The following is a 69,659-nucleotide window of genomic DNA, read 5'->3' on the forward strand; positions in this document are numbered from 1 at the left end:
GGAAGAAAGGAAGGAAGGAAGAAAGAAAGAAAGAAAGAAAGAAAGAAAGAAAGAAAGAAAGAAAGAAAGAGAGAAGTCACCTCATTAACTATTTAACATTAAGAAGTTACTATTGGGATGTGAGGGGGGGTGGGTCTGGCTGCTACATCTGTCACCCCATTGATCGCCAGGGTTGATTCAGCTGATCTGGTTGGCTACAGCGGTGTCCCCTTCCTCCCTCACTGCTCCATGTGGGTCCCTCCCAATGCTGCGGGCTTGGTTGAAGAGGACGGCCTTCCTGGAACAGAGAAGAACCGGTCTTTGGTCGAGGGTATACGAGTAGTTGCGTTCCCCTGCTAGAACCTCCAAACAAGCTCTCAAGAAGTTACTGTTGCAGGGCCGGGTGGTGGGTACCTGATTGAGTGTACATGTTACAATGAACAAAAACTCAGGTTTGAGCCTCCAGTCCCCACTTGCAGGAAGAAAGCATTGTGGGTGGTGAAGCAGTGTGGTGTCATTTTGCGGGCTGCGGAGAAGAGAGAGAGGAGGTCCGGAGCGAAGAGGGAACACAAATCTTTATTTGCGCTGGCACCTCAGAGTTGGGTGCTAGAGAAGCAGGTTGGGCCACGTGGAGGTAGCGAAAATGGCCGCCTCACGCAGGAACCTTTCCTGCGTCTGAACACCGGAGTGAAGCGCCGTCAAGAGAATGAGGTGCGGAAGAAGAAGGGCTTTTATAGGAGCGGCTTTTATAGGAGCAGCTTTCACAAGAATGGGAAGGGGGAGGAGTAACCAAAGCACTCCAAATATCGCGGGGAAATAGACAACGCCCTGAGGGCACAACATGGCGGAACAGGCACTAGCAGTAGCCTGAGGGGACAACATGGCAGATGTGGCTGCATATGCACAATTTCCCAACAGTGTGGCAGGTCTCTCCTCTCCTCTCCCTCCCCCCCCTCTCTTTCTCTCTCCTCTATCAACCCCTTTCCTCACAATTTCTGGTTGTCTCTATCCAATAAATAAAGATAATTTTAAAAGAATTTTTAAAAAGAAGTTACTATTATGCAGCTATCAAGAACAATGAACCCACCTCCTCTGACCCATCTTGGACAGAGCTAGAAGGAATTATATTAAGTGAATTAAGTCAGAAAGATAAAGATGAGTATGGGACGATCCCACTCATCAACAGAAGTTGAGGAAGAAGATCTGAAAGGGAAACTAAAAGCAGGACCTGATCAAATTGTAAGTAGGGCACCAAAGTAAAAACCCTGTGGTGAGGGGTAGACATGCAGCTTCCTGGGTCAGTGGGGGGTGGGAGTGGGTGGGAGGGATGGGTCACAGTCTTTTGGTGGTGGGAATGGTGTTTATGTACACTCCTAGTAAAATGTAGTCACATAAATCACTAGTTAATTAATATGAGAGGGGGAAAATCAGTTGTATCAAAGTTTCTTAAAACACAAACTGAATCTTTTTAATATATAGGCTGTGTATTTGATATGCAGACTCTCTCAAAAGCTTAGACCAAGTAGATTAGAAGCATCCAACAGCACAGCTATATACAAGATACTGGATACTGTACAGCAAACCCTAACAAAAGGACTTTTCAAAGTTAACCCAATTACCAAATAATGTGATGATAACATTAACTATCAATTGTCTTTTTGAACCCTAAGACAGCAGGAACCTCACATCTCCACTATAGAGCCCCTACTTCCCCCAGTCCTGGAACCCTTGGATAGGGCCCACTTTCCCGTATGCCTCTCCCAATCCATACCAAATAATATTGCATCTGCCGATCACAACCTAACCAATGCAACGATTGCCACCTCAACATGCTTCACCTCAGACTGTGTCCAGAGACTTCACGTGTGGAATGACAACCCTTCAGCTTCATTACTCAGGTGAGACCTTTCCTTTTATAGTACACTCTAATTTCATCTCAGGTGATTCACTTTCTAACAAAGTCCCATAACCTAGATATACACCAGTTTCTGTGAGAGAGCTTATGTTCACACGTATCCATAAACTACTGCAAAATATATACCTGAAAGCAGAAGTACACTAGAGTTTGCAGTGAGTACCTCCCTAACACTTCCTCTCCACTATTCCAAGCTTGGGATCCATGATTGCTCAACAAATTGTTTGGCTTCGTATGTTAACTCTCTTTTCAATCACCAGGTTCCAGATGCCACCAGGATGCTGGCCAGGCTTCCCTGGATTGAAGACCCCACCAATGTGTCCTGGAGCTCAGCTTCCCCAGAGACACACCTTACTAGGGAAAGAGAGAGGCAGACTGGGAGTATGGACCGACCAGTCAACGCCCATGTTCAGCGGGGAAGCAATTACAGAAGCCAGACCTTCTACCTTCTGCAACCCTCAACGACCCTGGGTCCATGCTCCCAGAGGGCTAGAGAATGGGAAAGCTATCATGGGAGGGGGTGGGTTATGGAGATTGGGTGGTGGGTATTGTGTGGAGTTGTACCCCTCCTACCTTATGGTTTTGTTCATTAATCCTTTCTTAAATAAAAAATTTTAAAAAAAGAAGTTACTATTGCAAAAGGGTTTGGAAACCACTTAAGATGTACAATGGTTATGCCAAAAATAGCTCTTAGCGTGAATAAATATATACACTATATAAAAATCAGATACCTGTGACTTGCTTCAAGATAGTAATGGGGGTTAAAATTTGAGGGTTGGGAGGCAGTGAATTAGCTCACTTAAATTGTGCACTTCTTTTTGTCATGTACGTGACCTAGGTTCAAGCCTGTAATCCACCACAGTGAAAAAGGCTTCAGTGCTACGGTCTCTCTGTGTGTGCGTCTATGTCTCTAAGTGAAAAGAAAAAAAAAAAAAACCAAAAATTGATGGCTGGGTAGAGTGGAGAGAGACGTTTATATGCTTCCTGTTTTAGTGAGCTCTGAATCTGAAACAGTAAGCATGGAAACTGGCAGTAGGTGGCCAGGTACCCTGAGAGGTGACTCACATACCCCCATGACACGGATGGGTGGCTTCCTGCCCTCATGTCTCTAGGCAGTGGTAAGGGCTCTGGAGGTAGGTCCCAGGGTGACTCAATCCAGCAACAGATGGTGACCAAGTGCAGTGGCTATTGATTCTGCCTGAGATCAACCACACCTCAGTGACAGGGGATCACCATTGTGAGGCCATCAGATGATGATCATAACAAAGTCACCAGAGGATCTGGACTCTCAAACCCAGCATGTATCCCTCAGTTTTGTGACAATATTCACTGCTGACCCCTCTCTGTTATGCGACATACTTTTTTCTCTCTCTCTCTAGTGTCTGTCTTCCTAACTTGCTAGCCCTTCTCTCTCAGTTTAATTTATAGGCTATAGCTTTTCCATCTTGGGGTCCAGACAGTGGCCCCACGTTGGGCGCCAGATGTTGTTGCGGCGGTCTGGTGTCGGGCTGCACCACGGAGAAGAGAGCGGACGTCCAGAGCAAAGGGGTACACAAATCTTTATTATAGGATGGGGGGGAGGTTTGGTTCAGACCACGTGGAGCCAGCCAGCAATGGCTGACCACGGGGGGAGAGCAGGGAGCAAGACCTCAGAGAGGGAGAGCCGAGAGCCCAGAGAGAGAGAGGAGAGGGGTGAGGGGGCTTTTTATTGGGTGACAACCAGGGGTGCCGTGTAGGGCCAGGATTGGTTGAAAGGGGGCACTCTAGGATTTAGCGGGGCATAGAAAAACCTGGGGGCGGAGACTGCATCAGAATAACTCCTCTGCAACAGCACTCAGTTAAGCACACCTGGTATGTGCTAGGACCTGGGTTTGAGCCCCTGCTCCCCACATGCAGGAGGGACGCTTTACAAGCAGTGAAGCAGGCCTGCAGGTGTCTGTCTTTTCCCCTCTCTTCCCTTCCCCTTTCAATTTCTCTGTCCTATCCAATAGAATAGAAAGAAAAAATGGACACTGAAAGCAGTGGATTCATAGTTCAGGGCCAACAATAACCCTGGAAGCAATACAATAAAGTAAAATAAAAACTTCTCTACCTCATCTTTTACTAACTGGGGCAGGATGGAAATAGGGCTTTTCTGAGCACTCTTCCTGGGAGGAGAAAATGACAGTAGCATTAGGTAAAAACAGATCTCAGGCTTAGTGGGACCAAACTCCAAAGTATCTATTCCCCCCAACCACCCTCCCAGAACAATTATGTAAGTTGACTGCAGAAGTCAACTCTCATCAGTTTACAAGAAATAATTCCTGAGGGGATGACCTGACTTGACATGATTTTATTTATCATAGAATATCACCGTGACAAGCTGTGCACAACAGGTGAGTCTAGAGGTGGTGACATTAATGGTGATGGACTCGGTTGAAGGTCTCCAAGACTGACTCCAACAACTTTTTGGGAGAACTCCATATGTTGCAAGTCCTTGAAATATTTACCACCACGGGAACTCGAAAGTTTCTCTTCCTTAGAGTTTTGGGCGGAATAACCCAGCGAATGGTTTTGGGTATGATCTCGAGGGTATCTGCTGGCACGCAGGCATAAAAAAATGGCTGGTTGAGCTTCCCTTCATAAAATAAGCTGATATCCTCTTGGTTGGATTTTGATGTGGAATTGCAATTGCTCGGGGAATTATCTGACTTTTCAGACTCGTGACCATGGACTACCTGGATTCTTGTGTGTTTCTCCTTACTTGATAGATAGCTGCGGTCATAACCCGAGTGGCTGTTGTTCTTTCTAGATAATTCCAATCTGGTTCTCCACCTTGCTTTGCTTTCCACATGCTTATGGGGCCTGCCTTGGCTTTTGGCAAGGTGCAGTTTAATATTTGACTCGGTTAAGGGCACTACGTTTCCACTCTTTGTAGTCCAGGAGAGGTTCTCGTGAGAAGATGGCCCTGATGGAACTAGGACAGTTTGAAATGAACTGTGACACCCGCTGTCAGGAGACCATCTCATGGAGGGCGACTTATATTTTCTGCTTTTTCGGGGCTCAGAGGAAGGTTGCTTCCCCAGTAAGGCATGCTTTCGGCAGATTCTACTAGGATGGGAGCCTGAAATGTCACTTCGAACTGGCTGTGAGTCAATTTTGATTTCTGTCAACTTGTGGAGATTTTCCAAAGGGATGCCTGTCTGTAACTCATATAAGATCTTTTCTGACTCCCTACCTAGATAAGGCTTGAGTTCCAGAAACACACATTCCTCACTGTCCTGCACCCCAAGAGACAAGAATTCCTCCTGGGCAGCTGCAGTCTCCAGATCTGTCTGATTCTCCACACTATCTTCAGGAAGCAGAGTTGACTGGGATTCCTCGACATTCCCAGCATCTTTCTGGGCTGGGGTTGATGAATCACAAAACTGACATAAATCGGCTTCTTGAAACCATACATGACATTGCCTTTCTTTTTCTGGAGTCCCAGGAAGTTTTCCCTCTGAATGAACAGCTGTGCCTTTCTGCCTTGTGTCCACTTGTCCAAGGTCTGGAACACACATGGGGCTCGGCTCCAAGACACTTGTGATTAATGACAAACTGTCGTGAGGACTTTGCTTTTTGAAAGAAATGTGCTTTTCCAACTGTGCTGTCTGGACAGAAAGATCCCCGCTCTCTGCCCTGTTGTCGACTTTTTGACAAAGTGCAGCTGTGTTTAATTTAAGAATATGTCTAGGGAGTAGATTTGGCTTTTGGAACATCCTTTTACTAGGAAACGCTGGGTGGAAACAAAAGTATTTGTACTGTAAATCCAGATCGACTTGATTAAGAGACTCTTCATCACACAATAACACAAGTCTGTTTTTCTGTTTTGAAACTTCCGCAGCAGGATACCTGCACTTAGATAATGGTTCCTTTCCATCCTGGACTGTGGCCATTGCATAAGATTCTCTTACATTTCTGGGAAAGGATTCCATTTGGATCTCCATGGCTTTCATAGAAAAGTGTATGAGAAGTTTGTCCTTATCTTTTATTGAGTACTTTTGGAGGACCTGAGGCAAGAACACCTCAGATGTCTCACTTTCTAGCTTACCGGTACCCTTTACCTTTGTGATTATCTCTTCTCTGTCACTCGAGACGTTAATAGTCACATTTTTCATGACGGGAGAGGAGTCTCTTTGGCATTTGTGTTGTAAGTTCAGCTCTATAGTCTCTGCACCTTCTATGGTCACAAGACACATGTTTTTTTGTTTTGGATGGCACCTCCCGTTGTCATGTTCTGCAACAGCTTCATGTCTTGCGTGAAGGTTGAATTTTGGGGAGGACCGTTTCACCATCTCAGGTAACAAATTCAGTTTTATTTCAACCGCTTTAGACTCTAAGTGATTTCTGAGCCTCATTTTCTCTTGGAAAGTCATATGTTCCGACATGGGTGCTGTCTGCAGTTGGGAACGCAGTGATGCCGTTGTAGCGGGAGCCCCTACAAAAGCTGGCGGTTTCCACTCAATTTTATGGGCTCTTATTGCTTCCAATAAATCGTTATAAACTTTGCCCTGGATCAAGTGTTTTATCTGGGACTCAAAGATACTTTGAATTGCTTCAAAAAGAGGTTGGAGACTTTCTTCTGCACTTGTAGTGCCTGCCACCACTTTTATCTCACTGCTTTGAATCAGAGGTGCTGTAAGCACAGGCTCTGGAGATATTTTCTGTGGGAGGACATTCTGAGCGTTCGAGTCCTGCCTAAGTTCACTCTGGTCCCCGTGCTCAGATATCGAGACACTGTCCACCGTATCCCAGAGCTGTGTCTCATGGTGAGCTTCTTTGACTTGTAAAGAGGAAATGGTTCTCTTTACGGCACTTTCCCTGGTGTTTTCCACATATTCCTTTGGTTCTCCAGACACAGATGTGGGTGTCAGAATAGGTGTGGGTGCTTTCTTTTCTCCTTCTTCTCCTTCTCCTTCTCCTTCTCCTTCTCCTTCTCCTTCTCCTTCACCCATCATAAATAAGTCAGGCCCTTTTGTGATGCTTGCAACATCAGGAGAAGGGAAAGCCTTTTCTTCTGTTTGTGGATTTGCAGTTCTATCTCTTTCACCACTGAGGTTTGCTTCTGATGGGACACGAGGTGACGCTGAAACTTGTTTATATGCCCCGAGGTGTTGGGAATCTGGTGAAACTGTGTCTGTCGCATTCCAGTTCCTGTCTTTCAGAGGACTGGAACTCCTCTCAACAATTATATTTATCTTTGATGATTTCTTCTGGAATTCAGAAAGACAGATGTTCTTTTTGCTTCCTCGATGTTCCTCAGGTTTGACTATCTCATCAGTTTGAGGTGGACTCATCACGGAAATAGAAAGACTTCTGATAGAGATTTGTGGGATATCTTTACTCCACACACTGCTACATTCCAATTTCTTTCTATTGCTTGGAGTGCTGTTAAGAATCTGTTTAACTGGGTGATTGGGGATTTTCAAAGTTAAGTCATAGGGGCTCACTTCTCTTCTCAAATCTGCTATTGCTAATCTGTTTTTTTGGCCTTCAAACTTGAGAGGTAAAGGAATATAGGCATAAAAAGAACCCATATCATCTTTTTGAAACAACTCTTGTGCCCACATATTTTGTTTTGCACCGGGTGATTCTCGTCTCTTCTTATGTTTTCCCTTGACTGAGTAGCGCTTTGCTTTACAGGAGATTATGTGACTCAGAGCTCGCGATTTCTCTACCTTATAAGATGGAGCATTCTGGTTTGCAGTATTTTTTCGGTCTGTTTTTACTTTCTCCTCTATGTTGACCATGGTGTGCTTGTACAGTTCTATTTTGTTCTCTTCCAGATGAACTATATTTGGGCCTCTTTTTAACTTCCTTTTTTCCATTTCTAGTTTCCTGTGCTCCATCCCGATGGTAGCATGTGTGTTCCTTTCATTCCCGCCCTGCAAATCTGTAGTTTGAAGTGGCCCAGGCCAGCAGGAAGGAAGAGGTTCCTGAAGCGATTCTAGAATGTATTTCTCTTGACCCGGCACAAGCGTCTGCTGCTCCTTTCTCCTTTGAACACCGCCAAATTCCATGCGCACTCCTGGTAGTATTTGTACGCCGGGGAATACTATAGTTTGTCTGTATGCACCAATTTCTAAGAGCATCTTCTGTTTTCTGCTTTGAAGCGGAAACTGAAAAGAAGAAACATTTGAGTTCAGCGCAGTCCTGGGCTCATGTCCAGACTGCAGCACCATTTGCTTTTTCGTCAGAACTTCTTGCTCTTTCGTATTTTGGGGGGCACTGGTATGTGTGGTCATTCTCTTTCTGAGTGATCCTCGTCTCTGCGAAGTAAATGTTTGAGGAGAAAACAGTTTTCTCATTTTCTCATTACCTTGGAAACCTTTATCTGGGTGATCAAATTTACATAGACCCCCTTCATATCCTGGAGGTGATTTTGATAGCGTTTCTTGTTGGGTATCTGACTCTGAAACCAGAAGCCCTTTTGAGCTCGCAGGGGTGGCAGCTATGACACACCCACCCTTAGATATTTTCTGTGGCTGTGAAACTAAAACCGTAGGATTTCGTTTATTACCTAAGTTGCTCATTGTTTTCCTTTCTTTCTTTGGATCTTCAAGTTCTGTCAGCTGCATCCTGGGGTTGGGAAAACACACAGGAAAAGTTTCCATTTTGTATTTTCCTGACCTAGCTGTTTGCTCTATAAAAAGACACCCTAGTCTTTTCTCACTTGTGATGGTGCCAAATCCTGTGAAACACATATTTTCACGCTGGGAGTTTAAAACCAGTTGTTTCAAACCGCCTTCAGCTGTGACCTGGGAAGGCTTCTTCGTCAGCTGCGTAGTGAGGGTGAAGCTTGAGGCCCATGGTTGTGTGGCCTCTTTTGTTACCAAGCGCTCTGCCTTTTTAACAATGAGCTCACAACCACCAGGGAGAGTCTCTGCAATCACTCTTTTTCCTGTAACCAATGATTTCTGTGGATTTTTCTGGGGATTTAAGGGTCCTCCGATTCCTCCTTTGTCTGTTTCACTCCCTAAATCCAGATATAGGGGAAGTTCTTCTGGGATGGAAAGAAATGTCCTTGTCAGAGCCATACATGGTTCAACCTTCCCTATGTGCCTGCTTTCCTTTGGCTCTCTGATGTTCAACACCAATCCCTTTGTCTGAAGGAAACGTGAAATGGGTGAGACCCTTGCTTCTCTGTGCTGCACTTTGATCCTCAGATCCACGATTTTTACCTCACACGTTTTTTCTTTCTGTGATACCTGCTGGCTGCTTCTACTTTCATCATCACCAACTGTAATTGTCTCTCCAGCTCTTATCTTCGCATCTGACGATGCTGAAAGCATTGGAAGTAGAAGTGAAAAGGGTCTTGGAATTCCAAGTGTTTCCTCATCTACTTGAGTGCCTTTATCCAAACCAAGGTGAGTTGGAGGCTTGCAAACACAAGTTTTTCTTAATACTCTATCAGGAGGCTTACCTTGGCCTCCAGACCTCCTCTGTACTTGCCCTCCAATATGCAGATGCAATTCTGACCTGTAGAGCACATGTGACGAAGATGAGTTCTTCGACTTCAAGGCTACAGTGGTGAGATGCACCCAACCTCTCCTAGCCACCGTTTCTTTCTGAAACGTACATTTCTCATTTTGAATATTTTGCATGCTGTCCCTCCAGCTTGACTCTGGAGTTACGACTTCTTCAGGGGAAACAGAATATTTAAGGTCTTGTATTTCATCATTTACTTGTCTCTCTTGATGTAATTTGAGGGGTGGGGGGGAGGAGAAGGAAATAGGTTTGGTCAGAGCCACACCTGGTCCAGCTGGACTTTCTTGCATCTTCTTTTCTTGATGGCTAGAGAACACGAGGTTCAATCTTTTTACTTCATTTTCTTCCTTTGCCTGTGGCGTCATAGATGCTTCTGCAGTTGGTGAGGTGATTAAAACAGCCTCCGTCACTGACCCTACATGTGCCACTTCTTCCGAATCTGATGATGCCTGGAAGTGGACTTGGGACAAAGAGATTCCTGACGATGTCTGTCTGCTCTCTTCGTTTCTTGTGTTCACATTAAGGGAAAGTGGAGGAGATGTAGAACTACAAGTGTTAGCCGACAGTACACCATCTGGCTCATAGGTAGCCCCCTGAATCTCTCCCTCTTGCTCTCCAGTTTTCCAGCAAAGATCCTTCTGACTGCTTCTAAGTAAACCAGCAGACTCCTTAGCCTTCAAATCCACAACACTGGGACTCACTGCATTATCCACACCAAGACTTTTCTCTGGATCTTTCTCTTCTTTCTGTTGCATCCATTCTTTCAATTCTTTTGCGTAATTTGACACTTCTGAACCGACTGCTTCTTGATGTGCTAGTTTGGCTGCATCAGGTGGCTCCTGGGATTGTGGTTGAGAGAGAGGCAATTGTGTTATTCTTTCTACCTGTCCCCCCTCTTCTGTTGTATCAAATTTAAAATACGGCAGGGTAAACACAGAACTGTAGATACTTCTCAGACTTATTGCTAGATCGCTTTTATCTGCCTGCACCTCTCTCTCTTGCTCTTTAATTTTCCTCTTCAGTGCTTCCCTATTAAGCATGTGTAGGACTAGTAATTTCTTTGCCTTCAGAGTTATATATTTGTGTAGCATTTTATCTTCTGTATTTATTTTCTTTCTACCAGTCCCTTTTAGCATATAGTCATCAAATGACTTAGTACATGATTCTTCATCTGGATCCCATGGACTCTGAATCTCTGATGGTACAAAATAAGGTTTTGGTATTCTTAGTGTGTCTTTCTTTTCTTTCACCCTTACATCCCACTTATGGTGAAGAAGAGGAGGCATGGATGCAAAACTGTTTCTACGAACCATCTCTGGCTGGATTTTGCCTTCCCCCACATTTCCCATTTGCTCTACAATATTCAAAGGTAGTTTCTTTCTACCAAGTGGGGATGTCTCTGCTCGGGCAGTCATTACTTGGGAGGATGCTCTACCTTTCTTGTCTAGTTTTACTTCATGTGCCTTTTCATGTGATGTACATTGAGCAGCCTTTATGTTTGCATCACACGAGTCATTGTCCCCATGAGTATCTACCTTTCTGGAGTTCCCTGCCTGAAGTGGCTTGGGAAGCTTGAGTTGTGAAGGGAATCCTGCCTTTGCAAGTGTGTCTTGGTCTACTTCAGGCCTTGTTTCCGGTCTAGGGCAAGGGGTATGAAGCATAGGAGGAAGAGATTTCATCAGAGCCATGGTGGGGCCAGCTCTTCCCTGGTGTTGCTTTGCGTCCTCCTCAGTGTTCCCCATCAGCACCTTTCTCTTGTTCATAGCGTTGTGCTCAGTGACACTGAACACAAGTGGAGGTGATGTTGCCTTTGTCTTCAAATCTCCCCTATGAGGGTGTAGGAAGCCATTTGCCACCATTATCTGCTCTCTGGCCTTTTCTTTCTCTGGTAGATCCTCTTCCCCGCCCTTTACATGGCATTTTGTTGACTCTGTAGGTGTTATCTTCCCTGCAGGCAATGCTTCCTGGAGTTCATGATGTGGCTTGGCGCTTCCAAATCTTTGACCTTCTTCTTCTTTTTCTGTGTCCAACTTAGGACAAGTTGATGAAGTGAGCATGGGACCTGGCTCACTGACCATCACAGAACACAGGATCACAAACCCCTCCTTGTTAGCTTCCGTTTCCCCTTCTGTGCTCTCTTTGATGTTCACCTGCACTGTCTTTGTTTGGAGTAGATGGAGCAGTTGTGACTTCTTAGACTTCAAGGTTGTGTGCTTGAAATTCATTCTGTCCTTTTTTTCTTTAACCTTTTTCTTCTTCGTGTTTTCTGTTCTTGCATTGTTTGAGGTTTCCTTCAAAGGTGACTCTATAAACTTGAAATGCTCTAAACATGGTGACTGCCTATACCATGAGGGTAGAAGGAAGGACTTACTGCCTTCTCCTATTTGGTTATTTTTAATGTGAGGTAGAAAAGGCTTCGGTAAAACTTCATCTAGATCACTTTGCTTTTCCTGTACAGCCTCCCACCTGTCTCTTGTGTCTTTTGTCTGTGTTTCTTTAATTTGGGGGCCACAACCCTTAGATGTACTGAGCACCTTGGGAAGTGGTAAAGTATTTGCTTTCGGAGTCATGCTCTTGGGACACAGTATAGATGTCCTATCTCCAAATTCTCCCTCAGCCCCACGCGGTGACGTGTACTCTTGTGCTATCTTTCCATCAATGGGGTTCTCACCTTCAATCGACTTTGTATGTTTCACTTTCTCGTCATCAAAAGATTTCTGCAGCTGTGGTTGTGAACTAGCAGAGCTCATTATTCCGGGTATGTTTTCTTTTCCTTCTATTCTTACATCCGACTCATGATGAGTTAGAGAATACACAGAAGCCCAGTTGGTGGGCAGAACTACTTCTTGTTTACCTTCATGCTCTCCATCCATCCTCTCTTCCTTTCCCCCACCTGAGTCCTTGCTCCCCTGCTCTTTAAGATTCAGTAGGGTGTGCTGTGAGAATGTGTGCTTGCCTTTCAGTTCTTTATTTGTTAGATGCACTGTGTAATCCTTGACTGCTATCTTTACACTCTCCTCATTTTGGGGTAGCACGCGTGCATCAACTACACTGGACACTTCACAAGCCTTTTGTACTGCATCTACTGAAGACTTACGTGCTAATTTTGGAAGAAGGAATGTTGTGATGTCAAAGTCTGTCTTCTTAATTCTTGTCCCCAGTTTTACAGGAGGAGCAGGTATGGAAGTGCTGGTGCTGGTCAGAACTGCACTTGGTTCACCTTTGGTCTCTTGTATCTTTTTCTCTTGTCCCTTGACAGACAAATGGATTTTATGTGAACTTGATGATTTCATCTCACTCAAAGGCATGGCTTTTGCCATTTTAACTTCCTCCTCTTCTTGCATTCGACATTCCTTGACTTTCTTCAAACTCTTTGTGATAGCTCCACTAGTAGATTTTTCAATTGGCTCCTGGCGTTTGGGCGACATAAAAGATGGGGCTGGTTTTATTAGCCTGGTTTTATTTTTTCCTCCTTCTATTCGTCTATCTATGTCAGAGTGAGGTGGGAGACAGACGGAAACACAAGACTTGCCCTGACTCTCAACAGTTTTCTTTTTACTTTCTAATGCCCTTTGGTCTTCGATGTTCAGCCGTAGTCCTTGTGCAACAGATTTTCTCACATTTGAAGCAACTGTTTTGGGATGCTTTGTTTCTTTCAGTGTCATTTCCGCTCTATTTCCATTTTCCCATGACATATTTCTTGCTCTCCTAATACTACTTAATCTGCCGTCAATTGGCTCTTTGCCTATCCCCGCTGCAGCTGGACACGAAACACTCATACGTTTTACAGATTCAGTGCAGGATTCTAAAGGTGGCGTTGTATTTTGTGTTATCACTTGCCTTGGAGGAATGGGAGGCACAGCCCATTTGGATCCATATTCACCTAGACTATTGGACTGGTCTGTAGAAAATGAGTCTAATCTTTTTATCCTCCTTGACACATTACTTACTTCTGATAATGTGTCCTTTGATTGAAGCATCAAGTGTTGCGGGATCTGGGGATCATCTGGAGGGTCAGATATATGCTCCAGACAATGCCCAGAGGGAATTAACAAGTGCTTCTGGCATTGCTCTATCTTCAGTAAGGTTTTCCTCTTACTGCTTCCTTGAGGATATCCAACTATGATATCCATTCCCTTTAAGGCTTCTTTAGCTTGTGGAGTTGAGTGTTCAAACTGCATCATATTTGTGCCCTCTGATTTTATTTGTTGCTCTGAGGGGTTAACTTGATGTGGACCTACTTTGTGGGAAGATGCAGGTTTTTGGAGAAGCTCATATGTGTATCTTTCTTGCTGGTCTCCCTTTCTTGGAATGAGTAAGTCAACTCCTTCTGCCCATGGAGGCTGGACCACAGGAGTATCTCTTCTATTTGATTCCTTGTCTGTTAGTAGACTCCAAACTTCTGGACTCATGCCTTGCTTTTCTGGCTCCTTCCCTCCTCTCGGCTGCTGTGAGTCACCGCCCTGTCTTGTGGTACTAAGATGCACTTCCATTCGTGGTTTTTCTGCCTTTGACATCAGAATCGTGGGATTCGCTATTGTTTCCAGGTTTGCATCTTTAAATTCTTTCTTCTGCTTTGCAACTTGCAGCAGAGGTGTCTTAGAGAAAGGAAAATCCTCTAGTCTGAAGCCTTCCACAGAGTGTGTCTTTGCTTCTTGTGCTGGTGAATCAACTTCTGTCTTCTGAGAGCTGCATACAGGGAGCACCATGTTGACTAAAGGTGCTTCTGATGTGAAAAGACCTGACCCTCTCCTCTGGTCTGCCCCAGATGCCAGTGGCTGGGTTGTGTGTGGAGTTGTCTTAAACAACTTCCTAACCTTTGCTTTGCGTGGGGCATTTCTCTTTATAGAAGATTCCTCATAGATATGCCAAGAACTAGGAGCTTGCTCCATTTTTATGTTCAGTAGAGTAGGTATGGAAACATGTGTGAACTTTGAGGCTGCATCTGAAACTGTCCTAGAGCTCTTCATGTCTGCCTCCTGTCCCTGTTCTTTATTCAAACATAAAGCAGCAGGATCTGTGACATTAAGTGGCTGTGCAATCACTAGCTCTTCTGCTGGTAAGTCCATTTGTGCTGACTGTACACAACTTAACCTTGGGGGTCTCTCTCTCTGTGTTTGGGATCTGCTTTGCCTTGTCGCTTCAGAGGTATCTGACATGAAACAAATGGTATCAGAAATTCTCTCCGACAGATCATGGCACTGACGTGTCTCTTTTATTTTGATTTTTAAATTGGGTCCATGCATTTTCTTACTTTTGGTAAGTGGCCGATCAATTTTAAGAATCTGTGAAACCACTGGCTCCCTTCTTTTCCTAATTAAATATCTAGAACTCAATCTGATATTCTTGTCTGACAAACTGACTGTTTTTATCTGGCTTTCAGAGTCAGGTACAATGGGCACAAAGAAATCCCATGGCTCTGAGAAAGATGTAGCTAAATTCTCCCCCAACTCAGCCGTTTCTTCTGGAATATGACCATCCCGATTTTTGTGAAGTATTCTGTCATCCTGGGTGTCTCTGACTGTTGTATGCAGTAAGAGTTCATCAACTACTAGTCCAGGTGTTGGGATTTTAGCTGCCTCAAAGGCACAGAAAAATGCCTCTCTCACACTCTCATTCCATGGCCACCCTTTCGTCTTATACTTCAACTTAGACTGTTCTTTCTTTCTGTGCCTCCTTCTGAGACACCTTGTGATATGAAGCAACTGGGAAACTGGCAGCTTCTCTGCCTTTAAAGTTGTATGCTTGGAACTCGTTGTGCTTCTCTGGCTTACAGACTTGAACGTGTTGCCCTGGTTTTGGCATTCAGATAAATCAAGGTTGGGTAGATCTAAAGTTTGTAAAATTGTGTTACCTTGGGTATTTTGATTTCTTGACTTTTCATCAAAAATATGGTTGTCCCATCTCCTCCTAACGTTTCCTTCCTGGGGAGATTCATGTTGTCTTGAACCAGACTCTGATCTGTCAACATTCATGGGCTTTTTCTTTTCTTGAATACGAGAACTTGTTTTTACTGCTTCAGCCTGAAGAAAACTCATCACCTGTCTAGCAGCAGACTTCAAAATCATTTTATGAATGTGGTTTCCTTGCATCATGCAAGGTGAATTCCAAGTCTGTCTTCCTTCTGAAATATTTGGTTTAGGTTCTGACTTGCTGGCCCCGAGGTCTTTATTAGGACGGGCGCCAAAAGTGAACTGGTGATGATAAAGTGAGGCTGAGTCTAACAACTCGTGGATCGTGTTCTTCTCCTTCTCATGCTGGACATTCATTTTCCTTGCATTGCTCCATCTGTTTTGCATGTTAGTGAGACTGGCTTCCCAGGCTTCTCTGTCACACGGTGACTTCTCTAGTTTTGTATGGTCTGTTTTCGTTCTTGCTTTATCCATCTCTATTTTGGGTATGCAATGCATTTCACGGCCTGTTTTCTTGCAAGTTGCTACAAGTATGGGAAATGAAAATGCATTAGCTATACTTTTGTTTTGTTTCATGTGTTTTATCACAGACTTAAGATTGCAATCCTCTTTGTTTCTATAAGATAAGTCTCCAGGCTCAGGAATATTAGGCTTCTGTGAATAAAGAGACTTCTTTGTCCTTCTGGCTTTATGTCTGGAGCTCTTCAGGGCTCTCCTTTCTGGAAATGTTAATGCCCTTTTCTGCCTTCTAGATGCTGATAAAACAGACATTCTGAACATCATTAAGTCTCTTTGCCATTCTTTGTGCTTCTTGGCAACATGATTACTCTCTTTCTTACTAGGGCTTTCTTCGCATGGATCTGCAAATACTGAACTCTTAGGCATAGTAGATATAATATTGTGGTTATTGAGGCTTTTTAATATTTTCTGAGAGTTTATGTCTTCATCAACTTCAAACTGTTGGGAAAGTACACTAGAAACACCCAACTTCCTTTTAGGGTTCCTATCACATGTAGGACCACTGTACTGCATGTCATCAATGAGAAGATCATCCAACACTGTGTTCACTAATTCTGGACATGGGATCTTTCCACCTGTTCTCTGTAGCGTGTCTTTTTGTGGTGCGTGAAACACTGGTTCTTCATTCTGAAATGGAATCATCAGAGGAGAATACACAGAATCAACTGCCTCTTCTGAAACCACTGTGTGTCCCTGTACTTTTTGCTCTACAGCGGACCTATTTTGATCTTTCCTGCTTCCTGTTTTTCTCAGGAACTGTAGATCTACTCTACAGGAAAGTCCATTGCCTTCTCTTTCAGTCTGTGATACTGATTCTGATGTGTTGTCTGAAGTGCTATGTCTAGCAGAGGAATAGTTATACGGGCTTTTATTTTCATACTGTAGCTGTGTCACGTTGCTTCTTTTCTTTAACGGGCCTCTCTTTGCTTTGACTTTGATACGTGTTTGGCTGGCAAATGAAACAGGCGTAAGTGAAAGACCATCATCTACATATTTGTCTGATAAACCTTGAGCTATTTCTCTGGCTATGTATTCCAAGACGTAGTCCTGCTCCTTTCTACGGCTAAGGATTCCAGGCCTAGTTAAACGGATTGTCTTTAAGACTGAAATCTGTGTTTTCCCAATTCTAGAGTGAGAGATTTGGGTTACCTTTCTCTGCCCTTTACATTTAGATGATTCTGGCTTCCAGAAACCTAAAGACTTCAGGGTTCTCATGTGTGGCTTTTTCTGCACCCATATCTTTCCCCGTGGCAGAGGACAGGCAAGTTCCCTTCTCAGGTCTCTTTCAGGTGAGCAGTCACTCTGTGTTGTAATGATCAGAGAGGCACTCACCGATTTCCGTGGCACCAAAGGGAAAATACTGGATGTTCCTGTGCCTTTTAAGCCTTTTAGTGTTTTAGTTCTTTTTTGCTGATTCTCCAGTGTGAGTGAATTCAAAATGGAGCAAGACACAGAATGGACTAGCCTTTGTGTCAACAGCGTGTGCTGCAGTTGCTCCCAGGGTGTGGCAAGTGGGTGCGGGCTTTTTTTCCTTGCTGTGTTCAGGGACTCTAGATCTGATTTCACCAAGTGAGGCGTCTTCACTTTCTGAGCCTTGGAATCAACACTGACTTTCTCTCTATCTGGCTTCTCTCTTTCATGACTCAAATCTCTTTCCCACCTCATGTCTGTTTCTACTTTTACGTGACTGTGCATTTTAATATCAGGTGAGACAGGCACAGAAGAGGAAATCACATTCAGGATTATATCGGCCACGGTTTGACCTTGTCTCACCATAGTTTTGAAGTTGCGTTCGAATTGCCTTCTAGAGCTTGACAGACTGTGCTTGATGGTATTAAACGTCTGGGAAACTGCTGTTTTCTTCTCCTGCGTAGTTATGTGCAAGGGACTCCTTTTAGCTCTCTTCGTAAACTTTAAAAGGTATTTCTTTCTTTCTGATACAGGTAAAGGGAATAGAGATGAGTCCAAAGACTCTAGAACGGCTGCTGGTAATTCCTGTGCCAAGTCTCTCTTTACCTGTGTGGTAAGGTCATCCAGGAACTCAAAGTATTTAATCTGAACTAAAAAGTCAAAAATCTGTAATTTCATGGCCTTTGGAGGTAGATATTTTGAACAACCATTCCCTAAGATATTAAATACCTGTGAAATGGGTGTCTTTCTTGCCTTCGTTTTCATATCTTTGTGAAGCATTGTAGTTTTGAAGGCCCTGTGTGTAACTGTCTTTCTCCGCCTTTGAGATTCAGCTAGGTCAGGCTTGGAGATAGCAGGAGACTCCAGATCAGTTGCTGGAAGATATTCTGTAAGCTCAGTCTTTTCCTCCTTATCACAGCTGTTCTGTTTCCTTGTAAGAATCCCATCACAGAGGGGGCTAGATTTCTTTCTGTCAGTTAAAATGAGACCCATTAGCGATTCCTCTGACCTCAGAAGAGAAATCTGTGAACTCAGTGAACATATCTTGTCATTTTGTAACTGGTGGTTTGTCTTTAGTTCCTGCGCATGCATGAGACCTTTGGGTTGCATTTGACGTGGGTGGCCTTGCTCCATTACAGACAGAATTATCCCTCTCCCTTGGTTTTCCGATTTTTGAAGGTCACATTCCTTCCTCCGGCCTGAGCAGAATATGAAATGTTGACTGTGCTGTAGAATGCCTTCTAACGCCATCGCCTGTTCACTCACTCCTTCATCCTGAGAACCGGTTTCTCTGGAGTTGTCTGAAATAATACTCCCTTCATGTGGTGATGTCATTTCCTTTACATGTGTAGAACTCAGTCTTTCCTCTCCTGATTTGTCTTTCTCTCTTCCTACCCTCCTATAAACATAAGTGCAGTCAGATGCAGAAGTCATGAAGAAGTGAATTTGATCTGACACATGTTTACCCAGGTCCACTGTTTTGCTTTTTGTTGCAAAGCTAGATCTCAGTCCCATTCTATGTTTTCTTCTAGATTTATCCCTCATATTGAGTCCATCCATATGCTTCTGTGATGAAGATAACAGGCGTCTCTTCCTTTCATACTTAGAAATGAAGTGCTCAGTAAAATCAGAAGACTGCAGGAAGGACACTTGCAAATCTTTTGACAGCACTGAATCATTTCCCATAACATAAGGATCTCTCTCCCTTTCATGTTCTCCAACTGATGGTAAGCCGTGATCTGTGGGGGAGCTCAAAAGTTTATCCATCAATGCAGTCTCTGGTTTGAAAGGTGGCATCTTTGGCTCCACGGGGCCTACCAGCTGCTTCTCCGTTTCATTGGCCTTCTGGGTTGTTGCCTCAACTTCTCTGGGGCTTACCTGGAAATCAGTCTGCAAAGCAGCTTGTGCAAAGCACGTTTGATACCGCACATCCTGCCTCTTCACAGGCAGCTCCTGAGTTAAACAGGCCAGAGCAGGGTCAGGCTCAATAAAATGGGGCTCCATCCTTTGAGACCCATCAAGATGGAGGCAATGGGCTTGCTCTGGAGCAGTGTGGAGCTGAGTACTTTGTTCCTCTTCCTCTCCATATTGTACCTTCTCTTCTCTGCAGTAGAATGCACTGCCTTTAGTAATAAAATCCATATACTGTGGCCTCCTTCCATCTCCTAGTTCTCCTTGCCTCAGCTGAGCATGAGAAGAGCTGTCTGTGTCTCCCTGGACTCGGATAGACCTGGGACAGAAGAGGGTGTTCAGAAATTCATAGGCCAGCCTATCTATTTGGTTGGTATTTAAGCTGGATTCCCCTTGCTTCCCATGACCTGTGGGACTAGACGTCTGTGAGTCTGACGATGTTTTACTCACATGAACAGACTGCACTGCACAGTCAGTGAGTGAGAACCGTACTCTGTTTTTCTTCATTTTAGGACTAGCTAAAACAGACATGTAGCTATGGAGGGTTTCTGGCATAGTGTCTGGTATATGTTCTGAAAATTCTCCCTTGGTCTCTGCAAAACAGTAAGCTATTTCCCTTACATCCCTCACACAGTCTGGAGCATCATTTTCTCCTGCCTGGCTTAACCTGTCTTCAGTCAGTGACATTTCTGTTGTTGGAGAAGCCCTCTGAGGACCTGGAGTGTGTTTTGAGTCTACTTGTGTGGTTAGGCTTGTCCTCATTTGTTCATCCTGGGATGAACTCATTCGAGGGAAGTAAGTAGACTCCACAGTCATTTGTGTAGGTAGAGTGAGTTGATATATCTCTTTCTCAGTCTTCCATGCCTTCTTTGAATATGTATCTGCTCCGTGGTCCCAGCTGCCCTGAAAGACCATTCTGACTGGAGTTTCCTTGTGCTGTCTCAATTCACCTTGCAATCTGGTTTCCAGTGTGCTTCCAGAGTCACTGCCTTTCTGCATGACATCTGAACACCTTTCTGCCTTTTCAGCTTGTGGTCTCTCTTGCATTAGCTTGGTGTAACTGTGGTTCCCTGCATGGTAACCGCTGCATGTTCTAGTGCTTGGCAAACTAGATGAGTGAGGGTCGGTGACATTCAGAAGCACATCTGTCATGGTTTTATCTTCTAGTATCTGCTTAACGATGACTTTTGAATTGCCTATCAGTCTATTTCCATGCCTCCCAATGGCGTGTCTATTGTTAGAACGAATTGTTGAAGTCACTGGTTGTTTTATTTTCCTAGTTGTACTGGGTACACTTTTTGTTCCTGGTAAGTCTCTTCTGTTTCTTTTCCTCTCCAAATCTGATGAAGGAAGCATACTGATCACGGAAGACTCCAGAGAAACTGCAGGTCCAACTCCTTTTACGATGTTCTTTTCTTCTGCAATACTATCCCCTGGGATAGTTCCCAGGTCACCACCCAATGAGATCTTACAGTCTGCTGTTTCAATGGAAACGCCGCCGCCGATGGGTAACTTCTCCCGCACTTTGAGAGGATTTTCTGGATCTGCAGTTTCTCCGCCCATCAGTCTGTCTGTATTTTGCTTTGCTTCCCCGCCTTGAAATGGAACCGCTGTGGGGCAGAGAACCGTTCCCTCAGTGGTTTGTGGAGAAAGAGTTTGTGATTGGACCTCTTGTTCTTCGTCTTGAGTTTTCTCCTTTCCTGAGATATTCTGTTCTATTTCCAACTTGACATATGTGCTTTTCTGTTTTAGTTCCAGACTGTACCTGAACTTCTGTGTCAACTGGGGCACAGCTTCAGGTGAAGCTCTTTCCTCTTCCTCTCTGCCATGTTCTTGTGGTTTGTCAAATAGCCGTCTCTTCTCAGTGCAATCTGTAACCCCAGTTTTCTTTCCCTCTGGTAATTCCTCTTGCTTTGCTGCTGAAGGGCTGTGCCCGACTTTCCTTGATGTGTCTGTCTGGGTCTTTAATCTGTTGTGCATCGCCATGTCACATGGTTCAGAAGCAGTAGGGTCAGTGGCACTGGGAGAAATACCAGGTATTCTTTCACCTTGTAGAATTTGTAGGTTGCTTTTAGTATCACGTTCCAGCTCACCATTCTCCCTTTGTCTACCACATTCTGTAATATTAATTACGAGTGGGTCCTCTCCCTTCAGAATTATATCTTCTGTGCTCTTTTGAGCTTGTACATCTCCTGATTGTTCATGGCCTTCCTGCTTTGTGTTTCCTAGTGAAATGAGTAAATTGACATCTGACGATTCCAGAACGATTTTCAGAAAATCTTCTTGGCTTTGTGCATTTCCCTGTGGTGAGCTCTTCTGCATTTCTGGTGGGCTGGCTGGTAACTTCTTTCCATTTGAAAGTGTAAGATGGAAATTATGCACACTTGGTATATCCATTCTCCTGTTTGACTTCGGTTCGGAAGAGAAAATAAATTGCTGCCTAGATTCCGCTATAACTTCTCCAGAAGGTATGCTATGCGCTGGGGTAGGCAGCTCAGACATTTCCTTTCTAGATGGGGCACAAACTCCTGCAGCACCGATTCCCTTTGCTTGAATAACGGGGCTCTTAAAAGATTCTTGATTTCTCCAGTTTCTTTCTATTGGTGAAGAACAAGGTGCTTGATGAATATTGACCATGAAAGATTGTTCTAGTTGAGGTGAAGATCTTGGTGAAATGCATTTTAGTTCTTTATTTTCTCTGTTATGCTTAGAAACATGGATACAATTCAGAACTTTAAGTGAAATACATTCTCTTTGATGTGAGTCTTCCTTTTTCTCACTGTTACATCTGTATCCTAAACTGCTGTGTCTAGATGTCTGACCTACCGGGGTGGTTTGGAATACTTGTGAAGGTGGTGTTTTCTCTGATTTTCGAGATGGAACTCTGGGATTCAATTTATTTTTACTGTATAGTGTTTCTCTCCTGTTTTCCTGCCTTTTCATGGCAGTCAAGAGAGGCACTGAATCACATGCAGAACACTGGCTTGATTCTGATGAAATGTTTTCTTGTTGGCCATCTCTCTTCATATTCTTTAATTGTGGAACGCCTTTGGCACCTGAATCTGGACTCAAAGATCTGGCATTCTTAGAAGTAGTATTTTGACCCTGGATTACATATTCAATCTCTTCTGGAACTTCAATCCAGACAGAACATGGATGCTCATCTAGGCATTCTCTATCAGCCTGGAGGTCTTCAGCTGAATCTTGAGTGTCAACAGAACACGGGATTTTGACCAAATGAGGGCTCCTGCTCAGATTTTGGGCCCGGAAGGACTCTTGCATGCTCCTGGAAAATGGCTTCATCACATCATGAGGCCTGCTGGTCTTGGTATCAGCATGGTTACTTACTGATTCTTGGTTGTGAAGACATTGTGGAGCTTGACTCGTTGACTTGGCTTCACAAAAACCTTGAAAAGAACCTTGTTTGGGGTTCATCGAAGGCTGATTCTGAATCAACACTTCTTGGTATATTGAGTTCATATAGGGAGTTTCACCCTCTCCTCTACCTTTGGACTTTAAAGGAATCTGATTCCTCAAATTTTCTTCCAGAAGTCTAATTTGCTCTCTGGAGAGAAATAAGTGGGCAGGCGGGCATGGTGCCACATCTAGATATTCATTTTCTACAGTAATTTGGGATTTTTTTGAAAAGTTAAAATCAGAAGAAAATGTTAACATTTTATTTTTGTTGGTTTTCATTATAGAAAACAATTTCTTTGATGAAAAGTGTATTGTTTCTTGTTCACTTTCTGGACACCCACTGCTATGGCTTAGAAAAACTTCCTTTACATCTTCATGAAACAATGACAAAGATGAGCTTGTCCCACTTGAAGATGACATGTGGTTCTTGCTAAGGTGACGGACTTTGTATTTGCTTTTACTGGTACTAGTCCAAGTTACTTCCTCTGATGAAACTCTGCTTTCAAAGCTACCTTCATTTTCTTCAGATGTAAATGATGAAGTAATTGTTCTTTCTGAAAAGTTGCCATTTCTGTAGTAGAAGGAAGAGTATTAGTGAATTGTCATATAGGGTAGCCTTTAGAATTTAGAACTTGTGTAGGAAACCCAATGCCATAGATGAAAAAAAAAAGTCTCAGATCATAGATGATTAAAAAGTGATTGCCACATTATAAACTAACTCAGCATCTAGCTATGTTTACTTAATACATAAAGCCACCAGCAAAGTGGAGTAGACTATTTTCAATGTCAGGGAATAATGGTCCTCCCCCCCAAAAAAAAAATCTATCCAAAAGTCCAGTTTTGACAGCAATGACTTAAAGTTCCAAGGTAAGAATCTAGGGGCTGGCAGTAAAGTGCATATGTTACAGTGCACAGGGGCCTAGGTTGAAGCTCTTGGTCCTCATCTGTGGGGAGAAAGCTTCATAAGGTGAAATAGTGCTTCAGCTTCCTCTTTATCTCCTCTTTTCTCTATCCAAAATAAATAATTTTTTTAAAAAAGAAAGGATTCTATCTCTTTGACAAGGAATAGCAGTTTGCTTCTCTTCTCTTTATGAGAAGGTTTTACAAGGGGGCAGGAGAGCTATCCCACCATTAGGGCACATGCCTTGTCATACATGTGACCCACATGTATGACATGCACCAGCAAGACATGGGTACTTCATAGTGTGCTGTGCTCTCTCTGCGTGTTTGTCTCTTTCTGAATGAAATGTGCAAGATCTCAACTTCAAAGAAAGTTTTGATAAAAATGTTCTTTTTAAAAATGTCATTTATTTTAATGAGATATACAGAGAGACAGAGAGAGACAGACAGAGAGAGAGAGATGCCAAAGCACTGCTCAGCTCTGGCGGTGCTTGGAAGTGAACTTGAGAATGAAGAGCCTTAAGCATCAATGTTTTTTCTTTACATTTATTTGTTTTCCCTTTTGTTGTCCTTGTTTTTATTTCTTTATTGTTGTAGTTGTTGTTGTTATTGATGTTGTTGTTGGATAGGACAGAGAGAAATGGAGAGAGGAGGGGAAGACAGAGAGGGAGAGAAAGATAAGACACCTGCACACCTGCTTCACTGCCTGTGAAGCGACTCCCCTGCAGGTAGGGAGCCGGGGGCTCGAACCGGGATCCTTATGCAGGTCCTTGCACTTTGTGCCACGTGTGCTTAACCCGCTGTGTTACTGCCTGACTCTTTTTTTTTCTTACCAGAGCACTGTTTTTTCTAATATATGATCAAAAATATTTATTTACTTGATAGAGAAAGGCAGAAATTGAGAGGAAAGGGAGAGAGGGGGAGAGAGAGAGAGAGAGGCCTGCAGCACTACCTCACCACTTGTGAAGTGTCCCCCCTACAGGTGGGACTGGGGGCTTGAACATGGGTCCTTGCGCACTGTAACATGTGTTCAGCCAGGTGCGCAACCACTCAGCCTCCACATGAAAGTCTTTTGCATAACCGTCGTGCTGTCTTCCCCAGCCCCTAAAAATCTTAAAGAAATCTAGTTCAATGGAGGAATGTCCGGTGCCATATAGATTTTTCTCTGTAAGTAAGGCTTGTGTGGATAACTCTGATCAAAAGAACCAAATAGTGCCCCAAAGTCCAACTAGGGGTTGGATTAATGATCACAGAAGTGCAGTCTCTACTATTTCTTCCTCAGGTGATTAGGCTCAGTCTGACAATGCTTAGACAAGTAGCGCATGTGGCGCAAAGCACAAGGATCCCAGTTTGAGCCCCTAACTCCCCACCTGCAGGGGGGTCGCTTCACAGGTGGTGAAGCAGGTCTGCAGGTGTCTGTCTTTCTCTCCTCCTCTCTGTCTTCCCCTTCTCTCTCCATTTCTCTCTGTCCTATCCAACAGTGATGACAGTAATAATAACTACAACAACAAAACAAGGGCAACAAAATAAATAAATATTAAAAAAAAGAAATCCAGGTGATGACTTTTAATAAGATTTGTGTGACCTGAGGAGGTAGCATTCTGGTTATGCAAAAAGACTTTCATGTTTGAGGCACCGAAGGTCCCAGGTTCAACACCCCAACATGACCATAAACCTGAGCTGAGCAACACTCTGGTCAAATAAATAAATAAAATTTCTGGGGGCCAGGTGGTGGCGCACCTGGTTGAGCGCACATGTTACAATGTGCAAGGACACAAGTTTGTGCTCCAGGTCCCCACCTGCAGGGGGAAAGCTTTTCAAGTGGTAAAACTGTGCTGCAGGTGTCTCTCTGTCTCTCTCCCTTTCTATCACCCCCTCCCTCTCAATTTCTGGCTGTTTTTATCCAATAAATAAAAGCTAATAAAAAGAAAAAAATTAAATTCTGTAAGTTTTGTTTTTTATGAAAATAAAAGCCTAAAATCAAAAGTAAAACTTATACAGGCAAGATCACATAACTGTAGTAACTTGGTTTGATCCTCTTAGACTTTTACTGAAAGGTTATCTTACTTTTAAATAGCTCTCCCTCACACACACACACACAGAAAAAAAAAAAAAAAAACAGAGACCAGGAAATGTCTCACCCCGGCTAAGTGCACACTTTCCTACTCATGAGGACCTGGGTTTGGGACTCTCCTAGGAGCACCCTGGACGGCACCAAGGGGAAACTCCATGAGTGGAGTGATACTGTGATATCTCTTGCCTGTTTCTCTCCCTCTCCTGTCTCTTTCTACTGAAATTGAAAGGAAAAAAATCCCTCTTGGAGAAGTGGAATAATGCAGGCTTGAGGCTCAGATGGCAGGGGGGGGAAAATCATGGGGCCAGGAGAGACAGCACATTCATCTCTAGGTTCAAAGACCCATGTTCAAATCCCCAGAAACACCACGCCCAACAGGTGCTGTGGCATCTCTCCTTCTCCTTCTGTTTCTTTCTTTCTTTCATCTCTGTCTCTGAAGTTTTAAAGTAAAAAAAAAAATCCTTCCAGGAACAGTCAAATAGTAGACGGGGGTCAAGTCCCAATGAGCCAAGAAAAAGGCCAGGAAGTCCATAAAGAAGATTGCTGTGAGGGGGGTGGGCAGTAGCGCAGCGGGGTAAGCTCACGTAGCGCGTAGCTCAAGGACTGGCTTAAGGATCCCGGTTCGAACCCCCGGCTCCCCACCCGCAGGGTCACTTCACAGGTGGTGAAGCAGGTCTGCAGGTGTCTGTCTTTCTCTCCCTCTCTCTGTCTTCCCCTTCCCTCTCGATATCTCTTTGTCCTATCCAACAACAACAATAGTAACAACAACACCGATAAACAACAAGGGCAACAAATGGCCTCCAGGAGCAGTGGATTTGTGGTGCAGGCACCGAACCCACACAATAACCCTGGAGGCAAAAAAAAAAAAAGATTGCCGTGATCTACCCAATCACAATTATTTTCTGTAAATGTATACTGACATAGAAAGTGTGCTCATTAAAATCTGTTGTTCAGGGAGCCAGGTGGTAGTACACTGGATAAAGCACACGTAGCGAAAAGTTCAAGGACCAGCACAAGGATCTTGATTCAAGCCCCCAGCTCCCCATCTGCTGGGGGGGGAGGGCAAGTCGCTGCATAAGCGGTGAAGCCGGTCTGCAGGTATCTTTCTCTCCCCCTCTCTGTCTTTCCCTCCTCTCTCAATTTCTCAGTTTCTCTGTCCTATCCAACAACAGAAGCAGCAGCAACAACAGTGGGAAAAAAAAAGGCCTCCAGGAGCAGTGGATTTGTAGGGCAGGCACCACTCCCTAGAGATAACCCTGGAAGCAAAAGATATCTGAAGTACAGGAGACAACTTCATGGTTTTTAAAAAAAAAATTAGTTAATTATTTACTTATTTATAAAATGGAAATATTGACAAGACCATAGGATAAGAGGGGTACAACTCCACACAATTCCCACCACAAGAACTCCATATCCCATCCCCTCCCCTGATAGCTTTCCTATTCTTGAACCCTCTGGGAGTATGGACCCAAGGTCATTGTGGGATGCAGAAGGTGGAAGGTCTGGCTTCTGTAATTGCTTCCCCAGTGAACATGGGCATTGACAGGTGGATCCATACTCCCAGCCTGTCTCTCTCTTTCTCTAGTGGGGCAACTTCATGGTTTTTTAAAAAAAATTATTTATTTATTCCCTTTTTGTTGCCCTTGTTTTATTGTTGTCACCGTTGTTGGATAGGACAGAGAGAAATGGAGAGAGGAGGGGAAGACAGAGAGGGGGGAGAGAAAGACACCTGCAGACCTGCTTCACCGCTTGTGAAGTGACTCCCCTGCAGGTGGGGAGCCGAAGGCTCGAACCGGGGTCCTTGCACAGATCCTTGCGCTTTGCGCAGCCTGTGTTTAAACTTCATTGTTTTTAACAGCTGAATAGTAATCCACTGTGTATATATACCAGAGTTGGAAGACATAATAGTAATTGAGATAAGCAAAAAGAAAAAAAAATACTGAATGATCTCACTATAAGTGGGACCTAATAATTAGTAACAGGGAGGAAAAAAACAAAGTCAAATATGACTGGGCGTGCTGTACTGCATCAAAGCAGGGAGCTCTGGAGAAAGGGAGGCAGGCAGGAGAAGAGACCTATGGGGGCTGGGTGCATAATGAAATTACATGCCTGTGACAGTGACTGCACTGTGAAGCATTAACCCCCTCAGTAACAAAGTTGAGAAAGAAAACAAAAGAAAAGTTCAGTACATTAGGTTTTTAATGGAGATGGTACAAAAATAATGGCTGAATATTTAAAATATGTTAGTCATCAAGCTCTTCCTGTTGTTAGACTATTTATTAACAACTACTAGGCTCTATCTAAGCTTTGCTAATTGACCCTGAGGGTTAAGTCATTGCTAGCTGGGGTGGTGTGTGCGTGTGTGTGTGTGTGTGTGTGTGCGTGTGTGTGTGTGTGTGTGTGCGTGTGTGTGCGTGTGTGTGTGTGTGTGTGTGCGTGTGCGTGTGTGTGCGTGTTTCTGGAAGAGATTAGCATCTGAAGCAGTAGATTCAGTAAATATTTGTCCTCATCTATATAAGCAGATGTTATCCAGTCCCTGGGCCCCTGGAAGACTCCAACAGAACAAAAAGGCAGAGGGATGGTTCCTGTTCATGTGTCGTTGTTCTGTTCTCTTTTCTTCTCCTTCTCCTCCTCCTCCTCCTCCTCCTCCTCCTCCTCCTCTTCTTCTTTTTCCTTTTTTTTTTTTTGCCTCCAGGGTTATTGCTGGGGCTTAGTGCCTGTACCACAAATCCACTGCTCCTGGATGCCATCCCCCCCCCCTTTTGTTGCCCTTGTTGTTGTAGCCTTGTTGTGGTCATTATTGTTGTTGTTGATGTCATTCATTGTTGGATAGGACAGAGAGAAATGGAGAGAGGAGGGGAAGACAGAGAGGGGAGAGAAGCCAGACACCTGCAGACCTGCTTCACCGCCTGTGAAGTGACTCCCCTGCAGGTGGGGAGCCGGGGGCTCCAACTGGGATCCTTATTCCAGTCCTTGCGCTTTGTGCCATACGTGCACTTAATCTGCTGCGCTACCGCCCGTCCTCCCCCCCTCCTCCTCCTCCTCCTCTCTCACCTCCACCTGGACATCAGAGTTGTTGGTTCTCAGATTCCAGAATGTACACCAGTGTTCTATTCACCCTTCTCAGGCCTTCTACATTAGACTGAATTATATATACTGCTATACATATGGGAAAACCCTTCTCTTTCTTTCTGATATAAAAGTAATCTTGATTAAGGAAAAGTGATTCTATTTCATTTAATTTAAATATATATCACTTACCTTTCTTCTAAGAACGAAGAACTTGACTGATCATCTAGAGATAAACGGAAATAAAAAAAAGTCAGAACGCCAGTGAGAGCTCAGGTTGAACAAGTTTCATGTGAAAATATGAAGCTGTATATTTACCAAATGTCATTCTTCGCAGATAACTGTCTTTGCTCTGTTTCAAAGGAAAGGATAAAAAGTCATCACCTAAATGTCAAAACCCACTGATTTTTTAAATTCTTTTAAAAAATATTTTCTTTTATTGGGTAGAGACAGAAAGAAATCAAAAGGGGAGGAGAAGACAGAGAGGGAGAAAGAGAGACACCTGTGACACCGCTTCATCACTCCTTTTTTTTTTTCCTTTTAATTGGCGTTTGTTTTTGCTATTCTTATGTGTAGTTTGGAAAAACCAGAGGAAAAAATAAATAATAGTTCTTACCTCTTGAGAATCTGAACTTCTCTGTTCTAGACGGGTAGGCTTCCTCTGAAAGGCTGTCCAAAGCTTTATTAAGATGATCTCAAAACTAATTCCTAGGAAAACTATAGAGAAGATTACCACCCAGTCATTTTGAGGATTCCAGGGCTCCAGAAGGTCTCGTAATGTCAAAAAGGTATTGTCTTCCAATACGCCCCTCACCACATTTTTAAAGAAATCATATTGTTCTGACATGTTTATAAAATCTGTGAAGCCAATAGGTATCTCATTCGTAAATCCTCGATTTTGGATGCCTCAAATCACAAACAAGCGGTATGCCCATCTCATAACCACATGCAGTGCTCTGCCAGAGACAGATTTCCAGTTCTGCTCAGCATCTTGGCAAGGGCAGCAGTAACCATGGCTCAAGTGAAGTGAAGTACGTGTCATAGTGGGTGTGAACTGTGGTCGTGTCATCTTAACTCTGGCAATAATGAGAGTTCACTGGTAAGGTATGTAGTATGCTCATTGCTAAGGCCTATTATGTGTAACATGTAAATTTTACAAACAATACTGTATTTGTTTTATAAAGAGAAACTCTAGCCTATCTTAGGACAATAAGATGATCACTGCTCTGTAACTCAAAAAATGTAGACTATATTTGAGTAGGACATAACCATTTTGTTTACCAGGAATAAGAGATTTTTTTAAATTTTAAAGTATTTTATTATTGGATAGAGGCAGTGAGAAATTGAGAGGGGAGGTTGAGGAGAGGGGAGGCTGAGGAGAGGGAGGGAGAGAGACAGAGAGACACCTGCAGCCCCTGCCTCACCACATGTGAAGCTTTCCCCCTGCCGGTTGGGGGATGGAGGCTTGAACCTTGTACACTGCAATGTGAGCACTTAACCAGGTGCACCACCACCTGGCCCCAGGAATACCGAATTTTTTTTAAGATAAATATAAATGTAGGATGACTAGGTTTACCAAAAATAAAGAATTTTTGAAAAATGCTACATGCCGCAGTTTAATTTGAATTTCAGATAAATACGAAATGACTTTTTTAGAACTATGTCTTTATGTAGAATATAATAGCCAGCCTGACATGTTTATCTTAAAATAGAATACCCCATTTTATATTTCCTTTGGTTTGAGAGGGCAAATGACCATATTCCTCTTTTTTAAAAAAAAAAATTTTGTTGTATTTGATAGAACAGAGAGAAATCGAGAGGGAGGGAAGATAGAGAGCAGATAGAGAGAAAAAGACACCTGCAGACATAAACTCAAGAAGCTTTCCTCCTGCAGGTAGGGCCCAGGGGGCTTGAACATGGGTCCTTGTGCATAGTAATACATGCACTTTTAAGAAAATTTCTTTATTGGGGAATTCATGTTTTACATTTGACAGTAAATACAATAGTTTGTACATGCATAATATTTCCCAGTTTTCCATGTAATACAACCCCCACTAAGTGATACATGCACTTAACCAGCTGCACCACCAGGTGGCTCCACCATATCCCTCCCTCTTCCACAGGCTGATTCTTCTAGCGTTTGCCCTTCTTCCGCAGCCAGTCAACAGCGTCAGGTTGAGCCTGATGTAAAGTTTCGAGACCTCCACAGGCTGATTGTCAAAGGGAAGTCTTGAAATGTTCTCCTGATGAATTTCCTTTCCACCCTATTTCTGGTAGGTCGAAACAGAAGCTAGCTACTTGTGACTTTTCCTGATGCAGAATTCAGGTAGAAGAGAATTAACATAGATCCAAGTATGTAGCTCACTTTCCCTCAAAGTCTAATTCACAGAGCTATAAACTAAACGAGCAAAGACACACAGCCATCTGGTCTATTAATGCAAAATGTCAAGTGACTCAAAGGGGGCTGGGGGAAAGGTGTTATTTTTTTAAAATCTTCTTATATATATTATTAGTGATTTAATATTGATTTACAAAATTTTGAGATAAAAGGGATATATTTCTGCCACATTCTTACCACCAGAGTTCTGTATGCTCTCCATTGGAAACTACAGTAGTTCTCCCAAGGTCACCAATGAGTTGACTTTACTTCTTTTTTTTATTAAATATTTTTTAATATTTATTTATTTATTCCTTTTTGTTGCCCTTGTTTTTGTTTTTTTTTTGTTGTTGTGGCTATTGTTGTTGTTGTTATCGATGTTGTCCGTTGTTGGATAGGACAGAGAAAAATGGAGAGAGGAGGGAAAGACAGAGATGGGGAGAGAAAGACAGACACCTGCAGACCTGCTTCACCGCCTGTGAAGCGCCTCCCCTGAAGATGGGGAGCCCAGGGCTTGAACCAGGATCCTTACGCTGGCCTCTCTGTCTCTCTCCATCACAAACACACACACATACACACACACACTTGGCCATTTTCTCTATGGTCCTGCCTTCACTTCCTTCCTTTCTCTTTTTTTTTTTTTTTTTTTTTTTTAAGATTTTATTGATTTATTAATGAGAAAGATAGGAGGAGAAAGAAAGAACCAGACATCACTCTGGCACATGTATTGCCAGGGACTGAACTCAGAACCTCATGCTTGAGAGTCCATATAAGTACCGCGCGTTAACAGATTGCACCACTGGAGCTCCATGCTTGAGAGTCCAAAGCCTTATCACTGCGCCACCTCCTGGACCACCTTCGCTTCCTTTTAAGTTACACTTACACCAATTATTACTTCCGGGACTCTTTCCCTTTTTGCTCTTCTCTCTCAGGTAAGAGAAACAGGGCCTGGCTTCCTCTGGTGTCTTCCAGATTCACTTCCTCCCAGTGATGGTACAAAAACAAGCTCCCTGGTGACAAGTACTTCCGGTCCTGATGGAACTGGGATTCAGAGACCTCTGGTCTTTTTCTTTTTCTTTTTTTAGTTTTTATTTATTTATTTATTCCCTTTTGTTGCCCTTGTTGTTTTATTGTTATAGTTATTGATGTCGTTGTTGTTGGATAGGACAGAGAGAAATGGAGAGAGGAGGGGAAGACAGAGACAGGGAGAGAAAGACAGACACCTGCAGACCTGCTTCACCGCCTGTGAAGTGACTCCCCTGCAGGTGAGGAGCTGGGGGCTCAAACCAGGATCCTTACACTGGTCCTTGTGCTTTGCACCATATGCACTTAATCTGCTGTGCTACCGCCCGACTCCTGCCCTTTGGTCTTCTTACTCTATCCTTTATCCCTCTGGGAGTATGGACCAATTTTTTTTTTATCTTTTACTAGCGGCTTAGCATTGATTTACAAAATTATAAGATAATGGGGATATAATTCTGCACTGTTCCCACCACCAGAGTTCTGTATCCCCATTCCCTCCACTGGAAGCTACAGTAGTTCTCCCAGCATTGCAGATATGGGTTGGCTATTATTTCCATAACTATCTGTATTTATATATATTTGCTTTTCTAAAGTCTGCCATTTCTTCCTCTCCAAGTCACAGCTACACCTATTACTACTTCCAAATGTCCTTCTGCTTTTCTCTTCTCTCTAGGTCTTGATGGAGTTGGGGTTTAAAGGCCTCTGGTCATCTTCCCCTAACATTTCTCCCCTGCTGGGAGTATGGACCACAATTCTTTTTGGGTGCAGAAGGTGGTTGTTCTGGTTTCTGTAGTCGCTTCTGCACTGGACATGGGTACTGACAAGTCAATCTATACCCCAGGCTGCCGCCATCTTTCCCTAGTGGAGTAGTGCTCTGATGAGGTGTGGTTCCAGAACACACTGATGAGATAATCTACCCAGGAAGTTAGGGTGGAACCATCTGCAATTTAGTGGCTGATGGCAGTAAAATATAAAGCAGGACAAAATGATTAATAAACAGGAACCCAGAGGTAGGAATAGAGAAGAGAATAGGACATTTATTTATTATTTTATCTTATTCATAAAAAGGAAACACAAAACCATAGGATAAGAGGGGTACAACTCCACACAATTCCTACCACCAGAACTCCGTATCCCATCTCCTCCCGATAGCTTTCCTATTCTTTATCCCTCTTGGAACATGGACCCAGGGTCATTATGGGATGCAGGTGGAAGGTCTGACTTCTGTCATTGCTTCCCCACTGAACATGGACATTGGCATGTCGACCCATACTCCCAGTCTCTCTCTTTTTCCCTAGTGGTGCTGCTTTATAGGGAAAACAAGTTCCAGGAGTGGGCCACAAGAGAGCTCATAATGATGTTTCTCATGGAAGTGACCAGTGATGGTGTTGAGAGGGATTAGAGGTCTAGGCCAGTCATACTGGTGTGGGAATCCCAGATTCCCAACCTAGGGCCCCAGATGATGGGGTGATATGGTATTGACCAAAAAGACCAAGTGATCCAGTTTCTTGCCCTTATCTAGCTTTTGAAGCCCTTTATCTGAGGAGCTGAGACTTTCTCCCAGTGTTTAAAATGTTGAGTATCATCTGTTGTATCCAAACCTGTATTAGGTTATAGGGTCTGTTTCTTTGGTCCTTTCTACTAGATTGCCAAGCCTATTAGGTCTGAGTCTAATAGGTTAGAGAATTTATGATGCCTTTTTTTTAGGCCCTTCTATTAGGATCCCTGGCTTACTAGGTTGAAGTCTAATCGCAAAGGGCTGTTAAGCACTTTTCAGTTGAGTTACTTAATTGCCCCTTGCTTATGGATACATGCAGACCTGTACCCAGTCCTAGACGAAGATTCTTCATGAGGTGCAGAAGGTGGGAGTTCTGGCATCTGTAATTGCTTGGCATGTTGATCCATACCCCCCCCGGCGAAAGGCATTATCCCTTACATCACTGCTATTTGTTCAAGTCTCTCTCCTGTCACTTACATTTGTTTAAACGTGTGCATGAAAGGTCTATCGGGTTCTGGCTTTCCTTGACTGTTGGGGATGATGATATAAATGACCGTCAGGGTTTACAGTCTTTTCGTCCACTCAGCCACAGCCTATAGGTATCTATGGTCCTAATTTAGGTTTAACTGTGCTTGTGGATGGGGGGAAAGGATTGTCTTTGCAAACTGTAACTCTCTAGAATGCATGGTAGGCATCTATCAGTTCTACAAGAAAGTTCAACAATTCCTCTGGATTTCCTAGAGAAAGGCCCATTCTCCTAAGTGAACCACCACTGCCTCCCTTAGCCCTTTCTCTACATGGTGATCTTCTTCTTCTTCTTTTTTTTTTTAAATCTTCCTTTCAATATTTATTTATTTCCTTTTGTTTTATTGTAGTTATTATTGTTGTTGTTGACATCATCGTTGTTGGATAGGACAGAGAGAAATGGAGAGAGGAGGGGAAGACAGAGGGGGAGGGAAAGACAGACACCTGCAGACCTACTTCACTGCCTGTGAAGTGACTCCCCTGCAGCTGGGGAACTGGGGGCTTGAACCAGGATCCTTAACGCTGGTCCTTGAGCTTTGCACCACCTGCACTTAAGCTGCACTACCGTCCGACTCCCTGTTTTAACATTTTACTCTATAGTTGCCCAGCTCTTTCAGAGCTTTGGGGCACTGAGTCACTCATCAGGATACCACCAAATAGCTTCTATAAGAACTGAAAAGGGGTAGGGGGTGGGTAAGATAGCTTAATGGTTATGCAAAGAAACTCTCATGCCTGAGACTCCAAAGTCCCAGGCTCAATCCCCTGCACCACCATAAACCAAAGCAGAGCAATGCTCTGGTTTAAAAAAAAAAAAAAAAAAGAACTGAAACGGAAGCTGTGACCCCCTCCCGAGGATTCTCCATCTGTACCTTTACTTACGCACTTGCCTATGAGTAAAAGCAGTTACCTAATTTTCAGCAAAGATGCTTCTGTCCTTTGAAACTTCTTCCTCTATCTAGCTCAGACATCCCTCTAAAAGCATGAACAGGGCTGTGGAAGACAACATCAAGGCCATGAAAAAGCCTTTCATTCCTGAGGCTCTGAGATGCCGGGTTCAATCCCCAGCACCACCATAAGCCAGAACTGAAGAGTGTTCTGGTATATCTATCTATCATCTAATCAAGAAGAAAATGGAGGCAAACAGAGCATGAACTATGGCCTGGGAGGTGGCACAGCAGGTAAACTGCTGAAACCTTGGGTGTTATCTCAACATCCAAAGGTAAAAACCATTCGATTCTGTCTAAAATGTAGATACATAGTCTACCTACATGCTGACTTGCCCCACCCTATTTCCGCTCCAAATATTTACTCATCTCTGCAAACCTTACAGGTTTTGTCGACAACAGGCCATGAGCAGACATGTCTTGGAACAGTTATTTCATTCTAAAAACAACAGGAGAAACTATTTCTCCCCTCATATCCCTTAACTGAGATTTACTAAAAGATTAAATAACTACATGTATACAGTCAGTGAAAATAACTTACCATAGTACAGTAGGCTATTTTTCTTTCTAAAAATGACACTATTTTGCAAATTACTTTAGTTGCACAGTAATAAGACAAAAAGCACAGCTGTAACAAAATTCAAATGCTTAATATATTTTCAAAACATACGTATAGTAATGAAAATTACAGACCACCTTTAATACTTGTACATATGTATATAACAGTGTTTGTAAAGCACTCTGTAGAGAACATTAATTTCCACAGTGAAAACATTTAAAAATGGAGAAACGTTAAGAATATTAACTTAATCTGAAAATGTCTCTGAATGCTGAGAGGAACGCTGTTCTTTATCAAGGTAACTGTATCTGTATTCAAAATAATATAGCTTTGAACTCATAGTCATTCTTGCTTGTTCATTTCAGTGATTTTCTGAATCCAGAACAAAATCTGTGTGTTTATTTCCCTGAAAACATCATTTGTCGATCGTCCTTTCACTGTCATAGAGTGATTTGCCTTCTCAATCCAGCAGATCTCATTGGGAGCCTGCATTTTCTGTGCCACTTTCTCCAGCAAGTTCTACAAACGAGAAAAAGAGGATACTGAACTAGCTGAACTAGCATGTCGTTTCTCCCACCTTGCTTCTACCGCTACTCACCCAACCACCCACCCACTCTGCATACAACTCTGGAGCAAGGAAGTCTCCAGAAGAGCCCAGAAGTCCATGCCTGTCAGATACAGTGACACTTAGAATTAATGAGCATTCACTAGTGATGATAACAAGTTATGTAACCGTAGAGCAAAACGATTCTAAAAAATACCTTGCCCTAGGGAAACCGTGGACTGGGAAATGCACTGATATTTAATATGTGCAACTTACTGTGATTTTCACTTTCCTGACAAATTAAATCTGCTTGAAGGCTGAAATGACAAGTCAAATGTAGTCTCAAGCTTCATAGGTCTATTCTACAGTTTCCAAAGAAGAGATAAGCCATTGACCCAATTCATATATTTATTTATTTATTCCCTTTTGTTGCCCTTGTTGTTTTATTGTTGTAGTTATTATTGTTGTAGTTACTATTGTTGTTGTTATTGATGTAACTGTTGCTGGATAGGACAGAGAGAAATGGAGAGAGGAGGGGAAGACAGAGAGGGGGAAAGAAAGATAGACACCTGCAGATCTGCTTCACCACCTGTGAAGCAACTCCCCTGCAGGTGGGGACTCGGGGGCTTGAACTGGGATCCTTATGGCAGTCCTTGCATGCTGCACCACATGCGCTTAACCCGTTGCGCTACCGCCCGAACTCCCTATATATATTTTTATTTATTCCCTTTCATTGCCCTTGTTTTTATTGTTGTGGTTATTATTGTTGTTGTTATTGCTATTGTTGGATAGGACAGAGAGAAATCAAGAGATGAGGAAGACAGAGGGGGAGAGAAAGACAGACACCTGCAGACCTGCTTCACCACCTGTGAAGTGGCCTCCCTGTGGGGAGCCGGGGCTTGAACCAGGATCTTTACAACGGTCCTTGCGCTTTGTGACACATGTGCTTAACCCACTGCACTACCACCTGACTCCCTGACCCAACTCTTTTTATGAGATGTATTTTCATCAGTATGCTTGTATTTTTCAGGTTCTCCAAAGCAACAGGATAAGAAAGTAAGCATCAGTGAAATGAGCTGTCGCCAAGGAGACGGATGCTGCAGGCATTTACACAAACACCAAGCTGTGACTCACCTTCTCACACATTTCATCTGCGGAACCCGACACAAAGAGCACGGGGCCTTTTAGATGAAGGAGATCTTCATCTCTAAGTTTCTGCTGCTGCTTTGGGCGGTGCAGTGGGTAAGAGATGCAAATCAGACCTCGGACAAAGTCACCGGCATCCTCTCGCTCCCCATGGCACATGACAGAAGCAGCTGCCCTGGAGCCCATGGAACGACCTAGAATCGGTTACGGTGAACTTCAATCTGAGACGCAGACACACACTCGGTAAAGGAAGGGCACAGAGCTAACAGAGACTGAACCCCAAAAGGCAACACGTTTCAGTACCCGTAGGGGATAACTTTAGTGATGAGAAAAAACTAAAAACAAGTACCTGGTTAAGTTAGGGAGGAAAAGAAACAGACATATGGGAGTGCAGCGAGTTAATCGCAGGTGGCGCAAAGTGCAAGGACTGCCATAAGGGTCCCAGTTTCAGCCCCTGGCTCCCCGACTCCTGCAGGAGAGTCACTTCAAAAGCGGTGAAGCAGGTCTGCAGATGTCTGTCTCTCTTCTCCCCTCTCTGTCTTCCCCTCCCCTCCCCATTTCTCTCTGTTCTAACAAAGACGACATCAATAACAACAACAACAAGAAATAGCGGGGATCCAGGTGGTGGTGCAGTGGCTTAAGTGCGTGTGGCATGAAGTGCAATGACCGGCTTAAGGATCCTGGTTTGAGCCCCTGGCTCCCCACCTGCAGGGAAGTCGATTCCCAGGCAGTGAAGCAGGTCTGCAGGTATCTATGTTTCTCTCCCCCTCTGTCTTCCCCTCCTCTTTTGATTTCTCAACATAAATAACAACAAGAATAACAACAACATGGGGGTTGTATTGTTAAATGGGAAACTGGGGAATGTTATGCATGTACAAACTATTGTATTTACTGTTGAATGTAAAACATTAATTCCCCAATAAAGAAATAAATTTAAAAAAAAAAAGAATAACAACAACAATGACAATAAACAACAAGGGCAACGAAATGGAAAAAAATTAAAAAACAATACTTGTGAAGGAATCTAGTGAAAGAGAGTGACTAATGGGTGGATGGATATATATATATATATATATATATATATATATATATATTCCTCTGGGTACGTGTATGTAGTATTTATATTTGCTTTAAATATATAAAGTACTTTAACATAAGTAAGTAAGGAAGGAAAGGACTTACTAAAACTTACTAAAAATAAAATTCTTAAATCAGCCTATTACAATAATTTGAATTCCTGACTACCTTATTCCTATTAGTAAGTACTTTTAAAAGCAAATACAAAGGACCAGGTGGTAATGCACCTGGTTAAGTGTACACATTACAATGTGCGAGGACCCAGGTTCAAGCCCTCGGTCCCCATGTACAGGAGGGAAGCTTCACAAGTGGTGAAGCAGGGCTGCAGATGTTACCTCCTCCTCTTTCCTTCTCTCTCTCTCCTCCTTCCCTCTAAATTTCTGTTTCTATCCAAAGCAAATAAATAATACACACACACACACACATACACTGCAACTTACCTCCAAGGAAAACACCTGCAAGTCTGTATTCTTCTGAAGTTTTTAGAAAACTCTAAAAAAAAATTAAAAGACGAGTCAGCCAGAGAATAATCAACACCTTCTTTAAAAATATTCTACCAGAAAACCCATCTATTAATTTCTCACCATTACTAAAATGTTAAGAATCTTTGCAAAGACAAGCACAAAATCTTAAGGAATTCTCTGGAAACACCTCCATCATCAAATTGTATGTTGGGTAATACTGGCAAATATGTAAGAAAAAAAAATATATATCACTTAACCTGCCTAAAAACTTTAACTACTGTAAAAAAAAATCTTAATTAGGTAAAAAGTCAGTAAAAACTTCCAGTTAGTACAGAGTTTGATAACAAAATTCATTTTAAAGTTCTGAAAAGCTTAGTAAGCTTGAAATAATGCAAGCTTCAAATTTGTTTTACACCGTTTCTAAATAACATACAGAAAACAGTACTATATCTGTATACTTATATTGTACATAAAAAATTCAGAAGCGTATTCTCAAGTTATAGAAGCCTAGTAAGGGGGGCCAGGCGGTGGTGCACCTGGTTAAGCACACATATTACAGTGTGCAAGGAGCCGGGTTCAAGCCCCCGGTCCCCACCTGCAGGGGAAAAGCTTCACGAGTGGTGAAGCAGGGCTGCAGGTGTCTTTCTGTCTCTCTCTCCCTCTCTGTCTCCCCCATCTGCTCTCAGTTTCTCTCTGTCACTATCCAGTAAATAAATAAAATAAAATAAAAGAATAAGAAAAAGTCTAGTAAGAGAATCACATTAGAGCTTCCTTGACAGTAAATATCATGAAGGATCGCTTATGATGTGAGCACGTGACGTGGGCATTTGTTGCTATGGAAACTGATGACCCAAAAAAACTAACCTCTAAACAGTACTCTTGGGTTTCTCAGGACACTCACCCAAAGACCTTGCAACTCAGGGGAGGGTCTAGTGGATAGGACATGGGACTCTAAAGCACCAGGTCCTGAATGCCACCATGGCATCACGTGCCAGAGTGACGCTCCAGTGTCTGCGACACTGCCACTGACAACTACGTCTTTTGAAAAGGTATTTGTAGGGAGTCGGACTATAGCACAGAGGGTTAAGCGTACTTGGTGCAAAGCACAAGGACCCGCACAAGGATCCTGGTTCGAGTCCCCAGCTCCCCACCTGCAGGGGAGTCGCTTCACAGGCGGTAAAGCAGGTCTGCAGGTGTCTGTCTTTCTCTCCCCTCTCTGTCTTCCCCTCCTCCCTCCATTTCTCTCTGTCCTATCCAATAACGACAACAATAATAACTACAACAGTAAAACAACAAGGGCAACAAAAGGGAATAAATAAAATAAATATTTTTAAAAAAGGTATTTGTAATGAAACCCAATGACTGCTAAGAAAGTTCACTGTGTACCTAGGAATTCTTTAAACAGAATTAAGTGTGTAAAAAGACATTTTCTTACCAAAACGGACTTATACGCCTTAATTCGATGGACAATATTAAGGCCCTTACAGGTAAATCGCAGGCAAAAATACCCATGGGATGCCAGGTGGAATGCCAGTGACATCAGATGAGGAAGGTTCATGTCTCCTGACGCTCCGTGTGTAAGGATTATCCCGTATGGTAAGCTCTTGTTAGGTACAAAACAAACGGCATCTAGTGATTTATTTCCAAAAGGTATTTTTAACTTAACCTTAAATTCAAGAGAATAAAGGAATAAAAAATTACTTCTCTGTCCATTCAGACAACGGAAATCACATCCACTTGGAGACAACGGATTCAGGTTATGGCAAAGCAATGGTAATAATTGCTAATAATTAAAGACATGTTCAGGCAATATTATAAGTGCTTTATAGGGAACTCTTACTTTCTAAGAGTCCTAGGAGGCAAGTGTTATTATTATCTTCATGAAACAGGAGGGGAGTTGGGCGGTAGCGCAGTGGTTTAAGCGCACGCACGTGGTGCAAAGAGCAAGGGCGGGGTAAGGATCCTGGTTGGAGCCCCCGGCTCCCTCCCCACCTGCAGGGGAGTCGCTTCACAGGCGGTGAAGCAGGTCTACGGGTGTTTGTCTTCTTCTCCCCCCTCCTCTCTCAATTTCTCTGTCTTATCCAACGACAGCAACAACAACAATAATGATAAAACAACAAGGGCAACAAAAGGGGGAAAAATGGTCTCCAGGAGCAGTGGATTTGTGGAGGCCCAGCAATAACCCTGGAAGCAAAAAAAAAAAAAAAAAGAAAAAAAAAAAAAAGAAACAGGAGTGAGAACAAAGAAACAGCAGATTTAGTACCATGCCGGAAGTTACATTTGATTTGGGCAGTCTGCTTTCAAATCCTTGCTCTGAACCACTGAAGAAGGTACACTGTGCTTTATAGTATAAGTTGAAAATAAGAGCCACATGACTGCAGAAAAGGAACCCTGGAGATGCAGAGCATACGAAAACATGTATTACCTCTGTATGACTCATTGTCACTGCTGAGTAACAAACTCAAAGTGCATTACGTCTGAGAAGCCGAGGACATCTCCCTGGAAAGAAGATTCTACTGTGAAAGGTGGGCTGGGAGACACAGGAGTGACACAAGAACTGTGACTGAACACATTCAGCAGCTGAAAGTCACACATTCACGACGACTGTCCGAAGAACGGCTATCTTTTAAATGTATTGATTTCATTGTTTTCAAGGTTCCTACGGGTACACAGAATTGATTACAGAGAGGGTGAGGTGTAGGGCGGGCAAATGTTCAAGAGAAAGCACAAGTGGTAGCTTGATATGGAGCCTTGAACAAGAATTTAGCATCAAAGGAGGCTTTTATATACATTTGTATGTGTGTATGTTTTCCTGAAAATTTTTCCTGACCATCTTAATTTCACAACTGCTTTCCATGGAGCCATTTTCTTCCTCATTGTTTGAACGCCTCCTCTCTCCTCCCTGCAATCTCTCTCTACCCCTTCTCAAGTGACTATGCAGAACCTCCCAGGAGAAAGAGAAAGACCTCTGCTTACTTACTTTCAGGCTTAGCTATGTGACATGCTTTGAATAATAGGCCATGCATGCAGGTTTCAGTGAGCCATTCTGGAGTTGAGGTGACATATTTCAAAAAAGTTCTCTTGCATTTGAACTACTGGTCATTTAAAAAATATATAGTATGTGGCACTAAGCGTAAGGACAGCGTAAGGATCTGGGTTCGAGCCCCCGGCTTCCCACCTGCAGTGGAGTCCTTTCATAGACGGTGAAGCAGGTCTGCAGGTGTCTTCCCCATCTCTCTCCATTTGTCTCTGTCCTATCCAACAACGACATCAATAACCACAATAATAAAAAATAACAACAATGATAAAAAAATAAAGATAATGGAAAAAAAAGGGAAAATAGCCTCTAGGAGCAGTGGATTCATGGTGCAGACACCGAGCCCCAGCAATAACCCTGGAGGCCAAAAAATAAAAAGTAAAAAATAAATAAAAATAAAATATATATAGTATGCTCTAGGTATTTTTGCCTTTTCAAAAGGCATTTTCAGAAAGAAGACATGCAGACCAGCTCAGATCATCAAATTAAAGTCTGTGAGTTCAACCTAAGTCCAGCCAAGGAACCACGAAATGCCTCCTAGGAGGAGGAAGAGTATGAAATGTAAATAAGCCACTGAAATTTTGAAGCTGTTATTTACCATTTCTTGATACTAGAATAGATAATGGATTCAGGGTATTAACATTGGGACAGTCATTATTGATCTGCTTTTAGCCATTATCATTTATTCAAATTTTCAATGGATTTAATTAAATCCATTTTAACTAAATGCCATTTTACAAGACTGTTGTCCTGGCTTTAACCCCCCCCTTCTCTGGCCTGCAACGTTAGCAGGATGTCAGATGATAGGACAGCATCGGACCCATGAACTCAAACCTACTGTGTCAACCTACAAGGTCCTACTCAGTCCTCAACAAACTTGAGTCTGCCTGCTTTGGGGAAAAACTCTTAGTTCCTCCTAGACTAGTCCATTCTTTGTGATTGAGGCAGACGGAAGCCCATGTAAGAAATCCTGATGGAAGTATGTAGCATAATGGTTATGCAAACAGACTCTTACACCTGAGGCTCCAAAGTCCCAGGTTCAATCCCCTGCACCACCATAAGCCAGAACTGATCAGTGCTCTGGAAAAAAAGACTTTTTTAAAAAAAAAAAATCATTTATCTTTTGTGGTCAGGGAGGTGGCTCAGTGGATTTAAAGCATTGGACTCTCAAGCATGAGGTTTTGAGTTCAAATCCCGGCAGCACATTGTACCAGAGTGATGTCTGGCTCTCTCTCTCCTCCTTTCTTTCTCATAAATAAATAAATATATTTTAAAGAGAAAGAAAAAAATCTTGCAGCCCTGGGCAGCCGGTCTGGGGATCCGGAGATGAGCACCCCGGGTTTTGAGCTCATCACACACAGTCCCCAGAGGGAAGTGGTCACCACAGACGGGCTCTGTGAGCAATGGTGGGGGGGGGACAGGCAAGATCCTGGGAAGTGGGCTGAGGGCTTGCTTGCTCAGGGGTCCAGGGGAATGGGGTTTCTTCCTCCCAGGGGTTCCGGGTGGGGCGTCTGAGTCCCTGGGGGTGAGAGGGGTTCAACCCCTGAAGGAGTTGGATGGGGAGGGGGTGTGGTTGGAGTTGTGAAGTCGGGGGCTTGGGGTTTCACATCCTAAGGGGTTCTGGTCTGGGGGTCTGTGTCCTGGGGAGCTATGGGGTTTACCTCTTGGGGATCCAGGCTGGGGGGTTCACCTCCTGCAGTCCAGGTTGGGGGGTTCACCTCCTGGGGGTCCGGGTTCACCTCCTGCAGTCCAGGTTGGGGGGTTCACCTCCTGGGGTCCAAGTTTGGGGGGTTCACCTCCTGGGGGTCCAATTTTTGGGGGGTTCACCTCCTGGGGGTTCCCGGTTGGGGGGTCCAGGTTGGGTTTCACCTCTTTGGGGTCAGGTTAGGGGTTCACCTCCTGGGGGTCCAGGCTGGAGGTGTTCATCTTTGGGGTCAGGTTGGGGGGTTCACCTCTTATGGGTCCAGGTTGGAGGGTTCACCTTTGGAGGTTCAGGTTGGGGGATTCACCTCCTGGGGGTTCAGGTTGGGGGATTCACCTCCTGGGGGTTCCCGGTTGGGGGGGTTCACCTCCAAGAATCCAGCTCGGGGGTTCTCTTGGGGGTCCAGGACAGGGGTTTCACGTCCTAGAGGGCCCAGGTTGGGGGGCCCTGTTATGGGCATCCGCGATGTATGGGTGGTCTGGCTTGGGGGGTCCGCATCGTGGGGACTGTTCCAGGATGGGGACCCACTTGGGGTTGTCACCTCTTCCTGGGGTGCCAGCTGCTGCCCCTTGCTCCCTGCCCGCCGTCTCCGACCCCGAGGGCCGCCGCCCGGGAGGCTCCTCCCGCCGGCGCCGCACTCACCACTCGAAGAACCCGCCTCTCCGCTCGCTGTCACGTCCGCTACTGCGCATGCGTGCAGGCCCCGCTCCCAGCGTGGGGATGGCCACGCCCCTAGTGCCCAGACCCCGCCCCTAGCTCGTAGGCCCCGCCTTCAGCGCGCGGTCTTGCTGAGCCTCCAGGAGCCGGAGGTTTCCCGCGCGCTGTTCCGGGTGGTAGGAGCTCCCGCCACGTGGGTGGGGCCGCCGCTCTGCAAGTCACTCGCTTCCCCGCTTCCCGGCTTCCCGCAGGCGCTGCAGGGCCCGTGCAAACTGCGGCGGCCCTGCGAAGGGGCTCGCTGCACCCCCTCCAGGCTTCTTGGGCCAAATGCCACTTACTTTGTGCTTTCTATACAGTTCTGGATGATTTTTTATTTAAGTTTTATTTTATGGGGCCAGGTGGTGGCATACCTGGTTGAGCGCACATGTTATAATGCGCAAAGCCCAAAAGACCAGGGTTCAAGCCCCTTAGTCTCCACCTGCAGGGGAAAAGTTTTGCAAGTGGTGAAGCAGTGTTACACGTGTTTCTGTCTCTCTCCCACTCCATCACCCCCTTCCCTCTCGATTTCGGGCTGTTCTATCCAATAAGTAAAGTTTCTTTTTTTAAAAAAAAAATCTTGAACAAAATTATTTTAATGAAAGAAATACAGAGAAAGGGAGACGGGAGCACTGATCAGTTCTAAATTACAGTGCTGCTAAGGACTGAATCTGGGAACTCAGTCTCAGCCATGAAACCTTTGCAAACCCATTATTTTTATTATTATTAATGGTTTCATAATGATTAACAAGATTGTAAGATAACAGGGGCACAATTGCATACACTTCTCACCCTCTAGAACTCTGGATGATTAAAAAAAAAAAATCCCCACTCAACATTTGCACATTTTTCTTTTGTATATACAGAGTACAACTTGTCATGTTGTCAGCAGACTCTTGGGCAGAAGGAGTCGATTTTAAGGACACTTATGTTCCATTGCTGGGGAGCCAGAGACGACCCGAATTGCCCCTGCGGCTACAGACAGACTATGACCCACATAGTCAATGACTGCCACCTCTCCAGATTCAAAGGAGGTCTCGAAACTTTACATCAGGCTCAACCTGACGCTGTTGACTGGCTACGGAAGAAGGGCAAACGCTAGAAGAAGAAAGGACACTGACCAAGGCCACTGCTAACAGCAATTGAAAGCCCTGTTTGTGATGGGTGGAAGGGGAAAACTGAGGCTAGCTGCATTTATCTTTAACTAAGAAACTAACACTTGCTTTTCTCTTTAAAAAGTTGACCCTTGGGGGGTCGGGTGGTAGTACAGTGGGTTAAGCGCAGGGAGCAGTGTACGCATCCCGGTTCGAGTCCCTGGCTTCCCACCTGCAGGGGAGTCACTTCACAAGTGGTGAAGCAGATCTGCAGGTTTCTATCTTTCTCCCCCCCCCCCATTTCTCTCTGTCTTATCCAACAATAACAATATCAATAACAACCACAACAATAAAACAAGGACAACAAAAGGGAAAAAAATAGCCTCCAGGAACAGTGGGTTGGTAGTGCAGGCACTGAGTCCCAGCAGGGAAAAAAAAAAGTTTATGCTTTGGGGGGGCCAAGCAGAGGGTAGGTAGGTAGCTTAATGGGTATGCAAAGAGACTCTCATGCCTGAGGCTTCAAAGTCCCATGTACCACCATAAGCCAGAGTTTAATAATGCTCTGGTAAAAAAAAAAAAAAAAAGTTTACTCTTGCTTGCCTAAACCTCCCTGCAATGCCACTATTCTGTGATGGCTGTTTACAAAGCATTCAGCTACTTGGGCAGGGGTAGATAGCACAATGGTTATGCAAAGAGACTTTCATTCCTGAGGCTCCAAAGTCCCAGGTTCAATCCCCTGCACCACCATAAGCCAGAGCCGAGCAGTGCTCTGGTAAAAAAGCAATTAAAAAAACCCCAAAACTTCAGCCACTTGTGCTTGCTATTCTTGTCTTCTGCACTCCCACCCCCCACAAACCTATTACCACCACCACCACCCCAAGTCTCAAGATCAGTTTTCCTGGGGGAAAAATCCAGAGTTCTGTCCACACAACTTTTCTTCCCTCCTGCTTTTGTCATCACCAGGGTTTCTTCAATCTAGGCTGACTTTTTTTTTTTTTTTAGGTAGAGAGCCAGAGGAAAGGCCAGGCAATGGCATACTTGGTATAAGTTCACATATTACTGTGTGCCAGGATACAGGTTCAAGCCCCTAGCCCCCACCTGCAGGGGGAAAGCTTTGCAATTGTTGCAGCAAGGCTGCAGGTGTCTCTCAGTCTTTCTTCCCCTCCTCTCTCAATTCCTGTCTCTATCCTATATTAAATAAGTAACAAATTTTAAAATATTTTTATTTTCCTTTTTGTTGCCCTTGTTGTTTTATTGTTGTAGTTATCGATGTCGCTGTTGGTGGATAGTACAGAGAAAAATGGAGAGAGGCGGGGAAGACAGAGAGGGGGAGAGAAAGATAAGACACCTGCAGACCTGCTTCACCACCTGTGAAGCGACTGCCCTGCAGGTGGGGAGCCGGGGGCTTGAACTGAGATCCTTACACCAGTTCTTGTTCTTTCAGCCGAGTCTACTTAACCTCTACGCTACCGCCCAAATAACTATTTTTTAACCATGTGCAAAGACCCAGGTTCAAGTCCTCACGCCTCACCTGCACGGAGGACACTTCACAATCAGTGAAGCAGTGCTGTAGGTGTCTCTGTCATGAACCTGAAACAAAACAAAATAAGGGGGCTGCACAGTAGCGTGCCCGTGTAAACGCACATAGTGCTATATGAAAGGATCTACTCAAGTATCTGGGTTCAAGCCCTCACTCCACCTCCAACAGAGTCGCTTCACAAGTGATGAAGCAGGTCTGCCGGCATCTTGTCTTTCTCTTTCCCTCTGTACCTCTCACTGTTCTCTCAGTTTCTCTGTCCTATCAAATTAAAAATGGAAAGAAGCAAAATAAAAAAAAAAAAAAAAGGAAAAAAATAACTGCCAGGAGCAGTGGATTCCTAGTGCTGACACCAAGCCCCAGTGATAATCGTGGAGGCAACAAAACAAAACACACATACAAACAAATAACAATAACAAAAACAGAAGCAAGCTAACTATAAAACTTGTGAGAACTCTGGTGTTTATCTTTGGGAGGTGAGATTATGGGGACACAGAACTTTGGTGGTGGGTGCGGTGTGGAACTAGACCCTGTATTCTTACAATTTTGTAACACGTCATTAATAATAAATAATAACAGGGACCGGGTGGTGGAGCACCTGGTTGAGTGCACATGTTACAGTGCTTAAGGACCCGGATTTGAGCCTTTGGTCCCCACCTGCAGAGGAAAAGCTTTGCAAGAGGTGAAGCAGGGCTGCAGGTGTCTCTTCCTCTGTCTCTCCTATCCTCTCGATTTCTGGCGGTCTCTAGCCAATAAACAGAATAAAAACAAATAAATAACAACAACAACAACAACAATAATAAAATAATTTGCACCACATAGGCCTCTAGAATAGAAGTGGTTTTATTATAAAAGTGTGAAAATGCACGTCACAGGACAGTCCTGGCCTGGGAATACTGTATTAGAAGAAACATCTTCATAATCCGAATACTGCATAAGATAAGAAGAAACATATCTTCCAAACAATCACAGAGTGAATTTTTAAGCGTCCTTGGCACCATGTTTCAAAAGCATCCTTCTTCTCAGAGAAGAGTCTTGAGAGCACCACTATTCAAAAGGGAGGTATTTCACACATCAGAGTTCATCTCTGGTCTGCAGTTAAGAAGCAACATAGTTAGAGGCTGCGAGGAGCCTGACTCAAAGCAAAAGAATACTGTGTTTGTCTGTTAGATATTTTCTCCTTGAGATGAAAGAAGGATAATGTCAGGTTACTGCTAAAAGTTCTAGGACTTTTTCTGGAATCGCCCAAAGGTCAAGTCTCAAGTGTTTCATGGGGCTACAGTTGGGAACTCGATTATCTCAGGGACTATCTAACTGTGAAGGGCCTTGCAGATGTCAGGGAACCAGGGGAGGGCTGGAGGGGGAAATGAGGAACAGATAAGCAAAGCCATCATCCCTGCCTCTGGAGGGGGAAATGAGGAACAGATAAGCAAAGCCATCATCCCTGCCTCTCACTTCTAAGTTCACCCCTGGAACACGTGGATAAGGGAACCCTTCAAAATCACTTAAGAGATAAACTTCCAGTTTTATTGGGAGCTCACAGGAGTATTCTGCTCTGTATTGGTTTTGGATATCTGGGGACTTTCTTATGCATGACAGTCACCACTCCCAGCCAACCCGCTCACTGCAGTGCAGAAGCGTGTGCACCACCACTCCTGACTGATGCCAATCTTTTTGGGATGTTAGTAGTATTTAAAATTTTGGTTCTTTCTCTCTCTCTTTTGAAAGACTTTTATTTATTTCACTATGTGCACTTAAGCTGGTGTGCCACTGCCCGGCCCCTGACTTTTATTTATTTGAATGAGAGAGAGAGAAAGATACACACACACAGTGGGGCGGGGGGGGGGGGGAGAGGGAGAGAGAAAGAGAGAGAGAGAAGATAGGCGAGAGGAGAGAGAAAAGAGGGAAGAGAGGGAAAAGGAGAAGGAGAGGGAGAGGGAAAAGGAGGGAGAGGCAGGGGGAGGGGGAGGGGGGAAGGGGAGAGGGAGACGGACCAGAGAGCACTGCTAAACTATGGCTTATGGTGGTGCTGGGGATTGAACCCTGGTTCTCTATTTTTACCTCTCTTAGAAGGGATGATGAACTTTGCTAAACCTCTGTCACAGGGAAATGCAATTATTGGGTGATACCAGTGAAACCACTTTGAATACTGGACACATCTCCTCCAATCCCAGGCGACCGGGACCAGTTTTTCTCTGGCCTTGCCCCAGGCATTCTGCTTCTCTGTTCACCTGCAATGCCTGCAGGTCCCAGAAGGAACTAACTCTACAACCATGGCCTGGCTCAGAGCCAGAAGGCAGAAGGGGGCTGGGATCCCGTTCGTTCCGGGTCAGAGGTCAAGCTCTGGTCACCTTTGTCCTGTGGCAGGTGCAGGGAAAGAGGTCATCCTTGGTCTGAGCTTCTACTCTCTCCATGCCCTCGCGGATCTTGGGTTCACTTACTTGGAGACTGGCATATCCCTGGATAGGCAAGAATACAAACATTTCTCCTTAGGTCACACTTCAACAGGTACCGTCACCAAATCTGCTGCGTTGGCAGGTGCGATATGGTTCCCTGAACTGGTAGAGGTCCAGTTATGGGGAAAAAAGTGTTCCAGTGATGGGGTCAGGCAGTGGCACACTGAGCTGAGCGCACACAGTATAAAGGACAAGGGCCCCGCGAAAGGGTCCGGGTTCTAGCCCCAGCTCCCCACCTGTAGGGGGGATACTTCAGGAGTGGTGAAGCAGGTCTGCAGGTGTCTCTCTTTCTATTTCCCTCTCCCCTCTCAATTTCTCTCTGTCCTATCCAAGAAAAATGGAAAACATGGCCACCAGAAGCAATGGATTCATAGTGCCGGCATCGAGCCCCAGCGATAACCCTGGAGGCAAAAACAAACACAAAAAAGTGTCCCAGTGACAACCAGTGTCCGAGCTTCCAGGAGGGATGTCTTTGGAACTCTGGGTGCCTTGTGCTGGCAAACACTCCACCTTCCCCTACTGTTCTTTCTAGAGCTGACCTGTATGTGAGATTGTGTGTGTGTGTGTGTGTGTGTGTGTGTGTGTGTGTGTGTGTGTGTGTGTGTGTGTTTCCTGCAGTCTGCCTTGCAGTGGGAATAACTGTGTCCACCACTTTTCCTTAGCTTCAGATTTGAGGATGAGATCACTCCTGCCTCCTCTCCCCTCCGCACTGACTACAGGATTTTCCCGGGCTGCTGCTTCTCCTCTAGTTCAAGCAAAGTGCTCTGACGAGCAACTTAGAGAGAGAGAGAGAGGGTCCTCTGAGTGGACACACCTCACCTTTTTTATCCTATACCCTCACCCAGGATGAAAAGGGTGGGACGGTCAGTGTAGACTAAAAACCAACTACTTCTCAGAAAGCCCGAGACAGGGGGCTGCAAGCCTCCCACTTTGCAGATATGCTTTGATTAGAAATGCACAGGGCCAGGCGGTGGTGCATCTGGTTAAGCTCACACATTACAGTATGCAAGGACCTGAGTTCAAGCCCCTGGTCCCCACTTGCAGGGGGAAAGCTTTTCATGAGTGGTGAAGCAGGGCTTGAGGTGTCTGTCTGTCTGTTTTCCTCTCTATGTCCCCTCTCCCTCAATTTCTGTCTCTATCCAATAATAAATTAATTAAAAAAATTTACCAAGGCATAAGTCCTCAGGCCCATGGAAATGATTTCCAAGAGAGATCACAAACCCTGCGGACTTAGAACAGTAGGTCCAAATGGACCATTGTGGACAACGCCATGAGCTTTCCAGGAAGAAGCAATGTGGTACAGAAGACTATGAACTGGCGGAGGGTAGATAGCATAATGGCTATGCAAACAGACTCTCATGCCTGAGGCTCCAATGTCCCAGGTTCAATCCCCCACACCACCATAAGCCAGAGCTGAACAGTGCTCTGATAAAATAAAATAAAATAAAAACAAAAGACTGTGAACCTTGGGAGGAACTACTACCCTTTCTAATGGAGGGGATGTGGACATAGAGCTGTGGTGGTGGGAATGTTATGGAATCGCACCCATAAGATCTTGTGATTTTGTAAATGGATATTAAATTGCTAATAAGAAGAGGCGCCTCTGGAGGCCTGGCTATAAAGTAGAAGCCATTTCAGACCAGGTCTGCAGGTGTCTATCTTTCTCTCCCCCTCTCTGTCTTCCCCTCCTCTCTCTATTTTTCTTTGTCCTATCCAACAACAACGACAGCAATAACCACAACAATAATAACTACAACAATAAAACAACAAGGGCAACAAAAGGGAATAAATAAATAAGTAAATATTTTTTAAAAAGCAGCAGGGATGTTAGAAAAAAATAAATATTTGGCATTAGGGATACCTGAATCCACATCCTAACACAACATTGGTAGTAGTTATTATTTTGTTATATTTATTTATTTATTGGATAGAGACAGCCAGAAATCAGGAAAAGACAACAAAAAAATCACCTGAAAACTCAACCAGTTACAACCAGAATTTCTTCAGCAACTCACTCAACCACAGACACCAAGTTGCTGATGCTACTTTGATTCTACCCTGACTCCCCTGGGCAGACAACCTCACCAGTGTATCATGTGTCCTGGCACCTCACCTCTCCAAAACCCGACCTCACCAGGGAAAGACAGAAACAGGCTGGTGGGGAGTTGGGTGGTAGCGCAGCGGGTTAAGCGCACATGGCGCTAAGTTAAGGAATCCGGTTCAAGGCCCCCGGCTCCCCACCTGCAGGGGAGTCGCTTCACAGGTGGTAAAGCAAGTCTGCAGGTGTCTATCTTTCTCTCCCCTCTCTGTCTTCCCGTCCTCTCTCCATTTCTCTCCGTCCTAACAATGATGACACTGATAACAACAATAACTATAACAATAAGACAAAGGCAACAAAAGGGAAAATAAATAAATATTAAGAAAATTAAAAAGAAAAGAAACAGGCTGGGGGTGTATGGATCCAGCTGTTAACACCATGTCCAGCAGAGAAACAAGGATAGAAGCCAGACCTTCAACCTTCCGCACCCCATGGCGAACTTTGGTCCATACTCCCAGAGCAGAAGAATTGTTAGGGGAAGATGACCAGAAGGCCCTGAGCTCCAATTCCATTAAGACTTGGAGAAGGAGGGGAAAAGGAAGGACACTCGGAAATAGCAATAGGTGTAGGTATGATTTAGAAAGGAAAGGAAGGTAGGACCATGGGGGAAAAATGGGCAAATATATATAAGTATAGATAGTTATAGAAATAATAGTCAACCCATGTCTGTGACCCTGGGAGAACCATTGCAGTTTTCAATGGAAGGAATGTGGACACAGAACTCCTGTGATGGATATAGTGTGGAACTATACCCATGCTATCTTGAAATTTTGTAAGCCAATATTTAATCACTAATTAAAAAAAAGAAGAAAAAAATGTTTAAAAAAAGTATGAATCCATGCACAGTAACTTTGCAGGATTAAAGGCTGATTTCCGACCACATATCATTAAACTTTTGTATAAATTAAACTCTTGGGAGTCGGTGTAGCACAGTGGGTTAAGCGCACGTGGTGCGAAGCACAAGGACCGGCTTAAGGATCCCGGTTCAGGCCCCCGGCTCCCTCCCCACCTGCAGGGGAGTCGCTTCACAGGCGGTGAAGCAGGTCTGCAGGTGTCTGTCTTTCTCTCTCCCTCTCTGTCTTCTCCTCCTCTCTCCATTTCTCTCTGTCCTATCCAACAACAATGATATCAATAACAACAACTACCACAACAATAAAGAAACAACAAGGGCAACAAAAGGGAAAATAAATAAATATAAATTTTAAAAAATATATTAAAAAAATTCAACTCTCACAGGGTTGAAGTATTCTCTGTTAGCTAAGCTTTGGCTGTCTACTATTTAATATTAGAGGCTTGAGTTTTAGTCCCACAGATCTCTCTACGTACATCTACTAGTGAGAAACTGAGAACTGAAATATTTTACTCTTTTTGGTTTCTGAAGATCCACATTGTAAGTAGCCTGTCTACTTTCTTTGAAAACACTCACCTGGAAAAGTCGGAAATAATAACAGAAGATGTCGTCACCCATGAGATTGTTTCTTGCAAATTCCTGTCCTGCTTTTGCGATCTTCTTTGCCTAAGAGAACAAAAATTCCCTTTAAGAAGACATTTGATTGTCTTTATGTGTCCCACTATTTATTTTTTAAAAAAGCCACCAGGGATATCTCTCAGTACTGGCATGACACCACCACTCCTGATGGCCATTCTTTTTCTTCTTTTTTTAACCTTTTTTTAAAAAAATATTTATTTTATTTATTTATTCCCTTTTGTTGCCCTTGTTGTTTTATTGTTGTAGTTATTATTGTTGTTGTCGTTGTTGGATAGGACAGAGAGAAATGGAGAGAGATGGGGAAGACAGAAAGGAGGAGAGAAAGATAGACACCTGCAGACCTGCTTCACCACCTGTGAAGCGACTCCCCTGCAGGTGGGGAGCCGGGGTTCGAACCGGGATCCTTATGCCGCTCCTTGTGCTTTGCGCCACCTGTGCTTAACCCGCTGCGCTACAGCCCGACTCCCCCCCCCTTTTTTTAAATCGGGGGGTGAGAGACAGAGAGAGACAACCAGGGAGAGAGGCAGAGAGAGAAGGGGAGATGGCATGACAACATTGCTCCACCACAGGTGAAGCTGACCCCCAGAGGAGCTCCCAAGTGTCAGCTAGGGGCTCAAACCCTGTTCTCCGAGTTGAGTAACCCATATAACCACAACTGCCACCTCCCAGTCTCCGTTTGCTTTTTTTTGGCTTCCAGGGTTATCACTGGGGTTCGGTGCCTGCACCATGAATCCACTGCTCCTGGAGGCTATTTTTTAAAAAATATTTTATTTATTTATTATTTCATAGAGACAGAGAGAAATTGAGAGGGGAGGGAGAGAGACAGAGAGACACCTGCAGACCTGTTTCACCACTTGTGAAGCTTTTCCCCTGCAGGTGGGGATCAGGGGCTTGAACCCAGGTCCCTGAGCACTGTAAGATGTGCACTTAACCAGGTGCGATACCACCTGGCCCCCTGGAGGCTATTTTTTTTCTTCCCTTTTGCTGCCCTTGTTGTTTTGTCATTGTTGTGGTTATTATTATTATTGTCATTGATGATGTTGTTGTTGGACAGGACAGAGAGAAATGGAGAGAGGAGGGGGAGAGAATGAGAGACACCTGCAGACCTGTTTCACCGCCTGTGAAGTAACTCCCCTACAGGTGGGGAGCTGGGTACTCGAACCGGGATCCTTATGCCCGGTCCTTAACCTGCTGTGCTACCTACCACCCGATTCCCCCAGCCTCCATTTTCATTGTGTCCTCCTTGTCCTGGGATGTCAGAGATGGCAAGGTCTACCATGTAGGAGCAGGTTGGGGGCTGAGAGCTAATTCTCAGCTCAACACCTGCATTTACTACGGGTGCCCGCCAGGAGGTGCTGGCTTCCACGCACCCACCGGGGACCAAGCTGGAGCATCTGGGCACAGGATGCTGGCTGCAAGCCCTGACTCTGGGCGGGCTGCACTGACCTCCTCGTCGTGCTCCTTGGCCCACTGCAGCTTGTCCAGCAGGTCGCTCAGGTTGCTCTTCACGGGGATGTAGTGCTCCCAGGGCCGCAGCTCCTGGTAGAAGTGCTCGTAGAAGATGGAGTCCTGCTTCAGCACCACGCTGTCGCCCACCAGCAGGTAGGGCAGGCGGTAGGCGGCCACCGTACCGTCCACGCTGATCAGGTACTTATGCTGCAAAACCATGGCCGTCGGGAAGGGCAGCCCACCTCCCTGTCCTCCTCTCCCCTGCTTCCCACACAGGAAGCCTCCTCATTCTCAGAGACAAACCGGAGGGACATGTTGCCTCTGCCTTCAGAACACGTCTGACCCAGGGCTGAAGAGACAGTCTACTGGTTGGGGCGTGTGTTCACCAAGTGTGAGCCCTGATACCACATGGGATGTTCCATGGCACTGGGGAAAGCTCCTGTGCTGTGGTATCTCTCTCTCTCTCTCTCTCTCTCTCTCTCTCTGTGTCTCTATCTGGATAAAGCTGGCCCGGGAGCAATGAAATGGCATATGCTTGAGGCCCCAGCTTTTAAAAAAGAAAAAAGGCAGGGGTGATGGGCAGTAGTGCAGCGGGTTAAGCGTGTGTGGTGCAAAGCGCAAGGACTGTAAGGAGCCGCCCCTCCCCGCTCCCCACCTGCAGGGGAGTCGCTTCACAAGTGGTGAAGCAGGTCTGTCTGGTGTCTGCAGGTGTCTGTCTCTCTCTCCCCCTCTCAGTCTTCCCCTCCTCTCTCCATGTCTCTCTGTCCTATCTAACAATGACGACATCAATAACAACAATGATAACTATAGCAATGATAACTATAGCAATGAAACAACAAGGGCAACAAAAACAAATAGATGAATATTTAAAAAAAGAAAAGGAAGGGCAGGTAAAGGGAGAGAGAGAGTGAGAGAGAGAATGCCAACCTAGAGCTACATGTCTGTCCTGATTCCTAAACTGTACAAGCCTAACCTTGAGGCAACCAGCACTGTAACAAAAACTGCCATCTGAGATCTACAAACTCAAGACAGACTGGCGGTGACTTTGAAATCGTAAAATGCTATGATGGTTTTTTTCAGGTAGAGAGCCTTCCCTCCCATATGTGAGGCCCTGGGTTCGAGCCCTGGTACCACATGGGGGCACCAAGGACAGTGCCAAGGGAAGGTCAGGGCTTTGCTGCTTTACCCCTTACTCTCATCTCTCCAGTTAGACAGGCTGAATCTGCATCGTGGTGTCACATATGCGGGGAGGTGTCTTTCATTCCTGGTACCAGCATTAAAAAAATTATTACAGTGGAGAGGGAGAGGGAGGGGGTAGAGAGAAGAGAGAGGGAGGAGAAAGAGAAAGAAAGGGGAGCACGGGCGAGCAGAGCATCACTGAGCTCTGACACGTAGCAAGGGTCAGACCTGGGACCTCAGACACCTGGATCCTGTGCTCCGCAGTGACCGACCTCCCCAGCCCAAAAGCCACTATACTCTGTGCTCACCTCTCCCACCCTTGATCTGATTTGATCTGATTGCCACCAGGACTATTTCTGGGGCTCGGTGCCTGCATGACCAATTCACTGCTCCTGGCGGCCATTTTTCCCTGCTATAAATATTGAGAGGGGAGAGGGAGACAGAAAGGGAGAGAGAGAGAGAGAGAGAGAGACAGAGAGACACCTGCAGCCCGGCTTCACTGCTTGGGAAGCTTCCCCTCCCACCTCCAACACCACCACCACCCCTGTGCTGCAGGTAGAGGACCAGGTGCTTGAACCTGGGTCCCTGCACACAATAATGTGTGCTCTCAACCACCTGGTAGTTTATAGCCAGGCACCCGGAGGAGGAAAGCCACACCTTGAAGAAATCATAGAAAGAGATGTGCTTCACGATGGGTCCGTAGAGGCTCTCGTTGTGCTTGAAGAAGAAGAAGTTGGTGAAGGCGGCGTCGATGAGGTCGGGGTGCTTCCTGCTGAGTTTCACAAGCTCCAGCCTCTCCTTGTGGCTGTCCCGGCCCCTCCACAGTGCCGTGGAGTTCTTGCTGTCCCACGGGGGGCCCGTGTTCCCCTGCACCGACATCATGTCCAGGCTCACCCTGCAAGACAGAACGAGCCATCGGATTGTCGGAAAATTGTGCAGTTGTGGTCGAGCTTGGCAGGGCCCACAAACCACCCTATTTCCATGCTGGTATTATTATCTACGTACTAATGCTGGTATTATTATCTACGTACCAATCTTCTGCTTTGTCTTACATATGACTAGCGGTCTCCCTCCTAAGTCCCCACAGTTTATTGCCGATTCCCGCCAACTGAATCCCTGGCCACGATTGCTAGAGAAGCCACTACCATTTCCAGCCCCTTCCACTTACGGTATTATAAAAGCCACTTCTGTTTCTGGTTTCTCCTCTCTTCCACGTCCCGACCTAGAGGAGGTCAGGCGTGCGGGAGGCGGACACCGGCCATTCCGGTTGACTCCGTGTGGCTTAACCCGCTGCACTCACACCCGACTCCGGGGCTCCCGCATGAATAAAGATTTGTATTGCTACCACCAGGAGCTTGGTTCCTGGATCATCTCTCCGGCGTCGGATCCCTGCACACACACACACACACACACACACACACACACACCACCAAACAGTGCCCACGCAGAGGCTGCTGGGAGAGGAGGGAGCCCTGGATTTGGTGTGGCTCCCCCCAACCCTGGCTCACCGGCCCATGGTCTCCAGCACCGAGTCGGTCAGGTCGTAGGTGGGCATCACGATGTCCCTGGAGTCGGAAGAGCCACACCAGGAGAAGATGGGCAGGATGTTCGAGCTGGAGCTCCTCCTCTCCAGAGGCCAGTCGCCCAGGTTAACAAAGAACTCCATGTCCGGCATCCTCACCTGCGGCGGGAGAGCAGAGAAGCTTCTACGCGGGGGTCAGGGTGGGTGGGGAGAGGCCCTTGCCTGCATGTGTCTTAACTTTAAAAGAAAAAAAAAAAACTTCCTTCCTCCCTCTCTCCCTCCTTTTCTTCCTTTCTCCTTCCTTCCATCTTTCCCTTCTTCGTTCCCACCAGGGTTATCGCTGGACCTCAATGCCAGCGCTATGAATCCACCATTCTCAGTGGCCATTTCTGCCATTTCATTTTTTCTTTTTTATTTGACAACACAGGTAGAAACTGAGGGGAGGGAAGGGAGAGAGAAAGTGAGATACCTGCAGACCTGCTTCACCGCTTGTGGGTGGGGAGCAGGGGCTTGAACCTGGGTCTTTGAGCACAGTGATATGTGTGTTTATTTTTTTTACTTTTTAAAAAATATTTACTTATTTCCTTTTTGTTGCCCTTGTTGTTTTCATTGTCGATCTTGTTGTTGTTGTTATTGATGTAGCTGTTGTTAGATAGGACAGAGAGAAATGCAGAGAGGAGGGGAAGACAGAGGGGGAGAGAAAGACAGACACCTGCAGACCCGCTTCACCGCCTGTGAAGCGACCCCCCTGCAGGTGGGGAGCCGGGGCCAGTCCCCGACCGGGATCCTCACGCCGGTCCCTGCGCTTTGTGCCACCTGCGCTTAACCCGCTGCGCTACAGCCCGACTCCCGATATGTGTGTTCGACCGGTGAGCCATTGCCCAGCCCTTTCATCTGCTCTTCATTTGCTCTCAGCACGGAGGCCTGGTGTATGTCTGATTCCACAACTCTGGGGCTGGCTTTTTCACTCTTTGGTTTCTTTTTATTTATTTATGATTCATTTATTTTGGATAGAGACAGAGAGAAAATCAGATGACAGAGGTGACAGAGAGGGACTCAGAAACCTACAGCACTCACTGCTTCCATTTGTGAGTCCACCCCCCAGCTGCAGAGGAGGCCCAGAGCCATTTTTTCCTGTCTTTTTTTTTTAATTATTATTCTCTTTATTTATTTACTGGATAGAGACAGCCAGAAATCAAGAGGGAAAGGGGAGGTAGAGAGGGAGAGGGACAGAGAGATACCTGCAGCCCTGCTTCACCACTTGTAAAGCTTTCCCCCTGCAGGGGGGGACCGGGGGCTTGAACCTGGGTCCTTGGGCACTGTAATATGTGTGCTCAACCAGATGTGCCACCACTAAGCCCCCATTTTTTCCTTTCTATTTTATTTGATAGGACAGAGAGAAATTGAGAAGGGAGGGAGAAAGAGAGAGAGGGAAAAAGATATAGATTGTGAAGCTTACTGATTATGAAGCTTTCTCCCTACAGGCGGAGAGCCAAGGACTGAATCCAGGTTCTTGTGCCTTGTAATGTGTGCACTCAACTGGCTGGCCACTATCCAGGCCCCCCCCACCCCTATCATCCCTTCTATAAGGTCTTGCTACAGGTAGAATTATGCCCCCTACACCACCTCCCCATTCCCAAATAAAGATATATTTCCCTGTCTTTCACCCCAGCATCTCAGAATGACCTCTTTTGGAAAAAGGGCTGCTCTAAACATTACTAGTTAAAAAAAAAAGAGGGGGTATACAGGAAGGAGTGTACCTGGATGTACGAGGCCTGATGTCTGTGAGGACAGGGACGATGGGAAGAAGGCCCTGTGACCACAGGCAGGGAGGGGAGTGAGAGGTCACAAGCCCCAGGTCACCGAGGACTGCTGGGCCGCCCTGAGGCTGAGGAAGGACGGTCCCCAGGGGAGGGAGCAGGCCCGGTGCCACTTGCATTTCAAAGTGCCAGCCTGTAGAACTGCTGGCGTGGGCACTGCTATCACTGGAAGCCACCCAGCTCGTCAGATTCCGTTACTGCAGCCCTAGGAAATGAATCTGGTGTCCCACATGACAGAAAACCGCAGGATGTTTTCATTTTTAATTGCAGCACTGCAGAATAAACTGAGGGTCTTGAGCATTTGTACCACTGTAGCCTCCCCAGCCCAATGTTCCTGTTTTTGTTTTTCCTACCAGGGTAATTACAGAGACTTGGTGCTGGCACTACAAATTCACTGCTCCCAACAGCCCTTCCTTCCTTTCTTCCTCCTTCTTTCTTTCCTTTCTTTTTTATTTGATAGAACAGAGAGAAATTGAGAGGGGAGAGGGAGATAAGGAAAGAGAGAGAAAGAGAGACACCTGCAAACCTGCTTCACCACTACAGAAGCCAGGGCATTGATCACGTCTAGCGGAGAAGCCATCATGGAAGCCAGAATTCCCACTCTCTGCACCCCAGAGAGAATTTTGGTCCCTAGTGCTAGAGTGACAATATTAGGAGAAGATTTGTCACCAGAAAGGGAAGTGAATCTGGAAAATACCAGAGGAAGCCAGGCCATGTTCCTTTTATCTCAGAGAGAAGAGAAAAGAAAGGAAGAACACCTGGAAGTAGAAATAGTTACAGGGGGTGACTCAAAGGAAATGAAAGCAGGACCGTAGGAAAAAAACGGGGCTAAGAATATGCATACATAGGTAAAGCTAGATCATTCTCAAATTAGCCTGTATCGGTTGGTCTGCTTCTAAGACCCCTTCTGTTTTGATCATCACCTTAGGTTCATTTGCATTGCTTAATGTTGTGGTCTATTTACATAATCATTGTTTTGTTTGAGACCCGCATTGGTTTAATCCCCACTGGTTGGCGTTCTTTTTCCACTCTGCCCCCTCTCCTAGTCACATCCTGTTTTCCACTGTTTAATCCCCACTGCTTTTTTTCCTTCTCCCCACCCCCTATCCTACCTACTTCCTCTTCCTGACACTTCCCCTTCAGGAGATATAAAGGACAGGATTTTCTAAAGAAGGGAGATTTGATTGATTGCACTGTATCCCCGCTCATCAATAAAGCTTGAACTGCGTTCCCAGCTCAGCCATGAGTCCCTGGTCGTCTGTCTCCCGCCTGCGAAGCTAGCCCGGCATGTATCTGTGATCTTGGGAAAACAAAAATGAACAGGACAGTGGCACAGAACTCTGGTGGTGAAAACCATATAGAATTATTCCACCATTCTCCTATAATTTTGTAAATGCGTATTAAATCACTAATAAAAATATAAAAAATTAAAAAATCTTATTTCCTTAAAAAGTGAGATTATGAAAATTTACTTTAAGTTCTTTTTTAAATATTTATTTATTTATTCCCTTTTGTTGCCCTTGTTGTTTTATTGTTATAGTTGTCATTGTTGTTGGATAGGACAGAGAAATGGAGAGAGGGGAAGAAGACAGAGGGGAGAGAAAGACAGACACCTGCAGACCTGCTTCACTGCTTGTGAAGTGACTCCCCTGCAGGTGGGGAGCCTGGGACTCGAACCAGGATCCTTACACCGGTCTTTGCGCTTAGCGCCACCTGAGCTTAACCTGCTACACTACCACCTGACTCTCTCTTTTTCTTTCTTTAATTATCTTTACTTACTTAATGGATAGACAGCGGAAATCGAGAGGGAGCGAGGCAGAGACACCTGCAACACTGCTTTGCCACTCGCAAAACTTTCCCCCTGCAAGTGGGGACTGGGGCGTTGGTGCTCAAATCCGGGTCCTTGCACATTGTAACGAGTGTGCTCAAGCAGGTGTGCCACCACCCGGCCCCCTTAAGTTGATTCTCCTACCACAGAAAGACTTACTTTTCGAGTCAAAGAAAGTAGGATGGCGTCCATGAAAATTCTGAAACCGACGTGCTCCCCGTGAGTCTGGAGGTACACCTGCAAGAGAAGTCACTGCTGCCAGGTGGGTTTCCTCAGTGCCGGCCCACCTCATAGTCTCAGAAGGACTTGGGATTTGTGGAGTGAGTCGTAGCCAGAGGGTCAAAGCCAAAAACCCCCTCCAAAACCAAGCAACCTGCTGCCGTCCTGGAAAGTACCTTGTTATCCTTCAAGGTATAGTGGCATAGTATCTGCCTTTGTCCGAATCTCTTGGGGATTTCCACTGCAATCTTTTCTGGGTCGATGACGCGGAAGTGCTGGAGATCTCTCTGGATCTGAGGAAAGGTTTCTGGGCAGTTCATCTCTTGCAGCCAGGCTTCACTGTCCTCCAAGGGGCAGTCACAGTTCTCATGGTATACTGGCCCTGGTTGCATGCAATTCATCAACACAGGTAATGGTGGGGATAATCACAACTCTAACAGTACTGATAATTAAATATATATATATATATATTTAATTTTTAAATACTTATTTATTCCCTTTTCTTGCCCTTGTTGTTTTATTGTTGTTGTTATTGATGTCGTTGTCACTGTTGGATAGGACAGAGAGAAATGGAGAGAGGAGGGGAAGACAGAGAGGGGGAAGAGAAAGACAGACACCTGCAGACCTGCTTCACCGCCTGTGAGGCGACTGCCCTGCAGGTGGGGAGCCAGGGGCTGAAACCGGGATCCTTATGCTGATCCTTGCGCTTCATGCCACGTGTGCTTAACCTGCTGCACTACCGCCCGACTCCCGAAATATGCTTTTACTTATTTATTTTGGATAGAGACAGAGAAATTGAGAGGGAGACAGAGAAGGAGAGAGACACCTGCAGTCCTGCTTCACCACTCGTGAAACTTTGCCCCTGCAGGTGGGGACCAGGGGCTTCAAGCTGGGGCCTTGCGCACTGTGATGTGAGCGCTTAACCAGGTGCGCCACCACCTGCCCCCCTGGCAGCACAATCTAAAGTGCTTTTCCATTCAAATCTTGCTTTTTTAAAAAAAAAAAAAAAACAAAAGACAGGACAGAGAGGAATTGAGATGGGAAGGGGAGAGAGAAAGAGAGACAGAGAAACACCTGCAGCACTGCTGTACCAAGGACCCAGTTTCAAGACTCTAGTCCCAACCTGTACACAGGATACTTCATGAGTTCCAGGGGCCAGGGAGACAGAATAGAGGTTGTGCACCAAACTCTCATGTCTGAGGCCTCAGGTCCCAAGTTTAAGTCCCAGCAGTGGCACATGTCAGAGATGAGCGGTGCTCTGATCTCTGTCTCCTTCTCTCCCATGCAAATAAGGCAAAACAAACAAACAAACAAACAAACACGATGCTCTCTATTACCTTCTAAAATATATGGTGATTTGTCCACATGTTGACCTTGGAATTCAACTCTGATCTTTAGTTTTGGGTAACTTGCAAACAGTCTGTATATGACTATGTATGACCCATCTTTTCGGTCTAAAACCTGGATTCCAGCCTTTGCGGTCTGCTCGCCTGGAGCTGAGATTCTCACCTGGAAAACACTGTCACCTGGAGAAGATGCAAACCTGTGGCAGGGGAGGAAACAATTCCTTTAAAGAACAAAGGCGAGGGCGGAGCCAGCATGCAAACTTGGAGACAACACCTGGTGTGAGCTGGGGGGGGGGGGAGCAGCTTTCAACCTGGGAGAGGGAGGGATTTCTGACACATCGGTGGTTTGAGATCGCATTTGTGAAAAGACTTTAGCCCAGCTTGTACTCAAAACACAACTGAAGAACGACAGAACACAAAAATACAAACCACATAAAAAAAAAGTTAAATTAAGAGCAAATAAAACAGCTTCCACAGGGAGTCGGGCGACAGTGCAGGTGGCACAAAGTACAAGGACTGGTGTGAGGACCCCAGTTCAGGCCCCGGCTCCCCAGCTGCAAGGGAGTCGCTTCACAGGCGGTAAACAGCAGGTCTGCAGGTGTCTGTCTTTCCCCCTCTCTGTCTTCCCTCCTCTCTCCATTTCTCTCTGTCCTATCAACAATGACGGCAACAATAAAACAAGGGCAACAAAAGGGAATGAATACTAAAACAAACAAACAAAAACGCTACCACAATGAATCAAGACAGGAGCCCAGAAGAAATTCCAAGTCAGTCAGAAGTAACCATAGATAAGTAAAGAACCAAGGCACAGAGAGGATACTGTTCAGTCTGTGGCCCTCACAGTCCCCCTGCCATATTCTGTCCTTAAACTCTCCCTTTCTTCTACAACATGATAGATCTAAGAGTAATAGCAGTAGAGAATTGAATGGCAGTGGCCAAGATAATAGAAAAGTTCCATTAGAAAATTTTCAGGGAATATGTTATGATTGGGGCTGAGTGATGGTGCACAAGGTTGAGTTCACACATTACCAGGTAAAGGGCCCTGAGTTCAAGCCCCTGCTCCCCACCTGCAAGGGGAAAGTGAGGCTGCAGGTGTCTCTCTGTCTCTCTTCCATCTCAATCTCTTTCTGTTCTATCATATAAATAAGCATCTTAGAAAAGAAAAAAATACTAATCTATATATATACAGTGAGCATACTTCTGTATTCCTTATGTGAAAAAATTCTTATCAAGTCCAACAAAATGGGAAATTTGTGATTAAAAGGTGCTTCTAAAGATGACAGTCTTTGGAGAAGATTATTATCTTCTCTTTTTTTTTTTTTTTTTTTTTTGCCTCCAGGGTTACTGCTGGAGCTCGGTGCCTGCACTACGAATCCACTGCTCCTGATGGCCATTTTTTTTCTTTTTTATTGGATAGGACACAGAGAAATTGAGAGGGGGAGAGAAAGACATCTGCAGACCTGCTTCACTGCTTGTGAAGCGACTTCCCAGCAGGTGGGGAACTGGGGGCTCAAACCAGGATCCTTGTGTTTGGTACTATGTGCACTTAATCTAGTATGCCACCACCCCGGCCCCTCCATGTTTCTTTAAAAAAATCAGTATTCTAAATTGTGCCTACCCACGGGAAGCTTATCACTCAGTTAACAGCATACAAAAGCTTTCGGTCTGGTGTACCTGGTTGAGAGCACATAGTACCATGTACAACTCAGGCATCCAAGTTCGACATCCTCGAGGAAACACTCACGAAAGACATGTCTCTGATATCTGATGACTGTAAAAAATGGCGACTAATCCCTAGCACTGCAAAAACGGTATCATCTGTTTTCCATCTAACCATGCCTCGGCCTCGCGGGAGCTTAATGCGCAGCTTGGCGATACGAGAATCCGGCATGAAGCCCAGCCAGTCTATCTTGGCGTTACTCTCGATCGCACTCTGTCATTTCACGAACATCTCATAAAAACTGCAGCAAAGGTGGGCGCGAGGAATCACATCATTGCAAGACTGGCCAGCTCCTCATGGGCCGCGAGCGCTTCCACACTGCGATCATCCTCTCTGGCATTCTGCTATTCCACTGCAGAATACTGTGCCCCAGGATGGTTCCGTAGCCCCCATGTCCACTTGGTCGATTCCAAATTATATTCCTCCATGAGGATCATTTCTGGAACCATCCGTTCCACCCCGGTTCCATGGTTGCCAGTTCTTAGCAACATCGCCCCGCCAGATATTCGTCAGGATGCGGCATCATCTAAGTTCATTTCCCACGTCTACGCTCGACCGGACCTGCCAATATACGCGGATATCTTCACCCACCCTGTCCAACGCTTGACGTCTCGTCACCCAATCTGGTCCCCTACGCCTACACTGAACTTCTCTGTTCCAGACTCTTGGAAACAGAGCTGGCAGTCAGCTGAGGTAAAGAACAAACACCTCATCACAGACCCCTGCGAGCGTCAACCCGGCTTTGACCTAGCACGTTATGACTGGGCCCTCCTCCATCGCTATCGAACAGGCCATGGCCGGTGCGCCGCTATGTTCCATCGCTGGGGAGCCAGAGACGACCCGAACTGCCCCTGTGGCTCCAGACAGACTATGACCCACATAGTCAACGACTGCCACCTCTCCAGATTCAAAGGAGGTCTCGAAACTTGACATCAGGCTCAACCTGACGCTGTTGACTGGCTACAGAAGAAGGGCAAATGCTAGAAGAAGAAGAACCATGCACAAGGACCCAGGTTTGAACCCCTGCTCCCCACCTGCAGGGGAGAAGCTTCAGAGAGGTGTTGCAGGTCTGTAGGTGCTTATCTTTGCTTCTCCCTCTCTTCCTCGATTTTTCTCTGTCCAATCAAAAATAAAATAGAAAGAAAAAAAATGCAACAAAAAAGTCTGCAGGGAGTGGTGGATTCATAAGGCCAGCACTGAATTCCAGTGGTAAACCTGGCAGAGAAACATTAAATAAATAAATAAAAGCTTTTATCCAGCTTTTCTTGAGATGGTATTTATTTTTTTTCAATTGTGTTATTTATGGGCAAATGACAAAATTTATAACTTTCTTTCACCCTGGAAACATTTTTAGGACTTCTTATTCCTATGGATTTTTTTTTTTTCCACTTCAAAACATAAACGGTCGGCATTCATTGATAAAAGTGGCAACCATTTCAGAGGTATGTTAATTACTAACACAACTAAAATGCAAGTATCTTAGTACGTCAGATGGTAGTATTAATGCTTCATAATCCCACCATTCACTAAATAAGTCCAAAATCTTATGAGCTGTTGGGTCCAATGACATGGAATCAGCGTGTTACAAACACAAGGAAGACGAACTCCAAAGCTCCCGCTCATGCTTCCTTTTTTTTTTTTTTTTTTCCCCATTCCTTTTTTCGTTTTGAGCTTCCCAACATTCTTAGCAGCAACTGTCTGCCTGGGGACACACGGGAAAGCTCAAAAGACAAACCCAAATACACAGAAAATTAAACAAAACAAAAAACGAAGCAAGATGAAACCAACTAAGATTATATCTGAGTTGAAAATCTGTGTACCAACCTATGCAAAAGTAATCTGAAATAATGTCTCCAGGGACAGATAGACACAGGCTGGGGGTATCGCTCTACCTGGCAACACCCATGTCCAGCGGAGAAGCAATTATAGAAGCCAGACCTTCCACCTTCTGCACAACATAAAGAATTCTGGCCCACACTTCAGGAGGGATAAAGAATAGTGAACCTTCTAATGGAGGGAATGGGACACGGAACTCTGGTGGTGGGAACTGTGTGGAATGAACCCCATTACCTTATAATCGAGTTAATCATGATGAAATCACTAATACAATATTAAAACAAGACAAAAAACAAGAAAATAAACCTCTAGCAGTCGACCTGCCTTCTCTCTTGAGCAAAAATAGCAAAAAAAAAAAAAAAAAAAAAAAAAGCCAGAACAGGGCTGGAACAATAATGGCTCAGCCTGTATAAACACCAATTTACATGGGCCAAGACCCATAGGCGGCAGGTTCAATCCCCAGCACTGCCTTAATGCCCGAGCTGTGCAGTGTTCTGGTCCTCTCTCATAATAAATAAACAAATCTAAAACAAACATACAAAAAAGCCTAGCAGAGCTAGTTGACAAAATTTTCTAAAGCTACAGGAGGAAAAAAAAAATGGATTGGGGTACAAACCAAAGTCCTTCCAAATAAACTAGCACTGAAATTGCTGCAGAGCGATGAGTTCTTGGGGGTGGGGTGGGGTGATCAGGTTTGCAGGGTGTGTGTGAGGGCACCCCAAGCTTGAGCTGCATTCCCCAGGGTCCACTTACTTGTGCCCCGCGGTGTCCACCGCCTGGATGTAGAAATAGCGCGCGGGCAGGACCACCGCCGCCTTCAACCCGGGGCCCCATACTTGACTTTTCTCAGGGCTCACTCGCCTCTGCTCCTCGTCGCTTTCTGCAAGTGCTGGGACTGCCCCCCAAAAGCAGTAGTACAGCAGCAATGTGCCCACCATTTGCAGGACGGGGCTGTCTAAAGCATGCAGAGAGAGAGAGAGAGAGAGAGAGAGACAGGAGCGGAGAGAGAAAAAGAGAGAGAGAGAGATGGAGAAAGAGAGAAAGAGAGAGGCGCGGAGAAAAAGAGAGAGAGAGATGGAGAAAGAGAGAAAGAGAGAGAGAGAGAGGCGCGGAGAGAGAGAAAGGGAGAGATGGAGAAAGAGAGAAAGAGAGAGACAGGCGTGGAGAGAAAGAGAGAGAGAGATGGAGAAAGAGAGAGAGACAGGCGTGGAGAGAAAGAGAGAGATGGAGAGAGAAAGAGAGAGAGGCGCGGAGAGAGAGAGAGATGGAGAAAGAGAAAAAGAGAAAGAGAGAGACAGGCGCGGGGACAGAGAGAAAGAGATGGAGAAAGAGAGAGAGACAGGCGCGGAGAGAGAGAAAGAGAGATGGAGAAAGAGAGAGAGAAAGAGACACACACAGAGAGAGAGACACACACAGAGAGAAATATGGGGGGAGTGTCAGGGTCAGAGGTTGGACCCACCACCCGCGACCCCTAGCTAAAGGTGTCGCTGTCGCCCGTGGTCGCTGGTGGTCTCACGGGTCGTCACCAGCGGGGTGCAGGGTGCCCCTTCCTCCCCTTGACGGAGGCGGGTGGTCCTGCAGGCCCTGAGCAGAAGGCGGCTGCGCCGTCTCAGGGGCCGATGAGCAAGTCGCCCGGCGCCTGGGGCCGCAGCATCCGCGGGGTGCGGGGCTCGGGGTTGGCGTGCGGGGCGCGATTGGGCGCCGGGCTGAGTAAGCTGGGCCGCTAGTGGCCGGCGGCGGCTCCCCCTCTGCCCCCCGGCTTCCTGGGACTTGTAGTTCCCCCGCCTTTGGGTTTGGGGGGGTAGCGGATATCCTGCCGGGCCCTGCCAACCCCCCGCCCCCTTCCTCCTGGCTCCTGCGTTGACTTTGCGGCCACCGCTTTGCAAAGTGTGTGTGTGTCCGTGTGTGTGTGTGTGTGTGTGTGTGTGTGTGTGTGTGCGTGTGTGTGTGTTGGGGGGCAGCTCCACGCTGCAGATGCCCGGCCGGGGGGCGCGCGTATCTGGGGGCGCAGCGCGGGCGTGTGGTGGTCCTTGTGGCCAGGCCCCCCCGCTCCTGCAGAAGGCGGGGACCCCGGCCTCCAGGCGCCCAGCTGCTCTCTGAGCCCCGGGGGCTTCCATGGGACGCGTATCGCCAGCCCCAGGGTGACTGGAGGCGCGACCCGGGCCGCGGTGACCCCGAGTCGGGTGCAGGGGGAGGGGGGGTTGCTGCTGCGATCCGACCCCCCTGGAGAGACAGGACGCAGGTACCCGGGGCGCTGGGCAGGGGTGGAGGGAGCAGGGGTCTACACCGGGCACCCCGGGGCGCCCAGGCCCACCCAGCCTGACGGGCTGCAGAGGGTCCGGGCCTTTCCAAGTGTGTGTGTGTGGGTGGGGGGGTGTTGCAGGGGAGACCCCATCACCCTGGAAAAAGTGAGGTGAGGACCCAGGGGTGCGCCCTAGGGGAAACAATTTGGAGGCACCCCCAGTGGGGACCCCGGCAGTGGGGGCGCTCGTCTCCAATCTTGGGGTGCACGGTGCCGGTCCCTGCGCGTCTACACCGCGACCACCCGGGGGCTCGGGCTGTACCCACCAAGGGGCCTGACAGCTCGGGATTGGATCTAAGAAAGACCCCTCCCCAGCCTTGCTCTCTCCTTTGCCAAGCACCCTGGAAACCAGATATTCTGCAAAGGCAAAACAGACCTGGCTCTGGTCAAGGTGGCGAGGAGGTTGTTTTTTATTAATTTTTCTCTCCTCCCCTCCCCTCCCCCTCCCCCTCTCCCTCTCCCTCGCAGTGGTCACTATGAATGAAACACCCTGTGCCATCAAAAGCTGGCACCCGGGACTCCCCTGTCATCCCGGGGCGCCCCCACTGAACGCGCCCCTGAAGCCCCCTTGCGAGGAGCACCCTGAGCGCCCCTGGGGCCGGGCAGGGAGGAGGCGGTCACCCCCAGGCCTCTGCCGGCTCCCCCTGGCGGGGATCTCGGGCTTCTGGCGGAGGAGCGAAAGGAGGAAGGCTGGAGGAGGGGTCTGGGGGGTCTAGCAGAGCTTTCAGGGGAAGCTTCTTCCTCCCAGCTGCCAGCTTGGCAGGGTCCCGCTTGTGCCGCTGTCGCTGGGGTCTCAGCGGTCTGGGAGCTTTGCTGGAGGCGACCCTACTGCTGGTCCCCAGGGAGCTGTCCAGGTCTGACCGTGGAAGGGGACTGATGGGTGAGGGGTGAGCCTGGGAACGGGTCCCTGAAGACAGGGGCTTAGAGGCAAGGGCTTGGGGACAAAGGTCTGGAGATAGGAGCTTTGGAATAGGAGTCTGGGGGTAGGGGCCTGGGGACAGGGTTCTGGGGACAAGGGCCTGAGGTCAGGGTCTGGGGACAGGGACCTAGAGACAGGGGTCTATCTAGGGACAGGGGACATTCGTTGATATTTTTGATCATCACCGAAATTTCACCACTCTGGGATGACTTTTTCAGATAAAGACACACACACACACACACACACACACACACACACACACACACACACACACACACACACACTGGAATGACTTTTTCAGATAAAGACACAGACACACACACTGGAATGACTTTTTCAGTTAAAGACACACATACACACACACACTAGAATGACTTTTTCAGATAAAGACACACATACACAGACACACACACACACTGGAATGACTTTTTCAGATAAAGACACACACACACACACACACACTCTGGAATGACTTTTTCAGATAAAGACACACACACACACACAGAGACCACACACACACACACACACACACACACACTCTGGAATGACTTTTTCAGATAAAGACACACACACACACAGACCACACACACACACACACACACACTCTGTAATGACTTTTTCAGATAAAGACACACACACAG

At 45.6% G+C, this 69,659-nt stretch overlaps 5 protein-coding genes across 14 annotated transcripts in view; 1 reads left to right on the forward strand and 4 right to left on the reverse strand.

Moving 5' to 3' along the window:
* Positions 1-4,208: 4,208 nt before the first annotated feature.
* Positions 4,209-13,448, reverse strand: CCDC168 (coiled-coil domain containing 168). Its single transcript, XM_060191835.1, has one exon. The coding sequence runs from the start codon at positions 13,381-13,383 to the stop codon at positions 4,291-4,293; it is 9,093 nt and encodes a 3,030-aa protein (XP_060047818.1). The 5' UTR covers positions 13,384-13,448; the 3' UTR covers positions 4,209-4,290.
* LOC132538666 (leucine-rich repeat transmembrane protein CCDC168-like) lies at positions 13,383-28,943 on the reverse strand. Its single transcript, XM_060191877.1, has 4 exons — positions 28,934-28,943; positions 28,808-28,841; positions 13,525-23,155; positions 13,383-13,409 (listed from the first exon to the last, which is right to left on the reverse strand). Exons 1-4 carry the CDS (start codon positions 28,941-28,943, stop codon positions 13,383-13,385), a joined length of 9,702 nt encoding a protein of 3,233 aa, XP_060047860.1.
* Positions 28,944-35,616: 6,673 nt separating this feature from the next.
* Positions 35,617-44,170, reverse strand: TEX30 (testis expressed 30). Of its 7 annotated transcripts, none has more exons than XM_007539855.3 (6): positions 44,053-44,170; positions 41,198-41,271; positions 40,208-40,438; positions 38,749-38,800; positions 37,220-37,425; positions 35,617-36,060 (listed from the first exon to the last, which is right to left on the reverse strand). In XM_007539855.3, exons 2-6 carry the CDS (start codon positions 41,210-41,212, stop codon positions 35,884-35,886), a joined length of 681 nt encoding a protein of 226 aa, XP_007539917.1. In that variant the 5' UTR covers positions 41,213-41,271; positions 44,053-44,170; the 3' UTR covers positions 35,617-35,883. The 7 variants fall into 7 exon arrangements, with proteins under 7 accessions (XP_007539917.1, XP_060047821.1, XP_060047819.1 ...); XM_060191838.1 differs by lacking the exon at positions 44,053-44,170 and adding an exon at positions 43,706-43,729; XM_060191836.1 differs by lacking the exon at positions 44,053-44,170 and adding an exon at positions 43,679-43,703.
* A 3,492-nt stretch (positions 44,171-47,662) lies between these two features.
* POGLUT2 (protein O-glucosyltransferase 2) lies at positions 47,663-66,840 on the reverse strand. 2 transcript variants are annotated; one of them, XM_016184973.2, is made up of 10 exons: positions 66,551-66,839; positions 62,233-62,438; positions 61,072-61,277; positions 60,836-60,913; positions 57,015-57,187; positions 56,164-56,401; positions 54,325-54,534; positions 52,816-52,905; positions 49,187-49,294; positions 47,663-47,927 (listed from the first exon to the last, which is right to left on the reverse strand). In XM_016184973.2, exons 1-10 carry the CDS (start codon positions 66,733-66,735, stop codon positions 47,910-47,912), a joined length of 1,512 nt encoding a protein of 503 aa, XP_016040459.1. In that variant the 5' UTR covers positions 66,736-66,839; the 3' UTR covers positions 47,663-47,909. The 2 variants fall into 2 exon arrangements, with proteins under 2 accessions (XP_016040459.1, XP_060047824.1); XM_060191841.1 differs by lacking the exon at positions 49,187-49,294 and having other exon boundaries at positions 66,551-66,840.
* An 825-nt stretch (positions 66,841-67,665) lies between these two features.
* The window catches only part of LOC103128931 (basic immunoglobulin-like variable motif-containing protein), a 90,706-nt gene continuing 88,712 nt past the window's right edge, over positions 67,666-69,659 (forward strand). For 2 of the 3 annotated variants that reach the window (XM_060191844.1, XM_060191845.1), the window contains exon 1: positions 67,667-68,039. The gene's annotated coding sequence lies outside the window, so the exon portion shown is untranslated. Of the gene's footprint in view, positions 68,040-69,659 lie in introns of all 3 variants that reach the window. The other variant, XM_060191846.1, reaches the window with a different exon arrangement.

Source organism: Erinaceus europaeus, chromosome 5 (genome assembly GCF_950295315.1).
Source record: "Erinaceus europaeus chromosome 5, mEriEur2.1, whole genome shotgun sequence".
Lineage (NCBI taxonomy): Eukaryota > Metazoa > Chordata > Mammalia > Eulipotyphla > Erinaceidae > Erinaceus > Erinaceus europaeus.

Coding starts and splice junctions, on each gene's coding strand:
- CCDC168 (XM_060191835.1), bottom strand. CDS start 13,383: ATGCTTCAATCAAAGGACACATTATCAGAAGTAAGTAATGTGTCAAGG.
- LOC132538666 (XM_060191877.1), bottom strand. Junction 23,156..28,807: donor TCTTCGTTCTTAGAAGAAAG/GTAAGTGATATA, acceptor CTAATACTCTTC/CTTCTACTACAGAAATGGCA. Junction 13,410..13,524: donor TAAAGGGAATGGATATCATA/GTTGGATATCCT, acceptor CTGACCCTCCAG/ATGATCCCCAGATCCCGCAA.
- TEX30 (XM_007539855.3), bottom strand. Junction 38,801..40,207: donor AGGCGTATAAGTCCGTTTTG/GTAAGAAAATGT, acceptor ATTTTTTTTTAG/AGTTTTCTAAAAACTTCAGA. Junction 37,426..38,748: donor TGCAGGTGTTTTCCTTGGAG/GTAAGTTGCAGT, acceptor AACCGATTCTAG/GTCGTTCCATGGGCTCCAGG.
- POGLUT2 (XM_016184973.2), bottom strand. CDS start 66,735: ATGGTGGGCACATTGCTGCTGTACTACTGCTTTTGGGGGGCAGTCCCA. Junction 60,914..61,071: donor ATACCTTGAAGGATAACAAG/GTACTTTCCAGG, acceptor CTTCTCTTGCAG/GTGTACCTCCAGACTCACGG. Junction 52,906..54,324: donor CCAAGGAGCACGACGAGGAG/GTCAGTGCAGCC, acceptor TTGTTCTCTTAG/GCAAAGAAGATCGCAAAAGC.